The 72089-nt window shown below is 34.5% G+C and overlaps 1 protein-coding gene and 1 long non-coding RNA gene across 7 annotated transcripts; one reads left to right on the plus strand and one right to left on the minus strand.

Moving 5' to 3' along the window:
• Window positions 1-23120: 23120 nt before the first annotated feature.
• Window positions 23121-55630, minus strand: LOC128234756 (TRAF3-interacting protein 1-like). 6 transcript variants are annotated; one of them, XM_052949243.1, is made up of 16 exons: window positions 55338-55630; window positions 53112-53180; window positions 52168-52216; window positions 51652-51764; window positions 51102-51221; window positions 49518-49603; window positions 48111-48228; window positions 41990-42058; window positions 41250-41313; window positions 38779-38799; window positions 35218-35238; window positions 30845-30914; window positions 30454-30646; window positions 29885-29992; window positions 28175-28398; window positions 23121-26989 (listed from the first exon to the last, which is right to left on the minus strand). In XM_052949243.1, exons 1-16 carry the CDS (start codon window positions 55458-55460, stop codon window positions 26833-26835), a joined length of 1605 nt encoding a protein of 534 aa, XP_052805203.1. In that variant the 5' UTR covers window positions 55461-55630; the 3' UTR covers window positions 23121-26832. The 6 variants fall into 6 exon arrangements, with proteins under 6 accessions (XP_052805203.1, XP_052805202.1, XP_052805205.1 ...); XM_052949242.1 differs by lacking the exon at window positions 35218-35238 and adding an exon at window positions 35330-35353; XM_052949245.1 differs by lacking the exon at window positions 38779-38799.
• Window positions 55631-59573: 3943 nt separating this feature from the next.
• LOC128234713 (uncharacterized) lies at window positions 59574-69442 on the plus strand. Its single transcript, XR_008261010.1, has 3 exons — window positions 59574-60030; window positions 61814-61882; window positions 69400-69442. It is a non-coding gene; the product is annotated as an uncharacterized LOC128234713 (long non-coding RNA).
• The last annotated feature ends 2647 nt before the right edge of the window (window positions 69443-72089 follow it).

Genomic DNA, 72089 nt, shown 5'->3' on the forward strand with positions numbered 1-72089 from the left:
CAAGCTGTGTTTTCCCTCATTTTTCGTCGTCTTCGGGTGCCTTCGTCTTCCCTTTAAGCTGTGTTTTTCGCTCATTCTTCGTCGTCTTCTTGTGCCTTCGTCTTCCCTTTAAGCTGTGTTTTTCGCTCATTCTTGGTCGTCTTCTTGTGCCCTCGTCTTCCATTCAAGCTGTGTTTTCCCTCATTTTTCGTCGTCTTCGGGTGCCTTCGTCTCTCCTTTAAGCTGTGTTTTTCGCTCATTCTTCGTCGTCTTCTTGTGCCTTCGTCTTCGCTATAAGCTGTGCTTCCCCTCGTTATTCGTCCTCTTGGTGTTCCTTCGTCTTCCCTTTTATCTGTGTTTTTCGCTCATTTTTCGTCGTCTTCTTGTGCCCTCGTCTTCCTTTTAAGCTTAGCTGTTCCCTCATTCTTGGTCGTCTTCTCGTGCACTGTCTTCCTTTTAAGCTGTGCTTCCCCCCATTCTTCTTCGTCGTCTTGTGCCCTCGTCTTCCTTTTAAGCTTAGCTGTTCCCTCATTCTTGGTCGTCTTCTCGTTCACTGTATTCCCTATAAGCTGTGTTGTTCCCTCAATCCTCGTTGTCGTCTTGTGCCCTCGTCTTCCCTTTGAGCTAAGCTGTTCCCTCATTCTTGGTCGTCTTCTCGTTCACTGTATTCCCTTTTAGCTGTGCTGTTCCCTCAATCCTCGTCATCGTCTTGTGCCTTCGCCTTCCCATATAGCTGTACTGTCTCTTCATTCTTCGTCGTCTTCATGTGCTCTCGTTTTCCTTAGATAACTGTGTATTACATTGAAACGAACATATATGTTTAAATGAGAAATTCATGTTATTAGAAGCACAGAATTAAACCAAAGGTTTTCCTGTTCAGTTTTCATGCTCGCGCCGCCGTACATTATAAGGAACAATCATGAAGTATATCAAATTTTTAATTTACTATATACAGTCGAACCCCCTTGGCTCGAACTCGCTTGGCTCGTATTTTTGTTGGCTCGAACTGGATATAAAGGACCGATTATTTTTACTGAATGTAAGCATTAACCTTTGGCTTGAATCTCCCGAGGCTCGAAGTTTGTTGGCCGGTCCCCAAGATTTCGAGTCAGCAGCGTTCGACTGTAGTTGATAAGTAAAACCCTAAATCCCAAGAACCTGATAATTGCTTTCAATGACTATTTCCATACAAATACGGAAAATGCCGAAAAGCGTCGATTGCTCAGTGCACTAATTATAAACGAAGATTCGACAGCATATCGTAAGATAAAAAATTTCAATAACAGTCGAACCTCGTTGGCTCGAACTCGCTTGGCTCGTCGGTCCCTGGGAGTTCGAGCCAACGAGGTTCGACTGTCAATATTATGTCCGTGTCATCAAATTTATTAGACTTCTGAATGGCAAAATCAAATAAATTGTCCAATATCTTTATGAAAAAGTACATGAACAAGTCAAGTAGTCGAAAGCTTAAACATAAACCCCGTCCAATGGCTCATGGCCCAAGCCAGAAACATAGAACAACAACACAAACGTCCACAAACCAGTAACAAGGAATATCAACACCAAACACCACACAGTATATATCATTGAAAAAATGGGTGTTTTCCAAAACCGATCAAATTAAGCTCCAAGTTTCGAAAAATATGGTATACAGTTGAGCACCGTTAATCCGAAATCGTAGGGACCAAAAACTGTATATCTACTCAGAAATATGAATTCGAAAAAGGGATCGTATGTTGCGTGCATTGATAGCATGCCCCTATAATGTATTATTGCATCAGGTTTTCGCAAACGAGTCAAATTGTAATAGTCAAGTAGCATTAAAATGTTATAATTGCGATTATAATGTAAACCTATATCACTTATATATTAAAAGCATCTCGATATTATCTTTCAATAAATGCTATCAGATCAGTTTGCAGCGAAAGTGGAGAAAAAATGAATTTGTACAGCATTAAGTTCGAGTATTAGCGTAAATGGCTCGATAAACGTGATAATATAGTGTTAACTGTACTAAAATTGCACGATAATTGGTGAAATTATAACAATTTTATTGAAAATTACGATAAACACGCGAATCAAGTATAGCACGCGGGCGTTACTAAGCCGAAGGGGGAGAACTCTTGTATTGATCTTAATATTCCCACAACAAATATAAAAAGTTGTGTAATCAAAGTCTGTTGAATTTGATATGAAATGCTTGTATGTTACTTTACAGTCGTTTGTTCCCTGAGAAAAAAAAACAAATACAAATTAACATCAACAGTTAAATCTCTTTAGAGATGTTTCTTCATGTATTTTTATTGAATGCATAAGAACTTTGAGTCGATTTTGCTTCAAGTTTAACACGTGGCATGTCTTGGAACGTAACTCAACTAGGATTGCTAAATCTAACAGTTTTATAGGACAGCAATCCGGGCACATGTTTACGCCTTCGCTGGAACCCACTCTATATTAAACCGAACACTCAACATCATATTCAATACGTTCATTAATGCACCAGTCAATTGTAACCACCCCCCTTACCCCCCCCCCCCAGGTCCAGGGAATAGCGGGGACTTTGACTTACGGTCCAGCCAAGCCCGGAAAAAAATCCCCCTCCTGCGGGGACGAACTGCTGGTAAACCCACCACCAAATGCCCCCGCACCCTAAGTAAGGCCCATTCTCTGCTATATTTGGTGCAAAGACAAAACCACCGCATTCACCCGGCACTGCGGGGCCACCTGGAAGGTAAAAACAAGGCCTTTTTCCCCGGCTATCCCCGGTATAACCCCGGACCGGAGGTGGCGTGGGGGGGGGGGGCCTGGTTACAATTGACTGTTGCATAAGTAGCTTGAGCCCATATTCACTGATGGTTTGAGTCTGAGTTTGAGACTTAAGAGACTCAGACTAGTCTTAGACAGTCAATTATGGAAAAAAATGCAAATTTTAATTTTATTGTACATTTTTATTAGAACAATGATAATGGTCAAACTGGCCATACATGTTGCAAATACAAGGCTTAATTATTTACTTTTTATTTTGAAAAAATAACTACAGTAAAAATAATTTATGACATTTTTAGAATTGTTTTTCTGAGTCTCAAACCTCAAGACTCAAGATGTTAGTGTTTATGGACCCTGGTTGCCGATGGTGCATTCACGCTTAGGGTTTGAACAGCGATATCATAACCATATTTGTTTGCTTTTTCAAACATTTATTATTAAAAGCGAATTGCGATTTGGTAACATGACAGATAGCCAAAACCTACTGGTAAGGTGGTGCCCAGGTAATGGTTTGATATCCAAGTGATAACGATTGATCCCTGATTGTTTTCCCATACCTTTAGCAGTCCTTTTAAAAGATTACAGTCGTTTGTAGATATAAAGCGGGTTTAACATAATTTAGAATACAACCTACATGTACATTTACAGTCAGTCAAAACGCAGATAGGCAATCATTTAGTACTAGGCTTAGTAATTAATATTTTCAACTTTCGCGGGTGTTTAAAGATCCGCCCACTGCCACTCATCCGATACAGACTCCCTAAAATTGCGTTCGCAATGTGTCAGCCAATGAGGCTGTTTTCTAAGTAAGTAAGATTACCTGAATTGAAATCTTAATGACTAAAAAAGTCTCGTTCGCTACGTACACAACGCCTATTCTTAATCATTAAGATTTTAATTCATGTCATCTAACTATTACGTATACATGCACTTTGAAGAAAACCATGTGCACAGGCCTCTTTACATTGTATAATAACGTTTAACGAATGTCTATTGTTAGCTGATTATAGATCACAGTCCAAACTAAGAGCAGTATGTGTATTTTGCACACTCACATAGTGTATTCATGTATATTGTGAATACTATTTCCCTCGGAAATGCTTAACAACTTGTGACTACTGGGGTCTTGGAAATAGTGGCTTGGCACAAGTGGGTCTGACTGCCAGACTGTAGGGATTAACCCAACTACTGGAACAGCCGCATTTATTTACGTTACTGTCTCAATAACCTCAGCTACACTACAAGTCATACTTTTTTGTTTACGTCTGTATTAATTACAACTGTACCTAATCAACTGTTTGATATAATATGCATCATTATAATACCTTCTATATTGCGATTTACCCTTTGTGATAAATTGCGTCAAGTAATCAAACTTGTATTTGACGGTGCACGATTTGAAATCAACCGCATCATAAAGTTGTGTGTGTGCGTTTTCTTGTGTTTTTCTTTTCTCATTTTCCCCCTTTTTTCTAATAGATACGGCAATAAAGAATCAAATTCAACTGAATTGAATTGAATTATGTAAACCTGAATGGACTTAATTTTATTTGTTCTACACAAGTACTCTTGGTAACAATCTAATTAGTACATTGACTCATAATATATTAATATTATTATATGCTGCCTTGAAGGAAACTCGCTCTAAAAATGAATGAACTCGTGAATAGGCAATACTTTGTGATTTTAAGCACACTCATCTGTCTAACAAAATTAACAAAAGGCAAACAAAACGCCCGGAAAACGTCGCACCCAGCGTCGCTGTTCGCTTTTGACACGACAATAGCCCGGAAAATGTCGTTTGGTTTATGCCAAGTTGTCTGCGGAAGCGAGGATATTTATTTGAGACGGTTGAGACAGTCTTACTATTTATTAGGGGTCTAACTCACGACTTACTTCCGAAATGCTCTTCATTTTCTTGTCTGGGACAGAACCAAGACTAATGAATCACTCGTTTCTAATTAAAATCCTTTATCTTTATCTGAAGTTTTTTGTTCTCTGAGTAACTTTGTAGCTTAAACTTTGTTTGTCAATAGTTAAATGTCTGATATATTGTGCTGATAGGGTGATTTTCAATGCGACACCGGGATAATTAAGAACCCAACGAAAAATAACGCCAAAGTAGAAAGGGAAAGTTGTGGTGTCTTATTACAACACTTTGTAAACATGACCGTCAACTAACGCCGTTATGCCGATGTATTGTCACATGATATATGTGAAAGGAAGGCAATTGTAACAGGTGTAATTATTTTCATCGTTTATAAACCTCGCGTCAAGCTTCTTGTCTATATTTTGCTATTTTTACGTGTTTGTAATATTTCGCCGTGTGACCACTAATTAGTCTGTACCCGTAAGAACACTTCGTTGATTTATGAGAATATTTTGGAAACTTAACATTTTTCTACTTTGATGTTCTTACTTTAACATATAAATTTGGCGGAGAGTTGAAACCGAGACATCGTTCAAAAATGCATCACTTGAAATGACATTGTACATTGTATAAAGTAGAAATAATTCATTATCATAATGAAATAGACCATGCGTACACTCGACCTGTATGTATCACGTTTGAAAGTTGTGCAATAAAGGATTTATCAGCAAGCCTATACATGGACACACTCTGAAAAGATTACGTCGTTTGAATTCGATCATTTCATTCGATCATTATCGATGTATTAATATCCTCAGACGGAAAGACAGCACACTTTATTAAAAAAATATATACAAATTGCCACTCATATTGAATGATTCGTTATGTTCCAGAATTATTTTGACATTACTGCAGCCCGTTACCCATTTTGAACGAATCAGAACATCTCGGTAATATCCGGAGATGTCCGTAAGTTTTCGTAAACTGGACGAGCTGCGCGATTGGTTACGTTTGTTGTTTACTGTAGGATTTGGGATCCCCCGCACTTTTGTAAAACTTTTTTTAACAAACTACTTATTTTTGCTCAGTCCAGTAAAAAACACTTATGGTGAGCTTTTGTGGTCGTACATCGTGCGCAGTCTGTCGTCAACCAATGCACTAAACAACTTCCAATAAACTCTTTCATATTCTTTCAATCAAAGTGGTTCCATGCAGAACTCTACTTCGGAAATCTTCTCCCCAGAGCTCGCTGAAAAACTGGGTATCTTTCTATCAAATTCCTACAAGTCATGTTCGCAAAGGGTGTGGCATTCTTTCATACCTCCTTAATTGAAGTGGTTCCATGCAGAACTGTGGTTGCCTTAGCATCATTGTGAAGACCATATCACCACAACAGTTCCTATCTTTAATTTAACAAAATATTGAAGCAGAAAATGGAAATTTATTAAATCCTTACTTAGGTGAGTGATCAAGGATATTCTCGACTCTCTTATTAAATGTTGAAGTTGATTTCAAGCCCGGTATTGAATCTACCTGTCACTGTTTAAGCCGATATGCCAAGTTGAAGGGATGGGGGTTCTTCCACGAGTACGCCCCTTAGAACAACACAGTGTGGAACGGCTGCTGATATAAGTTGGGCTCATCTTCAAAGCAGTTACTTAAATGGTTCGTTCATTAAACCTAAATTGACAAAAACATACTATTTTTAAATTTCACAGTTTAATTAATGGGAACATCACATACAAGCCTCAGTATAACAATATGCTATTCTTTCAAAAAACATCACAAAATACAAATCATACAACCACATTGCACAAATAGAACATACGGGGTGGTAGAGCGTTAATAATTTTGTGTTTTTTTTTAAATAACCCGACCGAACTTTGTTTTCTCCCGACCCTACTCTTTTTGTCAAAGTGTTGATTTATTGTCGTTATTTCCTTAAATTATGTGCATTTGTAGTTCAAAATCTGAAAGTTTATATTGATTTTTTTTAATTTGCTAAAATTAACAATCAATGTTCTGTTCTGTTGTGTTCAATTCTGTTCTGAAGTTAATACAAGCATTGCGATCATATTTCACACTTTCGTTTCGATGTCTGGCCCTATAAACATCGGACTTGTCCCTTTAAACATACTTTTTAGAAAAAAATTATATACTAATAATACTACTCTAACATTGGTTTTATGAATAATAATGCAGATCGCGAAACTTACACTTTTGAAATAGATCTCAATAAAATATATGGTGTAACATATAATATCAAGACAATTAATTGAAAACATCACATAGAAAAACGGTTTCTGTTTCAAAATTAACTTTATCATATAATGTATAGAACAGAACATAATTTTATTTGGCGTAAACCCTAAAGGTACATAGCCATACAATACAAATGCATTTATATAACATGAATTCAACAGAACAGCATATAAAGCAGTGCTAACAAATAAATAATAAAACACAGCGAAAACAACCTTCAATGGAAACATTCGTGAAAACTAGCCATAATTCAAACCCAAGCCTTCACAGAAAAAAAATCTCCATACGCACGCACTCTCAGCCAACAGCGCCACGTGCAATTAAAATAATAGCATTCGGAAGGACCTCATTTTTTGCTTCAAAAAGCCTTAACCTCAACTGCGAAATTCCATTACAGTTTTGAAGCCATGTGCGATTTTCTGCAATTATAGAATCGAGTATCTAAGAATTCACTTTGCTTTTATGGTTTAAGAGGTATGAGCATTTTTTCCCGTGTGTTTCAAATTCTTGCTGACGGCCCGAGGCACTTTGTCAAAGACATTTAATGGTTCAGATCTTTTGGACAGTCCTTGTTTAATATAACGGTGATTTATAAGTGGGCATGTAGTTATATAAATAATTAAAGTCCATTACATGGAATAAGGAATGGCAAATACTTAAAAAATAAATAGTAATATATGAATAAAAGCGATGTGTAAATGTTCAATTTTATCTATTGTCTTTTTGCTTGCTATGTGTCCCATGAATGCTTCTGAGATGAATCATTTATAAACTGCGTAGAAAATTTGAAATTGCTTGAAAAAATATTAAAATTGATTTTTTGAAGTTTGGTTTAGGTATTGCCATACAGTCGAACCCCATTGGCTCGAAGTCCAAGAAATCGACCCTTTATATCATAGTTCGAGCCAACGAGGAATTCGAGCCAAGCGAGTTCGAGCCAACGGGGTTGAACTGTATTTGTAAACATATACGGAATTAGTTGTGTAAAGTGAGCAAAACATACGACAGTCGACATTCGAAAGACATGTTTTGAATGTCGATTATGAAATGTCCAACGCAGTGCCGTTCATCTATTGAATGCCTAATGTCGAATATCGTATGTTTAGCTAACTAAAGAAATTCATTGTTCATATAAACGATAATAAAAATAAAGAGAAAGCGTTGTTAATGAAAATGATGTCAACTTATTGGGGTTACCAGACGCAGTGCCGATTGTTCAGAACTTTGTTTAAGTTAACAACGTTGTTAACGTCATCGTTGTTAACTTTCATATTGTTACTGCTCTGGTTCTTAAATGGAAACACGTGTGATCGGCTGCATTTCTTACACGATTTGAGACAACTGTTTAAGCTTAACTGGTTTATATCTAAATATATGACCACATGACCAATGATTCATGTATAAGAGTTAACAACGACTTCGTTAATTACGTTGTTAACTTTATCAAGGTTCTAAACAATCCGCTCCTGTAAACTGACTGAAGTGCAATGATGATATGATTTAATTATATGCTTTTCGCTGAATTAAAAGCATTATCAGTGAAATATAATCGATATTTCAGTCTTTCAAACAGTGACATAACATTTGGTATTTTTCACTATTTTGAATTGTGTCCCCCACCCCTCATTTCCATAGTAAACTTCAGCGACACAGTTTCCATGACGTTTTTACCTAAATGACTTTTCTGTTTACGTTCGCATATTTTTTGCGCGTTTTCCTGAGAAAAAAGGACAATCAAATGTCGTTTTATATGCTTTCTACGCAACTCGTGTAAAATAGCTTCGGGTGTTCACTCAGTGGAGTACATTACGGTCTTGCACTTAGACAAACAGAATCCTCTGTCTAGATTAGACGGTGACAGACTTAGAGATTAAATACAATACCAACAAAATAACAAAAAATCTTTGTATCAAAATATATTTCCAATTGAAAAATACAAGTTATAATGTGTTTTTGAATATATTACATTACGAGATATTGTGCCGATTGAAGAATAGCTTACATCTTATACAGTGAAACCCCGTTGGCTCGAAATCTCAGGGACCGGCCAAAAAACTCTGATTCCCGGGAAATTCAAGCCAAGCGGGAAAGCTTACATTCATTTAAAAACAGTCCTTGAAATCCAGTTCGAGCCAACGAGGAAATCGAGCCAAACGAGTTCGAGTCAACGGGGCTCGACTGTTACTGATAGCAGAGTAACGCTCTTCACACAAATATTTAAAAAAGAAAATATTGTGAAAAAACTCATCATTTGTGAACAAGTGTAATTTGTTTATTTCCAGATTAAACAGCGCATATATAGAGATCTAATTCACAAGTGAGAATTTCTTGATTACATAAATCATCATAAATTGGCCGTAAAATCCTCGTCAAATATGGAGCCTCCCCCCAAAAAAAAACAAAAATAAAATCTAGAAAAAGATACAATTAGCCCGGTGAAGGTCGGGATATTTTTAGATTAAGGTGAGCCTGAATATTCGATGCTATTCCATACAAACGCTTCATTTACGTCTTCCCGATGCGATAGATTACCAAAATGGTATACCACAGAAATGATCAGAACAAATATGTAAAGTCGGGTGCACAATGTTACGGTCGGTCAAAAAAAAAGTAAACAAACAATTTTGTGTTACGTCTTAGGATATAATTTCATCATTATGCGCGTTATATTTATTATTTTTATTTTCCACTTCCTTATATCATTTATCACGTTTAATCAGCTTCAATTCTTTTTAATCCTTCTTGTTGGCGTATTTTTTTATTTTAGCAAGCTCCGAAACGGCGTTTATAATTGTTTCTGTTAAATCCACTTTTCCATACTTCTGCCAAAGAATAAAAAAATGATTACAAAGACGCGATTTTCCGAGAAAACACCGACAAAGGGACACTCGAAATCATATCCTGTTTAAACTAGGTCACTGTAAAAAATGATGAAAAGCTATCCATTTTTTTCATATGTTTTTCCAACAAAAATCACCAAAACTCTAAAACCGATCCTTCCACAACTTCTCTTTTATACCTTAGACTTTTAAATTACAGAAAATTGCAGAATTATCCCTGTTCGTAATTAGATTAATTTACGTCAATATAAGAGCAATAAAAATGACAATTGTTTCCAATTGAAAAAACAATTATGATTTTTCAGTTCTTGGAATAATTGTATACAAAAATAACGAAATTGGACGTTTTCCATGATTTACAGCCGAAGTACATCTTGATTATTTTCTGCAATGAGGGAAATGGCGAAGAATTCTACACAGTTTCGAGAGGCTCCAGACGGTACTCGCTCTATCAATATAAGCACCCTTTTAATTTCTACCTATGCAATTTTGTTTTCTTTTATATCTTTATTGTTTTCTTTTTAAGTGAATTACATGGACGAGAAAAAGGACCGTACAAATTATTATGATATCATATAATGATGATGATGATGATGATGATGATGATGATGATGATGATGATGATGATAAAAATAATAAAAATAATGATAAAAATAATAATAATAATAATAATAATAATAATAATAATAATAATAATAATAATAATAAGACTAATACAAATAATATTAATACTGAATACTAATTCTACTACTACTACTACTACTACAACTTTTACTACTAATACTACTACTACTACTACTACTACTACTACTACTACTACTACTACTACTACTACTACTACTACTACTACTACTACTACTACTACAACTACTACGACTACCACTACCACTACCACCACCACCACCACCACCACTACTACTACTACTAATAATAATAATAATAATTGGTGGTGGTTGTGGTGGTGGTGGTCATGATGATGATGATGATTGATGATGATAATAAAAATAATGATAATAATACTAATACTAATACTAACAATAATAATAATAATAATAATAATAATAATAATAATAATAATAATAATTGGTGGTGGGGTGGTGGTGGTCATGATGATGATGATGGTGATGATGATGATGATGATGATGATGATAGTAAAAATAATGATAATAATAATAATACTAATACTAACAATAATAATAATAATAATAATAATAATAATAATAATAATAATAATAATAATAATAATTGGTGGTGGGGTGGTGGTGGTCATGATGATGATGATGGTGATGATGATGATGATGATGATGATGATGATGATGATGATGATAATAAAAATAATGATAATAATAATAATACTAATACTAACAATAATAATAATAATAATAATAATAATAATAATAATAATAATAATAATAATAATAATAATAATAATAATAAAAATCATAATAATAATAAAAATCATAATTGGTGGTGGTGTTGGTGGTGGTGGTCATGATGATGATATGACTAAAATCACTGTTTTATTTATGCGTATATTTATAAAAAAATAACATTGCAAATATATGGCTAATTTGAAAAAAAAAACTTTGAGACACACATTTCCGCCTGAAAATTCTTCTTTTGAATGAGTGATGACAACTTAATTTTTGCGTTCTTCAGATTGGGCAATCTTTTAGATAATAACTTAACCGCCGTTTGTTTATTGCTATTTTCAAACTGAATATTTAAATACCTTTTCAACACATTAAGGAAACGTATTTTGTAATCAAAGGCTTGAATTTCATCTAAACCAATAACCAATATTCTCAATTTCATCGCACGAGCAAAGATAAAAAATCCTAATTGCTAGACCAAGGTCTTTTATTGAAATTTGCGACTTGTAAAAATCGCAAATCACCTACCCTACTGTACCCGCGATCATTACCCGGGTACAGCCCGCACCGATTCGTCGGCAATTATTGAAAAGAAATTATTTTGAATATGAAAATTACCCATAATCATTTTTCGTATGTTAAATCTACCAGACTGTTCGGGACATATTTTCAATAGCCCGATTTGCGTGGCATCGAAACTTAAGTTCCCAGAGATATATAGATAACGATTGGTAAAATGGTAGCCTATGAAATTACCCATTATGTATCATGACAAGTTGATAAACCCCTCAGCAATTATATTTTATGCGTTCCTATGCTTTGTTCAAGAAATTATCCTGTCAAAAATAAGCCTCAGCTTGTTTTCGTATGAATGTCAAATTTTGTGTTGTGGAATGTTTGTTTTTTTATTCTTTAATCCATTGAGTACAAACTTGTCAAAGTGGATTTTGGATTTCACAAACTTCAATTGACCAAGTAACCTCCATTACAGGCACAACAACCATCACCAATGTTATTATTATTACCGACATCATCATAACCATCATCATCATCATCATCATCATCATCATCATCATCATCATCATCATCATCATCATCATCATCATCATTATCAACACCACCACCACCACAACCACCTCATCATCATAATTATCACACTACCACCACCACCACCACCACCACCACACCGCCACCACCATCAATCCTCCTTCTCTTTATCATTATCACTATCTTATCACCACCACCACAACAACAACAATAACAACCACCACCACCACTAACAAAACCACCACCATCACCACCATCAATCCTCCTTCTCTTTATCATTATCATTATCTTTATTACCACCACCACCAACAACACTACTACCACAACCACCACCACCACTACTAGCACAACCACCATCACCCCCACCGCCACAACAATCAATCCTCATTTTCTTCATCATTATCATTATCTTCATCATTATTTTCCTAATTTAAATAACGACTCATTATATCTGAAAGGCTTTATTTTCACTGACTTTATTGTCGATACACACTTTTATATTAAAAAGGGTTTTACACTTCTTCTATTTTTAAAATATTTTTTTAAGAAATTGACTTAAGAAAGGACTTAAGATGTGTTATGTCTACCGGTCCTTTTTCTACCATTGGAAATATCCCCTAGGTTAGATCATTGATGAAAGGGCCCCCTGGTCCCGTTCAAAATTTGTTCCATTTGTATATACATCGAAAGTCAAGAGGCCCAACCCAGCGTTAAAACAGAAGCCGACCATTAGCTCAAAACACTGGTTCATTATTTAAAAAAAAAAAAATAAAAATGAATGGGCACATTTTGATTTTTAAAATAATGAATCCAAGCCAGGAGAATATGTCACATATTGTTCAATCCTCATTCCGCGTAAAAGTCCACCTGAATTATCTGAATTTTAAATCCACTAAAAATCCATTTCCACCATATTTGGTGACCTTTCCAAGAAATGTTTTGATATCTATAGTTGGTAAAAATAATATTCCTGGAAATTCCGAGAACAAACGTCAAGAAAATATATCTTATTAAAATGTTTCCCTTTTTCAAACATTCAACAGCATTTCCACATGAATCACAATCCCATATATGCACAGTTTTTAAGAATAACTAAAACAACAACGGATTTCATAAAAAACAACAAACTATGATGTTATTCCCGAGAAAGACTGTGTTCGACTGCAATGGCTGCACTAGTTAAGACATTTTATACAAAAAATAAATGGCTAAAAATCACTACACTTATGCAATTACATTCTTAACTTCAATGAATAACGATAATTAATTTCAATTTAGAACGTAGCCTTGTCATTAACACCGTATTACTACGTTGTTTATCGAATAATATCCATCAAGTCAGTAATATTGTCTCATTTAAACCAAATTATACATTTTGGCACTTGAATAGCTAATTCCCATAATTTGGACCCTATTTTTATTCCCTACATTTTTTTTGCTAAAAACGAAATTATATCGAGAGTACCAAAAGCCTTTACAAAATCCATTTAATACCGTTTACTGATAACAATATTTCAATTATACAGATTATATGTAAATCGATAGAAATTGTTGGTAGATTTTCATCTTGAAAATTGCATAATTCGCTAGAAGCATTATGATAAGCAATTCATACATTATTACAATAGATTATCACCAAAATTATGTCGTTATATTTACTTTGTGTTAATCAAACGTATTTATTTATAATTACAAGTAGAGTATTTACTGTGTATATGTGAACAATCATGATAAAATTGCTGCTTTACTGGAATATTAGAAATATAAACTTTTTCTACAGTGATTTTTGGTGCAATTTACTGCCTTCTAAAGGCTTTTTTCCCCCTTGCGAAAAAGTGTCAAATTTTCCCCAAAATTTATATTTGTTTTCCCAATTTGATATATGCAGATTATGTCAGTGAATAAAAAAGTAGTGCATTGCTTGAAAAAATAAATATTGACCAGACTAACACTTTCACAGCATAATGTATGCATAAGAAGGTGAAAACATATATATTTGCCATCATATTTGCTATTTTGATCTGATTTTGTTTTTTTCCCAATCTTGACTTTTTCCCCAATTTGCAGAGCACAGGTGGTTTATTTCCAAAAAAACCCTGCTCTATGAGAAAAATCGCACAAACATTAGGCAACCAAAGGGATTTCACTACATTCATTAGAACTGCCTAGTCGATGAAACATTGTTCTGAAGTTGTGTGACTTGTTATTCTAAGTTACCTCTTGTTATGATTGTTCTACGTAATTTATAGCCAAATATTTTGATACGATCACGAATTTTCTATGAAGCAGAACCTTAATTCTATTCCTTAACAGTTTTTATTTTCTCCACAACAAGAGTCAATTAGTCCATTGCTCAGTTGTTCTCCAAAACTCATTAAGCATTATTACAATATCTTTCAATCATGTATGTTCTTTTGTTTGTACTTTCCAAATTATTAATGTTTCCAGGAAGACGAATTTAACCACTAGCGGTTTCAGAGAGGGTGGGGGCGCTATATTGTTATTATTTGATTCTAGGGGGAATGCCCCAAACCCTCCTGCTAGCATTTCGAACCATTAAAATTCGATTCGGAGGAAGGGAGGAAGTCGAAAGGTTGTGCCCCTAAAAAAGGTTGTGCCCCTAAGTTACACCCCCTTTACAGTCATTTCCTGTATCCGCCCCTGGGTTGCTTAATTTTATCATAACATACAACGCATTTGTGTATCAAATATATAGTGCCCCTTTCTACAACTGCTTTGGCCTGGTGCTGCTACTTATAATTCTACTACTGTTATCTTTACTGTGTCTGGGAGCCGTTTCACCAATAACCCTAGTAACTGTTTGAGGGATTATCAATATATATTAGTATGTATACTTGGAGGGAAACTGCTCCATTGTGTATTAGATCTTAACAATGTTATTGGTGTTTCTGCTTCTGCCTAGATTTTGCATTTGCAGCTGAAACTACTTTTTTTCACTTGTCCAATGATATTTAATAAACTGCTTCATTTTTTGTTTATTTTGAATTTTGTTTGAAGTGTCTTCATTTACATTGGCAACATTTGCATCTTTGCATGTTCGTACTCAGAACACCTTACGGCTATAATTTAAGCGACTTCTTTTACTGTATTTTACGTATATCAAAGCGTGTATCTTCTTCAAAGGGGAATTTCTCATACCCTAAATATCTCGCAGTCTAGCGGTTGTCATTTTATGATGTAGATAAAACAATAAGCGATAATGCAAAAAAGAAAGGGCATTCCATTTATGACAGAAATAACGGAGAAAATTGCCTTAATTATATTCTCCATTCTGTATGACATTTGCCGGTTAGCATAGATCATTATAAAGTTTAGGACAAGTAAATTACATGGTTGGCTCTACTGGCGAAGCATTCTTTGGAGGTCAATGATAAAACGAATAAATTCCTAACATGTCATGAAACGATGTACTTTTGTACATTTTTTTGTAAGAAATTGGATTTTCATGGGCCTATTTTGCTATGAATCTGGTGTGACCATGAGAATTTTCTGCCTTCAAACGTAAATGTAATTATTCTACAGGGGTCACTTTTTTCGTTCACTGTTTTGGATTTCTAGGAATCATTTATTGATTTTGGAAAGTATTCGATAGAAAAAAACACAACATATTCTAGTAGGAAACGTGCTAATACTTGATAAAAATTGTCACATTTCCAAAACTGCCATTTATTTATATTTATAAATGACAACAAAATATTCCGAATTCCGTTTCTGTTTAAACACCTTCGCCGTTAGTGCTGTTGGATTCCGTCAAGGTTATCCAGCAACCCTACTGTTATATGCATTTTACAAGTAATATTCTTTCAGTTAGTAAACCAATCTTTCCATCCGCTTGATTTTTAAACACGTGAAAGTATAATTGATATCCAGAATTTGTGTGTGTGTTTTTCGAAAAAATCTGAATCCAGTAATGCAAATTTCACCACAGTAAATATGGAAGTAAAGTAGCTAAAAGGGTGTCCAATAACATAGACATTTAATAGTTTGCAACAGTGTTGTCAAAAAGTATAATACTAGAAAATACATAGAACATATGAATTTGATTGTATTGCTTGCTCATGCATAGTACAATTCTTTGGTTACTGCTGTATGAGGCAATGAAATTGTATGGGTTTTTTGCGTTTTTGCACTGGCATTGTGGAACTGACATTTAATTTCACAGCTGTGATATGTGACAAGATAGAAGAATATGCTGAATAACGGGTTGAATTTCTGTGAAATTCTGTTTAGCTAGCTAATCAATCGTGGGAAAAAGCGGAATGCGAAATTGAACCAATTTTCTTTTTAAAATGTTATAAAATCATTCAAGTGGACATCTTTGTTTTGAGTGTAATTTTGTCGTTTGGAAATACGGATTGAAAACAAAACACTCCTATGGTGAAGACATTAAACTTTGAAAAGGAAGATTCATCCTTGATATGAAATTGGCATAATTTTCTTAAATTCTATAATCATTTCATAATTTTAGTATTGGATTCCATTCGTATAGTTATAAAAGAAATGTAGGAAGTCTTTTCAGCTTTGTCAAAAGCATATAAATAGAATAGAGTTTAGTAACGTTACAATTATTATTTAATAACAATAATACTATTAATTTTCTAATAAGAACAAAAATAAATAAATAAATAAATAAATAAATAGTAGTTGTAGTATGATTAATTATGTAGTAGTAGAAGTAATATGATTAATAATGCGGCATATGCTTGTGAACATTTAATCAAAAGACAGACTATCGAGAAGGTGATTAGCAGTAGCAGTAGCAGTAGCAGTAGTAGTTGTAGTATGATTAATAATGTAGTAGTAATATGATTAATAATGCGGCATATGCTTGCGAACATTTAATCAAAAGACAGAATATCGAGAAGGTGATTCGTGATTTTTTTGTACGCTACCAAATGTCGATGGAATTTGAATAAACACAACATTATATTAGTTCTTGGGAAAATCAGTCGACCTTCAAGAGATGCCCTTGAATATATAATGAACGTTTCGTGCAGAGTCATCAATGTTGGAATATCCTGGTGTTTTATTTTCAAATTTTAATTCCAAGGCTTTTTTTGGCAAATATAAAATAAATAAAATAAAAAAAACAAAGACCTACCTAGGACGCTTGAGGTAATAATATTTTGACTGTGACAAACGTAACATTACATGTATCATACACTTGCATTCATTAAATATATGCATGGTCCAACACAAAAGTTTAAATAGCAAGAAACATGCAAACCCCAGAGAGAAAGAATTAAACCCGGAATCTTAACGATATTGGAACATGCGAATTGCAAACAAAACATGCGAATGGAATATAATGTAATATAAACTTTGGTTTTAGACTTTTAATTTAGAAAGCTGATATTTGCAATTATTTCTTGTCCCTTATTAAATTTGTCTTTAAATACAACTGTTGAAATTGTAACTATAGCTGCAGTTGCAGAATACTGCCAATTTAGAATAGAGGCCATTATTTACTCCGACCTCACATGTTGAGAAAATTGCTTCAGAACTGAAATAACAGACATTGTTGTAATCAACACCATTCCGACTTGAGAAGCACATTTTTCGCCATGTTCTGTCTGTCTTCAAGAACTTTGTCTTGGTCCGCTCACCAATTGCCTTCGGATCTCCTCGGCCATTTTTATCGAAAACAACCTCGGATGTATGCCGGTACATCAGTAAAAGTAGTTCGTAAAAAAATGAATTATATCATTGAATTATTGTTCTGTTTTAGCTTGTATTTGTTGATCTAAGTTGAAATTGATTGCCTGTGTAGTGTATTATCGCAAATATAATTAAGATTCCAAAGAGTAAAGTCATTAAGTTTAACTGCTAAATTAAATTACTACGCGATCTACTTGCAGCGGAATTAAAAAGACCCGATTTCTTACATTGTAAACCGTCTGTATGCATCCGATGTTGTTTTCGATAAAAATGGCCGAGGAGCTCCGAATGCACCAAGAGAATGCTACTCCCCACTGATATTTTGTCTGTGTAATGCATATAATTTATAGTTTGTTGTTATATTGTTATATTCAGTCCAATACCTGACATCGAGAGAAAAAAATCATGAATACCTCAGAAACTAAATATTTTCTACTGGACTAGAACTTGGCTTACTTCCGGCACGATGCAAAATGGATTCCTTCGAAAATTAACGGTGCCTGACTTCAAAGGGGGTCTTTGGAAAATGTGACCAACCTTTTTATTGGGAAATTTTAAGGTAATTTAATGTATTGTTAACAAAATGCTATTTCAGAGAAAATCACTTTGATTTTTCACTCATGGTGCCGATATTTAAGCCCGCACTCACTTTCCAAATCGAACATATGCGCAGACAGGACTGGGACACATTTTCAACGACGTCATTTCCGAAAATGACGTCATGTTCGACTGAAATAAAGGCTTTGGTGCCAAAATCAATTGATTCTGAGACCAAAAAAACAGAAACGTAAAAACTGTCAATCTGTGAGAGTGCAGCTTTACGGCGAACAGGCCTAAATTCTTACACTAGTACTTGGCATCCAAACCTCATCCTGCTTTATAAGATTCAGACTTTGAAAAGTAAAAACATATATAGGTTATATACTACTAATTTTACTTTACATTTAATGCACACAGGCAACTCTTCAGATTGGAAAACAAATGGTGCCATTTCTAGTGTATTTGACAAAGCATACTTTTCCTTAAAATCAGTTCAAACATAATTGATTCAACAATAAAAAAGGTATGTCACGTTCCTCCAAAGTTAAAAGTTGTCTGACCAATTGGTACCAATTATTTGTTCTGGACAGAAAAATGTGCCTCTTGATTGTTTTTCTAAGATTTGACCAAGTGACCAAGATGTTGACTCCAAGTGACCCACATTAAATAAATATATTCCTTCTGACACCTTAAGTCGGAAAGGGGATAACATGATGGCTAAGATGTGTCCATAAATATAACCCTTGAATGGTTCTTTCTTTCTGAGATTTGACATAGTGACCTAATATTTGACACCACATGACCTAACTTCATAGTTATCCCACAGTTGATGAAGGAAAACATTCTGATAATTTCATGAAAATTTGACCAAATATAATGTCTCTTGTGTGTTTTAAAGAATTTCCTAAGATTTGACATATTGACTTAGTTTTTTTACCCCATGTGACCCTCAATAACAAGCGGTCGAGATCTTAAGAAGGTGACATTATGACCAAGTTCAAACATAATCTGACAAATCCGTAGCACGATATGGTTTCAGATAAACAAAAATATGTGACGGAAGGACAAACGGACAGCAGTAATGACAGATTCTATGACAACACCAATGCCACATACTATGACAACACCAATGCCACCTTATATGACAATACCAATGCCACATTCTATGACAACACCAATGCCACATTCTATGACAACACCAATGCCACATTCTATGACAACACCAATGCCACATTGTATGACAACACCAATGCCACATTGTATGACAACACCAATGCCACATTATATGACAACACCAATGCCACATTCTATGACAACACCAATGCCACATTCTATGACAACACCAATGCCACATTATATGACAACACCAATGCCACATTCTATGACAACACCAATGCCACATTATATGACAACACCAATGCCACATTCTATGACAACACCAATGCCACATTCTATGACAACACCAATGCCACATTCTATGACAACACCAATGCCACATTGTATGACAACACCAATGCCACATTATATGACAACACCAATGCCACATTATATGACAACACCAATGCCACATTCTATGACAACACCAATGCCACATTCTTTCATAACACCAATGCCACATTCTATGACAACACCAATGCCACATTCTATGACAACACCAATGCCACATTCTATGACAACACCCAATGACACATTCCATAACCACATCAATGCCCCATTGTATGACACACCAATGCCAAATTCTATGACAACACCAATGCCACATTCTATGACAACACCAATGCCACATTCTATGACAACACCAATGCCACATTCTATGACAACACCAATGCCACATTGTATGACAACACCCAATGACACATTCCATAACCACATCAATGCCCCATTGTATGACACACCAATGCCAAATTCTATGACAACATCAATGCCACATTCCATAACCACACCAATGCCACATTATATGACAACACCAATGCCACATTCTATGACAACACCAATGCCACATTGTATGACAACACCCAATGACACACTCCATAACAACATCAATGCCCCATTGTATGACACACCAATGCCAAATTCTATGACAACATCAATGCCACATTCCATAACCACATCAATGCCACATTATATGACAACACCAATGCCACATTCCATAACCACATCAATGCCACATTCTATGACAACACCAATGCCACATTCTATGACAACACCAATGCCACATTCCATAACAACATCAAAGCCACATTCCATAACCACATCAATGCCACATTCCATAACCACATCAATGCCACATTCTATGACAACACCAATGCCACATTCTATGACAACACCAATGCCACATTCAATAACCACATCAATGCCCCATTGTATGACAACTCCAATGCCACATTCTATGACAACATCAATGCCACATTCCATTCTATGATATCAATGCCAAATTCTATGACAACACCAATGTCACATGATATGACAACACCAATGCCACATTCTATGACAACACCAATGCCACATTCTATGACAACACCAATGCCACATTCTTTGACAACACCATTGTCACCTTATATGACAACACCAATGCCACATTCTATGACAACACCAATGCCACATTCTTTCATAACACCAATGCCACATTCTATGACAACACCAATGCCACATTCTATGACAACACCCAATGACACATTCCATAACCACATCAATGCCCCATTGTATGACACACCAATGCCAAATTCTATGACAACACCAATGCCACATTCTATGACAACACCAATGCCACATTATATGACAACACCAATGCCACATTCTATGACAACACCAATGCCACATTCTATGACAACACCCAATGACACATTCCATAACCACATCAATGCCCCATTGTATGACACACCAATGCCAAATTCTATGACAACACCAATGCCACATTCTATGTCAACACCAATGCCACATTATATGACAACACCAATGCCACATTGTATGACAACACCAATGCCACATTCTATGACAACACCAATGCCACATTGTATGACAACACCAATGCCACATTGTATGACAACACCAATGCCACATTGTATGACAACACCAATGCCACATTATATGACAACACCAATGCCACATTGTATGACAACACCAATGCCACATTGTATGACAACACCAATGCCACATTGTATGACAACACCCAATGACACACTCCATAACCACATCAATGCCCCATTGTATGACACACCAATGCCAAATTCTATGACAACATCAATGCCACATTCCATAACCACATCAATGCCACATTATATGACAACACCAATGCCACATTCCATAACCACATCAATGCCACATTCTATGACAACACCAATGCCACATTCTATGACAACACCAATGCCACATTCCATAACAACATCAAAGCCACATTCCATAACCACATCAATGCCACATTCCATAACCACATCAATGCCACATTCTATGACAACACCAATGCCACATTCTATGACAACACCAATGCCACATTCCATAACCACATCAATGCCCCATTGTATGACACACCAATGCCAAATTCTATGACAACATCAATGCCACATTCCATAACCACATCAATGCCACATTATATGACAACACCAATGCCACATTCTATGACAACACCAATGCCACATTGTATGACAACACCCAATGACACATTCCATAACCACATCAATGCCCCATTGTATGACACACCAATGCCAAATTCTATGACAACATCAATGCCACATTCCATAACCACATCAATGCCACATTATATGACAACACCAATGCCACATTCCATAACCACATCAATGCCACATTCTATGACAACACCAATGCCACATTCTATGACACCACCAATGCCACATTCTAAGACAACACCAATGCCACATTCCATAACAACATCAAAGCCACATTCCATAACCACATCAATGCCACATTCCATAACCACATCAATGCCACATTATATGACAACACCAATGCCACATTCCATAACCACATCAATGCCACATTCTATGACAACACCAATGCCACATTCTATGACAACACCAATGCCACATTCTATGACAACACCAATGCCACATTCCATAACAACATCAAAGCCACATTCCATAACCACATCAATGCCACATTCCATAACCACATCAATGCCACATTCTATGACAACACCAATGCCACATTCTATGACAACACCAATGCCACATTCTATGACAACACCAATGCCACTTTCCATAACAACATCAAAGCCACATTCCATAACCACATCAATGCCACATTCCATAACCACATCAATGCCCCATTGTATGACAACACCAATGCCACATTGTATGACAACATCAATGCCACATTCCATTCTATGATATCAATGCCACATACTATGACAACACCAATGCCACATTCTATGACAACACCAATGCCACATTCTATGACAACACCAATGCCACATTCTATGACAACACCAATGCCACATTCTATGACCACACCAATGCCACATTCTATGACAACACCAATGCCACATTCTATGACAACACCAATGCCACATTATATGACAACGCCAGTGTCACATTGTATGACAACACCAATGCCACATTCTATGACAACGCCAGTGTCACATTCTATGACAACACCAATGACACATAGTATGACATCACCAATGCCACATTCTATGACAACACCAATGATATATTCTACGCAAATACCAATGCCACATTTAATTGCAACAACAATGCCACATTTCATGGCAATACCTTGACCTTTTCCTAGTAAGATAAAAACACCAGATAATTGAGAATCACTCTATTCAGCTGAATTCAAAAGTAATGACAAAATAAATACATAAATAACATCAATACTATTTACATAAACATATTCATTAACATTCAAGATCATTACAAGGCATTTAATGAACAATGAACAAATCTGAAACATCAAAAGGACTAACTCTTTAAGATCTCAATAGGAATACTTCTCCTATAAAATGCAAGTATTCTTTCAACATATTACAATTAAGCATTTTCGCATGGATTATAGACATGTTAATGTTGCTTTGCCTGAACTATAAGGTATTTTCTATAAAAAAAGTACTAATAATTGTATTATTCTTTATCTAAACTAAAAAGCCACAAAAACATAATCATATATATTATAACTTCCATAATTTTATGTAACTTGACTTTTTTAAACAACATTTTTCTCAGAAGGAGGTAAAAATTAATTCAATTTTCATTTCATTGGATAAATAAAGTGATCATTTTGGTAAGTTAAAATCATGAGGAAACAATCATCATTCTGTAATTTGATTTTGCTAAATAAATGTTCAATGAATGTTTAAATGCTATTGAAAAGATACCAAAAAGTGCCACGCCAATAAGAAATCAATAGAAATATACAAAAGAATGACTGATGATTTTATACCAAAAAAATATATTCAAAATTGTAAGAAATGAGGTTGCCAGGTCTGAGTAAGAAAAACATAAAATAAATTGGAATAACTACATTAAATTCTTTATCTCCTTAGACTAACTGTTTTTATCATACCAAACTAAAGTACATGTAATGAAAAATAAAAGTAAACAATAAATGAAAGTAAAGCTACAATGTTTTTTACTTTATACTGTCAATATCAACAGTTTTGGACGGAGGTGTATGATATGTATATAATAATAACGCAATAACTACTAGCACAATTTAATGTAAATGGGTCGGGTTTTATTATAATCACATGATGAGCCATGTATGAGAGTCAAACATAATGATTTTAGGTATTAGCAATAGAGGACATATAGACAGTGGTCGATTCCCAACAGGGCGAAATTTGGACAGGCCCAGTTAGACTGCAAACCACAAAAATAGACTTGGCCGGTTATTTTTAAGTATTTTTTTTATCCCTGGAGCTACTCTGACCAAAGGGATTTAGACAAATTTCTCAAATTTGCAGTTTGTCTTAATCCCCTGGGCGGTGCTCTCTTGTACCCTTGTGAGAAAAAAAACATTGATAGAAGCAAAACTGCCAGATGGTAAACTTTGTTTATTTTAACTTTTTATATTTGTCCCAGTAAACTTTGTTTATTTTAACTTTTTATATTTGTCCCAATCAAATAAATATATAGTGGAATTCTTTGATTTTAATTTTTTAAGCTTAAAAAAACACATTACAGAATAATTCTGTTAGCAGTATTTTGAGATTCCATAAATGTATTACAAACAAACAGTGTATTTCATGACATGCAATTACATGGTCCAACAAAATGCATTTTGGACTTGAGAAACATAGAATAGATTTCCCAACTTTTTCACAGTGTAAGGGAGGCAATTACATTTAGGTGTAGCAACATTTAGTACAAGTTATCAAGAGTTGCTGCTCTTGACATAAGAGTGATTTTGAACACACCATAACATTTACAATTACTGGAGACTCTACATTGTGTATTACAGTGATTTAAATAATAATGAACAAACAATAAACAAATTTATTAATTTATGTCATACATGTATCATATAATATGGATTTCTTGTGAAAATAACATGAAACTATAGACTGGTATAATTATGCGAGGTTATTAATTTCATTTTTATTTTGACAAATTTTGGGAGGTTTAAAATTCAACATGTTGTTATCTTATCATTAGAAAAAAATATATTGTAATGGAAAAATTGTCTAGGTTTTTTTTTAATTTTGGGTCTGATCAATTTGCCGAAAATCGCCTATATTGAAAGTATTGTGAAAATATAACAGCTTACAGTAATATCATTACTAATGATTAGTTCAAAATAACACATCTCGTAATGTATAGTTAAAGCTGTCTAGCCACACAATTCATAATTCTTCACAATTTTTCTACTTATCCTTTAAATATTACAAAAATATATCATGAAATCACTTAATAGAAAAAATACCATCTATACATCTTATTCTACATATATAACAAGCATTTATCTGAATTTGAATTCACTAATTTAAAATCATCAAATCTACTGTTTGCGAATAAACTTAGTAATGCATACTCGTCAATTAGCTAATAAAAGCAAAATCACAATGCTATTTTGCAACCAATAGACGTCCTTGTTGTACTGTCCCAAAAGCGAATGCAAACAGTAAGGTTTCGGCACTTCAAACAGCATTATTTCAGGGCTTCAAAGATTGTATTTCAGGCTACAATTTAATTGGTTGATGTACAACCATTTGAAACTGGACATTCTCTGCAGATGTACGAGCCAGCCCTTGGTATTTGTTTCCACATTAATATGTAAAACTAAAAAAATATTACACCCATTCGCTGATAGTCGCAGTCGGCCTTCTTTGATTTGTGAAGATTTTGCACTTTATTTGGAATTCACTTGGTGTATTTAGGCAGAGCAAAAGCCACGATCATTCAATGCTCGGAAATGCTTCAAAGCTTTGTTCATCTGCTACCAGTAGAATTAGGGAGTTCAAATTATAGCGCAAATGTGTTTGTATCTGCTTGTATTAAAACACTTCAATTCAATAACGTCAATTACATCAGATATGTTTTTTTCTCAAATTTGTAAGTTTCAGACACTAATACTTCATCACTGTTGAAACACTCTAGAGCTTGCGAAACATGACTCAGCTCTAACAGGCTTAAGTAGCTTATTTCAATAAGCCAAAATACATACTTAAATTTCATTCTATTAAAAGAAAAATGGTTTAATGTGATGATCATAAAGGTCATTTCTATTTTAAGTCCAAAAACTCTTTAAAGAAGTAAATTATATGCAAATTTAATATAGAAAAACAAAAAAGTGAGCTTAGCTAAAGCCTGCTATTGGGAACTAAAAGGTTTCGAAAAATTGTGGCTTGTACTTAAACCTACATGTAAATGTTGAGTTTAAAGCTGCACTCTCACAGACTGGCAGTTTTGACTTTTCTTTCAATTTTTGTCTCAGAATCAGTTAATTTTTGGCATCAATGCCTTTCAGTCATACAAGATATCTTGCAATAGAACAGATCTCAAGTATTTGGAAAACTGCCAAAGAACTCATTTAGTCTTAAAGCCAAGTAATGCTTTTAGACATAAAACATAAATTTTCGAACTTATATATGAACATATATGATCTTTTGTCAGCAGTCTAACAGCACTGGTTTCTCGATATTTACACAAACATTGGCTTATTTCAAGACGAAAATTAAGAAAAGTTATCAAAAAGGTCAACCTGTGAAAGTTCAGCTTTAAAAGTCGCTGAAAATATTTCTCTTTAAATGTGTTCTTGAGGGCTCAGTGATAGTCACATAATCCATTTTCCTTGTGCGATTGTACATGTCATTCTAAACTTGTACAATGAACACATTTCAGGATAACTAAGTACACAAAAAGAAGTTAACATGTACTCAATCGAGTAGTGTTTCGCAGCCTCTCTCAATCTAAATTTAAATCATTTTGAATTTAACATAATTTTATCCACTTTTTTTTTAAATGTCAATTTTCAAATATTAAACAGTCTAACATACATGTCAAAAACCTATTTCGCACGCTCATGATTTGGCTATTGTCCGTAACATTTTCTCAGTTTTCTGGTCGTTTCGTATAATATTAGACTTGACTGCACCAATCAGGTCTAGCTGGTCTTTAATGGCCTGGTCAACCTCCCCAAGCTGGACCTTTAATGGTTCCACAGCCCTCTCTGTGATACTGAAATGACAAAGATATTTTGGTATAAGTTATCAAGTCTAACTAGTCCTTGATGGCCTGGTCACCATTGTGATATACGGAAACAGCATGTTTTGATATCATTTTGCGATATACGGAAACAGCATGTTTTGATATCATTTTGCGATGTATGGAAACAGCAAGTTTTGGTATCATTTTGTGATATACGGAATTGGCAAGTTTTTATATCATTTTGTGATATACGGAATTGGCAAGTTTTGATATCATTTTGTGATGTACGGAAACAGCAAGGTTTGGTATCATTTTGTGATATACGGAATTGGCAAGTTTTTATATCATTTTGTGATATACGGAATTGGCAAGTTTTGATATCATTTTGCGATATACAGAATTGCCAAGTTTGTATAGCATTATGTGATTAACTGAAATGGTAAGATTTGATATCTTTCTACGAAATACTTAATATTAAGCAAGTTTTGACATAATTCTGTATTTAGTGGTTAACTGAAGTATCATGTGTAATAAACTGAATCAGACAGCCTAAATATCATTCTGTGTCATGAACCGATTGGGCAAGTTTTGACATTAACATATGAGACATAACAAGCAGGTAATTATGACGTAACAAGAAATATGATGTCATAGTTTGGTGTAGCTTGAAATGATTAGCAGCACCAATCAATGGCTTGACATGTGAAGATGGTACTTTCAAGGTAATTTAAATAAATAAATAAGTTTCTTATACTGTATAATATATTTCACAGATGTAAAAAATCACCCTGTTCCTTAATGAACAATAAGTGATACATTTTTTACCCGTCACTCCTCATATAGGCTTATAACTATCTATCATGTGTTTCCGGTACGGATAGAAAAATCCGACCCGAGGGCACGTGCGCTCTATGATGTTGGTAAACAATGTCGCACACGCTTTTTGGTGTAATTGTACAAAAAATGGTTTTCTTCGTCATTCTTTCCACAAATTGATAAATTTAGATATGCAAGAAAAAATATCCATCATGTTTTTTCCGGTCCAGATATAAAAATCCGACCCTCAGGCACGCTGCGTGACCGGTAACTCGGCAAGCTTCTTTACCGGCTTACACTCGTGCCCTTGGATCATTTTTTATCCGTACCGAAAACACATGATAGATACTTATAGTCCTACCTTAAAACAATTATAAACCAAATATCCTGTAAACTTACGCCTTTTCTCTCTTCAAAGCTAGCCCATGTTCCTTGTTTTCCTGTTTCCATTTCTCCAGTTCTTTCTGCATAGAATCCAAGTCTTCCTGTACATAGTCCATAATTTTTCCCAGAGGGTTTGCACTTCGTGTGAGGGTTTGAATGCTGCCTCGCAACTTGTCGACTTCCTTCTGCACAGCTTCACGTTGTTTGCGTCTTTGAGCGTCTGATATTGTTGGTCGTTCCTGTAAAAGCATTTACATATTTCAAATATCTATCTATCTATCTAATGTCAATCTATTACGGAAAGGTCTTTCATTGTTGACCCTCTTCCAGCCCAATCCTATATTTCGATATAGCATATAAACATACTGGGGCCGGAGTATCAACAATTGTACAAACAATCGTATCTTAAGTGATAACGCCAGGTTTTCGATTTTAGCTACGTGGATCTTGTCAAAAGTGTCGCAAGTCTATCAGTTTATCGTAACCTCACAATAATTGTAATCATGCACAGTAAAAGAGAGCTCTTCAAAAGGAGGTATATAATGTGACCTGAGATTGTTTGCTTGTGACCTGAGATGGTATGTTTTTTCAAATAATAAAATATGTTTAAACCAATTTAAATATATCTTTGTCACTCGCAAAAGGATTTCCGAAAGATTTTGTCACAATATTATTGTGCTCAAGTGTTAATTTTACAGGCTTATAACCTGTGCAAAACAGGTGACAAATTATCCTTGTTAAAAACAAGAGAGCCACTGAACAAAAGCCAATGCTGGTCTGGTTTGTGTTCTTTTTTCCAACCATCATTCAACAATTATTATAGCAAATAAAAAATATAATGCATTTACTGTCTATGGCAACATGTACACAAAATTCCATTTGAATATCTTGAAAGTCTTTTTAGCCATGACCAAGGTTCAAGTATTTGCACGGCAACACCATCACTGACAAAAATGCCAATGCTAACACAATAAACTGTCATTTTCAATGAAAACTCAGACCAGATAACTCTTGTAGCTATTCATAACTTGGTGTAAATAGGAAATACAGTCAAAACTCGTTGGCTCCCAGGAGCCGATATGGAGATAGCCATATGAGAGTCCGTTATTTTTACTCCCGATTACTATTGTATATGCTGGGTGCCTGGAAGGAAGGCAATTGGCATTAACTAGCTGCATGGTCAACAACTGGGCATATCAGAGCAAGCCCTGTGTTAGGCACAATACATTTGACCTCCCCTCTGTAAGTGGAGACTTCCTGATTTTGCTTTTACTCCCAACTCCTATCTTTTATGCTGGGTGCCTGCCAGGAAGGCATTTGGTACCCAGTTATTTAATAAGCTGCTGGGTCAGCAACTGCGCATATCAGAGCAGGCCCTATGTTAGGCACAAAACATTTGACCTCTCCTCTGTAAGTGGAGACTTCCTGATTTATATGTTTACTCCCTATTCATATCCTATATGCTAGGTGCCTTGCAGTAAAGCAATAGGTACCCATTAATCAACTAGGTCAGCTGGCAGTTGTCTCAACTATCGTTAAAAATACTGCAGATCACAAGTGTATCCATTAAAATTCCAGAGTAGTTATGATTTGAAAGTTTACAATGATGATGTTAACCATGTCTTTAACTTTAATAAAGATGAAAGTTCTGAACAATTGGCTCAATATGTACCATATTTTAATCTAACCTCTACTAATGTGACAAGCCTTAGGTTAAAGCCTTACGATTTTGTTTTCCCTGGGTTGTTCATATTCTTTCTTCGTCTCCATTATTTTCTTGACGAGCCCTCCATGATCTTCGTCATCGTCTTCATCGCCAGCCATTGGTGGGGGCTAGGAAAGAAAAAAAATAAATATTTAAATTGTTATAACGAAGATAAAATATTGATGCACTTCAACTATAAATGTAACTTGAAGTATGGTGAATGAAAAGGGGACGTTGCACCTGAAGGGCTGAAACCATTTCAGCGATGGGTTCTGGAGGTGCTTTAGTCCCCCAATGGGAGTAAAAGGTAGTGAAACCCCCTGCCACAGAGGCAAATCTTGCATTTTAAAATCCCTGTTCAAGGCTTTCCTGACTTTTTGAAAGCAAACTGGAGTGTCAATAACAAGAAAACAAATAACAACCAAAAGGAACCATTTTACTTCTTATAATTAGTTAAAAAATATCATTATTAATTTTATTTCTTCTGGTTTCTTTCGCCATTAGATCCATGGAAATATGCGGACACACGGACAAATCACAGCCCTGATGATAATATCTAGCTTTTTCGTGGCCACTTATTTACGCCAACCTGCTCAGGCTCCATGGGCGGGGGAGCCGCCTCCTCCACAACAAATGTCTCGTCCTCGTCCGAATCCTTCCCGTCATCAAGAATGAGATTCTGAGGTTTCCCACTGCCCAATCGCATGGCCGGCTCCTGTTGTACTATGTCGTCTTTTCGTTTGGGTGGGGCTGGTCGCGCGCTGCTGGGTCGTGCCAATCGCCTGTAAGAAAGAGATGAGATTAAGCATCTATGTGAGATGGAAAAACTTATGGTAAGGAAAAGTACTTTTCATAAATGTTTGTTTTTTTCCTTTTCATTACGATTTTTTAAAGATAAGGATTTTAATTAATTCTTCTAAAAATGTATAATATCGTAAACAAGAGCTGTACAAAAGTCACACTACTGTTATACTACATACCCAACAGGCTGTGATGGAACGGTATCGTCTTCTCCCCCGAACCCTGCATCTTGTTTCTGAGCCGGCACATCTGGAAACACAGGAGATATATGACCATCTAATAGACTATAACTGTTAAATGTAAGTTATGTAGTGAATAAATTGTTTACATTTCTACTAGAAAATGAATGATAGAATACTATGTCTTAGAGTTGTAGGTAAAATAAAGACTGAACATGCTATATGGTTTAATACCTAAGCATAATAAACAGTATGTTTCCTTAAAAATGCTACTAAGCCATTAATTATCTTCAAATTAAGATTAATATTTTTAGTAAAATATTTGCTGGAAATGTTACATAAGTCGTGTTATAGTTTCAAGTCAAAATATGACTTTGACATCAAACTTAATTGGTATACAACTCAATATGAAAAAGTCATGAACCTTTTATACACGAATCGACTGAACGTTTTTAGAAACTATGAAAACTGCTAAAAATACCATCTAGGACTCAGTAATTTTATATATATATATATATATATATATATATATATATATATATATATATATATATATATATATATATATATATATATATATGAATTAATCATAGTAACATAGGAATAAACAATTGCTAAAAAGCTAGATAACAGGATATTATTGAACCGTATGGAATGACGTGCATGCTTTCCGATTGTTTGTTGTCTTCCATTTTTTTTCAGTACTTAACATTTTCTTATTTCAAGCTAGAGACTTCACAGCAAAAAAGTGTTTTAAACGTATACATAAAGATGTCTTGAAGTCTGAGTATTGTAAAATAGGGAAAACTAGTGTCACATGCAGAAGTCAAACTTGTGAATTTCATTGACATTTTCTTAATGTAAGGCATTAATTAATATATTTTTTGTATGGCGTTTCTCGATCCACGTTTTTTGGGTGTAAGTAATGTCAGAAGCTTTTGCTATTTTTTTCCTACTTTCTTTTGAAGTTAATTACGTAATGATTAAACAAAAGAGTATGATCACCAGATAGGCTTCTAAAAATCGGGTCATTTTTTTGCGAGTCAGTCAGGAATCACTAAACACTCTTTTGATTGATTGCTAACCAGAAATATTTCTTTTGATTTAACTTGCATCTAAGTTCCAATTTCCCTTGTTTTACTGACATTATAATAAACAATCAAAATTACAATTTTAAAACTCTCTTTAAGAACAATTTTCTGCAAAACGTATCATATAAATCATAGAAATATTGATATTAAACATCGCTAGATTAATAAAAAGATCACTGACTAAAAAAGAAATTTGAAAGCATTTTGATCTGATTGATAAAATGTTGACAAAGAAGATTATACAAAGACAGAGAAAACTAGAATAGTAAACATGAAAGTACAAAAAGGCCGGGGAAAAAATATTTTCAGATTATTATCCAGATTTAAAATCAGATTACGGTGGGTGGGTTTATTTCATTATTTACTTATTAGATGAAAATCATGATTGTGGTGTGTTTTGGCTCCATTTTTTTTTTTACTTTTTGTAGACGCAGATTTTTATTTGTCAAACAAGATTGCAGTACCGTATTTTCTCGACTATAAGACGGGGAAATTGGGTCCCGATTTTTACCCCCAAAGTAGGGGACCCGTCTTATAAGCGGGTCGATAAAATATTAAAAAAAAGATTCATGTCAAAATCAGTAAAATTTTACATAGGATATTCGTCTATCCAGTATATCGTCTGCTGATACAAGTATGGGGCAATTAAGTAAACAACAACACGAAATCTCTTCACCGCGCGTGCTCTGACGTCACACAGTGTACCGTTATATCTGCATTTTTTCTTATGGCGCGTGTCAGTATAATTAGTTTGACAGATATATCAAATCAATAATTGGAATCTTAATATGATGTAGGTACCTAACTGTCAATTTGATTAAGCAAACAAATGACAATGGGAATATGAATCCTTTATGTTATGTTATGTTATTGAAGCCGAAGAACTTCATTAGTGTCTTCAATAAAAAAAACTAAAACATACATATGTAATTGATGAATTATTACAATTCCGATAAGTAACGACCTGTCCTGCAAACTTATGTACTCATTTTTAACCTACCTCCAAATAGAGAGCTCACAGTTAACCGCCATTTTCTTTGAGTAAAACAAAAACAGTTACCGCGAAAGTTGATAATTGTCCGTTGAGCTTGAACATTTTTACACATTAGGAAGAATTTTAGCATTTTAGATTTGCTTCAAAATTGACCCCGTCTTATAAGCGAGTCGAAACAAAAAGCACCAGATTTCATGGGCAAAGTTAGGGGGCCGTCTTATAAGCGAATCGCCTTATAGTCGAGAAAATACGGTAAATTGAATGACAAACGCTCGTTTGATCTTTTTTAGCTGAAAAAGGGGCTTAACTCAACAATCAATAAAACCAGAGTTATGGGCCTTTCTGTTTACATGTGTGTATTGCCTCTTGCAACATGTGTACCAAGTTTAATTTTACCATCTTGAACATTTTGCAAGTTATGACCAGGGTTCATTTATGAACACCGACCCTGCTGCCAACGAAACTAACAACGACGCCAAGGCGATGACAATACCTCCAATTAATTTCTTCGAAAAACATATATATGTTGTTTTGTGGGTTACAGACAGGAGAACGCTGGGATGAAAACCTGAAAATATTTTTTCTTTGGCCTAACGAATATAAATTAGCATATAATACAAGCTACAGTATTATCTACAAGTTCTATAGGTTATATACATACATACACTGGTTAGTTAAACATGCATATATATCTATAGCAGTATCTCAAGAGTGGCATACAGACAAAACAATGCTTCTAATAAGCCAACTGGCATTTATATCCAATCAAATACAAAATTATTTCTTCATATAGTTTTCTACTGTTTTTAATGAATGAAACAGAAATCGAAAAGATAAGCTGATTACATGTTCTTAAATCTACTAAACTGCTGATGCTAAACTAAATTAAATGTGAAATGAAATGCCTTGCAATTAAGCATGCTATATGTATTTGACCTTACTTTTCAGTCATAAATAATGCATTTTATGTCATTGAAAACTTGGTCATCATCTCCCTTTTATTTGTTTTGTTTCCATTTAAATGTTTGTCAATTTTGACATGGAAAGTCAATAATGTTAAATGAGTACTGAGACGTCTACTTTATATACGTCTACATAAAAGATGTCATGTGCCTGGAAATTCAACATATCTTTTTCATCTGCCCCAAACCTGCCTTCATAAATGTTATGTTGTCCGCCCCAACACAGCCTTGATACATATTATGTTGACTGCCCCAAACCTATCATCATACTTGCAATGTTGTCTGCGCCAAACCTGTCTTCATACTTGGCATGTTGTCTGTCCCAACCCCGTCTTCATATTTGCCATGTTGTCTGCGCCAAACCTGTCTTTATACATATTATGTTGACTGCCCCAAACCTATCTTCATAGTTGCCATGTTGTCTGTGCCAAACCTGTCTTCATACTTGCCATGTTTTCTGCCCCAACCATGTCTTTAGACATGTAATGTTGTCTGCCCCAAACCTGTCTTCATACTTGGCATGCACTGTGCCCCAAACCTGTCTACATACTTCCCATGCCGTTTGCCCCAAACCTGTCTTCATACATGTTATGTTGTCTGCCCCAAACCTGTCTTCATACTTGGCATGCACTCTGCCCAAAACCTGTCTTCATTCATGTCATGTTGTCTGCCAAAAATCTGTCTTCATACTTCCCATGCAGTCTGCCCCAAACCTGTCTTCATACATGTCATGTTGTCTGCCCAAAATCTGTCTTCATACTTCCCATGCAGTCTGCCTCAAACCTGTCTTCATACTTGGCATGCAGTCTGCCCCAAACCTTTCTTCATACTTCCCATGCAGTCTGCCCCAAACCTGTCTTCATACATGTCATGTTGTCTGCCCAAAATCTGTCTTCATACATGTCATGTTGTCTGCCCAAAATCTGTCTTCATACTTGGCATGCAGTCTGCCCCAAACCTGTCTTCATATATGTCATGTTGTCTGCCTAAAATCTGTCTTCATACTTCCCATGCAGTCTGCCCCAAACCTGTCTTCATACATGTCATGTTGTCTGCCCCAAACCTGTCTTCATACTTGGCATGCAGTCTGCCCCAAACATTGCTTTATATGTGGCACATGTTTTGGCATCAACACTATTATGTAAGTAATGTAATAAATCATCTAATAAATCACGTCAAAATGTTTGCAATATCTTTTCACCGAGAACAAGTTTTTTTTCCCAAGTTTACTTAACTTAACCAGAAAATTTAATTTTCATATAATTTTCACAATGACAGACAAGGACCAATTGTTTCAATGACACTTTTTTGATAAGTATTGCTCACTTGAGATATTGCCTCTCTTGTCTACAAAGAAAATATACATATATAAAATAAATAAGAAAACCACATATAGAATTATTGATTATTTGTCTTCTATGATGTGAGACATTTTTACCTTCATCACTACTCAGGCCCCCATCTGTAAGAGAGATTCAAGATTGGATATCATATGGTTTTTTTCTTGAAAGCGAGCTAGCAGAAGTCCTTGCACTGTCAAGGGATACTAAAAATATTAACACTTCATATAAAGAAACCCTTCGTTTAGCAAATATCAAGTCTTGTGTCTTTTTTGTATTTCAAAAGGAGGTAGCTTTATAATAATTGATGCTAGAGTTATGGGCCTTGGTATACATGTGCATAATATCTTTTGCAACATATGTACCAAATTCCATTGGAATATCTTTAGCATTTTTTTTATCTATGGCCAATGTAAAATGTCAAGTTATATATTCCCAGGTTAAAAGCGTGTGCCAGCATTTTCTCATTTTTCATTCGAGGCATAAAACAACAATTATTATTGCAAAAGTTTAGGGCCTCTCTAAACGTATGAATTTTTGTCTAACTACATGTGCACTTAGTATCCTTTGAATATCTTGAAATGGTTATGGCAATGATTAAAAATCTTTCACTCACTGAAGATGACTCAAAATCTCAGGATGTTTTCTTTCCCCCCCCCTTCCCCCACCAACCAACCAGACAAGCTTTATATCCTTGATAATTCAATACCATGTGAGCTTGCTACATATCTTAAAGAAATATATATATGGTACTTCAAATTGGTGATAAAAGAAAGGTGCATTCCTTCTATACAAAATGAGCTCGCTACATATCTTCCAGAAATAAACAGCACTTCAATTTGGTAATAAAAGAAACAAGCATCCCTTTAACAGTGCAATTTTTCGAAAATATTTCTAAAACACAATTTGAAAAGCTGCTTGGATGAAATATAACTACCAAATCTACAAGAAAACCATCTACTTGAAAACAAAAATACACAGCATTAGTTAAAGCATTTAACAGCAAAAACGAGCTAATTCTGCACAAATAAAAGCTGCAAAAAATGATTAGTAAAAATGGAGTCAAGCTAAATGTCTAAACAATCTTAAAGCTGCACTCTCACAGATACACCATTTTTAAAACTTTTTTTTTTTATCTTGGAAAGAGCAAATTTTTGCGTAACTATCTGCAAAGCAATGATATAAGATTGCTGACAAAAAATCTGATCGTAGATTTTCATTTTTTCGTTCGAAAATTAATGTTTCATTTTTTCGTTCGAAAATTAATGTTTTATGGCTTAAACTAACGGTTTAAGAAAAATGCATAAAACATCAATAATTGTACTTAAACATAAAAACCTGCGATCTATTTTTTAGCATCAGTCTTATATAACTGGTTTCCATGGATTTTCGCAAAAATTGGCTCGTTCCAAGACAAAAAATAAAAAAAAGTTGTCAAAACATTCAATCTGTGAGAGTGCAGCTTTAATACAAATAATCCATTTTTCAAAAACTGATCACTTATCCCAATGATATTAGTAAAAGTCACAAAGAAAAAAATAAGTTTATTGTATTGAGTTCGCTATGACGTTAGTAGCAATTAAAAATAGAATAAATTCATGTAGCTAGTTTTTTTTTTATATAAAAACCAATTGGATGCACATGGCAAGTATGAATAGGGATTGAGGGGAAAAAAATCCTTAAAGGGGCCCAATACAGCGAGGTTACACTCAATAGATGCAAAAAGAAATAAATCAATTTTAATGCATTTTTATGTTTAACTTATACGTCAAACATGTTCAACAAGGTAATGCATTTATATAAAAAAAAATATTTTTTTTGTGTGCATCTACTAAGTGTAACTTACATAACTACAAATATGTAGTGTAAGAAATATTGCATTACCCAACAGTGTTTTTTTTAGTTAATATATATTCGCACTTGGGCAAGGCCTATTCGGCAAGTGCTCCGATAAGATTGTTATTAAGATGTTAGTCATATTAGGTTTTTGGAACATAGTGTACAGACAGAATGTAACCATAGTTAGAGCTACCCTGTGGCAGTGTATTGCACTGTCAGAAGGGACCCGAATTTAACGTCCCTCCCGGAAGACGAACCCCGCAGTACCTTCAACCTACAGGTTTTGAATGGACCAGAGACAAAAATTGGTGCTTGCGATTTGTGTGGGCCAATGAAAATCGAGGATTTTTCAATTACTTGTTCATTATTCTATGTAGATTGTTCTGACGATTCTGATTATATTTCAGTCGGACTATTTCCCACCAAGGTTTATTGTTAAACTAGTGTCAGTAGTAAAATGTAGCATATACTTGGTGTATGCATTTTTGTGTGGGCCATTGATAATCAAGGATTTTCAAATTTTATGTAGATCACTTCTGATGAATGCACCAACAAACACCAAATTAGTTTAAAGTCCAATTTTGACGATCTACAGAAAGAAGAGAGGGCTTCCTTGGCCTTGTAGCCTGTGGCAGAGGAAGCCTGCTTTATTTCCTGTAGATCGCCAAAAATTGAACTTTAACATACATGTATACAAGGGGTTAAAAGTAGGAGCATTTTTTTAATAGCAGGGAAAAGTGGGGATTTAAGGGCAACTAGAGCCATCACAGGGTTTTATATTGACTTAGGGCCCGTAATATATATTTGATTTTCTACACATAGGGCCGATTGTTCAGAATTTTGTTAAAGTTAACAACATGGTGAACCTCATCGTTGTTAACTTTCAAATTGTAACTGCTCTGGAAGTTTAATGGGTACAATTATAATCTGCTGTATATTTAACAAGATCTTTACCATATTGACCATGTTTCTAAGTTATGAGAGGCGGATACCTAAACCACTCTCACTATAATGTTTCTGAGTTATGGCCCACATTTAACTTTTTATATGAGGTCACTGCTGCTCTTACAATACCTAGTCTTTTATTCTTCAAAAAACACAAAATCATTCAAAATCTGAAAAAAAGAGAGTTCAAAGAAAGAAAGGACATTAAACAATAGAACTGCATTCGGAAGAGTCACAATGTATGAAGCCAAAGGCTTATAAGTAAAAATGTTAGTTTGGGTAATGTGTGTATTAGAAAGAGTTTGGGAGAATATACGGTGTAAAAATGGATTCTATACTGATGGTATTGGTGTTGGCATATTGATTGTGTCGAGGCAGTAAGAAAACATTAGGCAGCACACAACTGTCAATCACACTAGAAAGTTGAGCACTTCATTTTCAAGGCCCTTTTTTTTGTAAAAAAAAGGCATTTTTTTCAGACACCCAATAGTTTTTAGTTTCTTTAGTCTTGGTAATTAAAAAAAAAATAAAAAATTCCGCCCTATTTTCAAAACATGTAAATTTTTTGTTTAAGTTATGCATAATGTTTCGCTCTTTCTTGATTATTTTTTTTAACATTTTAATAAAATTAAATGTAAACTGTCATTTAATCAAGCATATATCCCCATAAAAAATATATCGGAAAGGACCTTTCGTTTCCTAGTGCTCAATAATACCAGTCACTTCAGATTTGTGGAATGTTACTTTAGAGTCAAAATGTTACCTCCGGTAAAAGTCACTGGGGCTGAAAAGAAGTTCTATTTACTACTCAGGTCTTATTTGCATTTATACTTTTCTTCAATACTGTAGATGCCTTTAATTCAGTGAGGGTTTTATTTCCACCTATACTCCTAACTATAATAGGCCATACAAAAATGAGTCAATTTATATGAGGTTTATTTTCCCCAATATACAATTGTCAGCAACCACTCTACATTCTTCCATTACACTTCATTCATACCATGGGAAATTGACTGAACAAATCTCGTTTATATGAATATGCATGAGGCAGGGAAGACAATTCTTCTTCAAATGAAATCGAATGTTAAAATACTCTTCAATACCCTGTATTGTCAGTTGTCTCCGCAGGCAAGTGGTCTTAGTTGTTTGAAATTTGTAGTAATAGGTGGGCAGACTTCAATTCAAGCTTTTGTCAGAACACTTTTACTACGTGAAAACATTAGTACAAGTGTCATTGCATACGTTAAAAGTCATATTTTGGAATTGATACTACCTCATTGATTATTCATAATTACAAGATTTTCCGAGCCAAATTGCCCAAGATGCACAATGAAGCATAGCACAGTAGTGTATCATGGGTATACGACTATGCCAATAGTCACATCTTCTATTTAGCCATACAAAATTGCTTCTTTGGTTAGTGTGCGAGTTGATCTCAAAAACATATATACAGTATACATGGCAGGAAAAACAAAGATACTTAGAAGAAGTATACTTTTTGCAACAAATGTCCTTACTATTATATTTCAACAACAGAAACCCTACATAAAGCATATTATATATATTTGCAGGTCCATACATCCTGAAAATTAACATCTTAGTATATTGACACAAATCTTCATTATTTTTTTAAATATTTAATCACAGAAAAGTTTTTGCTCAACATCCTGGTAAATATTCGTTTTCCATTCTGATGACTGAAGCCCTTCCCATCCAATCGCACTTAACATTGATTCAATTTGGCATGAACTTAAGCTGGAAATTCTAAACTCTTCTGAATCGATTGTGAAAATAGACCCTCACAAAATTAACACAATCTACAGTATTAATGCCACATATTTGAACAACTGTGTTTTCAAAATAACACTCCAAAATTATTAAGAATTGATTATCAGGGCAGCATTCATAAAACATCTTAAGTCTTTTCTTAACTTAAGTCGATTTCGTAAAAATAATCATAGTCAAATTAAAACAAAAGTTTAAGGGTTTATAAAATAAAAAGTATGTATGTTCAAAAAAATAAATGGTGATCAAGAATTTCATATATTATTTAGATATTCTATCATATCAGTGCGATACTCAACTTAGGAATATGACTTAAGGTACAAAATGACTTAAGATGATTTATACATATCAAGCCTGCACCACACGTAGTAACAAAAATCAAACCTTGACCTAAGATTATGCGTCCAAAATAAACTAATTTTTAAGAAAACTTCAAGTTTTCAAAACAATGTTTCTGATGTTGCAAATATATGATATTTCAAAAAGTTATTATTTAGATGTAGCATAAAGGCTTGATTTTTGATAAAAAATTCTAAATAAAATCATAACATCTAAGGAATACAATGAAAAAAAACCCTTCTCATTTCAAAAAACTACCAGCACAATCAAACCGCCTATTGATTGATTGCCGATATTTCAGTATTTAACTGCAACAAACCAGCTATTGATTGCTGATATTCCAGTGCTTAGCCTGAACAAACTGACAATTGATTGCCTATATTTGAGTGATAAGCCTGAATAAAAAAACAGCAATTGATTGCCGATATTTCAGTGATAAGCCTGAATTAAAAAAAAACAGCAATTGATAGCCGATATTTCAGTTCCAAGCCTGAACAAACCACCTATTTATTGCTGATATTTCAGTGATAAGCCTGAATAAAAAACCAGCAACTGATTGCAGATATTTCGGTGATAAGCCTGAATAAAAAACAGCATTTGATTGCCAATATTTCGGTGATAAGCCTGAATAAAAAACAGCAATTGTTTGCCGATATTTCAGTGATAAGCCTGAATAAAACAAACAGATATTTATTGCTGATATTTCAGTGATAAGCCTGAATAAAAAAACAGCAATTGATTGTCGATATTTCAGTGATAAGCCTGAATAAAAAAAAAAACAGCAATTGATTGCCGATATTTCAGTGATAAGCCTGAATAAAAAAAAACAGCAACTGATTGCCGATATTTCAGTGATAAGCCGTAATAAAAAAAACATCAATTGTTTGCCGATATTTCAGTGATAAGCCTGAATAAAAAAAACATCAACTGATTGCCGATATTTCAGTGATGAGTCTGAATAAAAAAAAACTCAATTGATTGCTGATATTTCGGTGTTTAGCCTCAACCAACCACCAATTGTTTGCCAATATTTTAGTTGTTAACTGCAACAAACCAACACTTGATTGCAGAGATTTCAGTTCTTAAAGCACTTAAACCTTCTAACCTTACCTTCCATTCTCCTGCGGGACCCTTTAGCTGAAGTAGGTCGCTGCATTTTTGTTGGAGCATCGCTCTGAAAAGTTTTGTTATTCCAAATAATCCTTCTTAAAACAAACCTTGGTGATTGTTTTTTTATCAATTTTAGTTAACAAGTTCTTAAAAAAAATCATATTAAATTACTACAAATGGGATATTCTATTTTTAAAAATCATAAATACTAATGTAACGAGTTATAGAACTAAATACTAAATACTAAAAGATCCCTATATTACACACACAGGGCTAATTGTTCAGAACTTTGTTAAAGTTAACAACATGATCTTAACAACATCATTATTGAACTTTTTAAAAGTCAAATACTTGATGTTTTGCTCATATATTTAAATAGAACAAATACAGCTGAAACAGCCATCCATTTACAAATACTGCAGACCACAATGGAGTCCATGAACATTTCAGACCAGTAAAGATTTGAAAATAACTTTACAATGGGATCAATTGTTCAGAAATTTGTTAAAGTTACCAATGTGATTAACGACATCGTTGTTACATTTGTATCTTTTAAACCTAAAATATTTGATAATGTGCTCACAAATTTAATTATAAACAAAATTTGAAATTCAACTGAAACAGTTGTCTTAAATCTTGTTAGAAATACAGCAGATCATAAGTGTATCCATTAAACTTTCATAGCAGTAACAAGTCATTGATGCTTATTGAATACGGCCCCTGATCAACGACGAAAATACCTGCTTATGATCGCCATTGACCATGGTCTCTTTGGGAGCATCATTTTCCTTCCCCTCTTCTTCCCTTTTCTGAAAAACAGACAATCGCCATAATCAGATTGATCATTAAATTTTACTACATCTTTCATTCATACAGGTCTGGAATCTTTGGTAAGTCCATGTTAAGTAAAACAATCACATAATGACAATTGCTACAACTCAAAATCAACGAAGATATTTAAATATTACTATTACTGGAACAAATCATTTGTTTATTATATTATTTAAAAAAAATCAACTTGTTATGTTTATAATTAAAAAAAAAAATACTGGTAAAAAGCATCAGGTTAAAATCATTTTTTTTTATTTAGTTAAACAGCTACAAACAGAACAGTGAGCAACACTCATTTTTCAAGAAACTAAAACTAAAATTAAAAATTATCAGTAAGTATTTTATAGCCCAAATGATTACTATAATTTGTAGGAATAATTTCTGTCAAATTATTACTGTGAACTTTTATATATGGCCTAAACAATTTTAAACACATGCCAAGAGGAAAGAGCAACTTAGGCCAAGAAAAAATGGTTTGGTTAGGGTTACATCCTTTTCAAAAAGTGGTAGGGTAGGAAGATAGGCTTTTTTTTAAAGCTTTATATAAGAACGTAATTGTCATCATTGGAAAATGGCGTTAACGTTATTTTCTGTTTGAAGCTTAACAGGTTTAGACTACATATTAAAACATATACTTAAAAAAAACAAAAAACTTTTGTTTCACCAACTGACTAAAGTAGGGTCTGGTAACCCGAACCAAATGTATTTTGTTAGGCTTTAAAAGAAAAACACAAACAGTCATACAAGCAAACAATATCTTAACAGGTAAACCTTAGTTTATACCAATTTCTTTAAGCTCGATTATGACGAGAGCTGATAGCTTATAGAATCACGCTCGAGTCCACTCCCTGGGCAGAAACCAGTAGTGGTGTTCATTTTGGGAGGCCATGAGATGTTACCCAGGGTGGGGGTCAAACCCACAAGCTCTTTGATAAGAGGCGAGCATATCATATATCACTCAGTGTTTGTTTTGTTTTTTAAAGGAATGATGGCTGTGCCCTTTGATAAGGGACAAATAGCGTTGTTTTGGGGAAAAGGGGGAAACTACTAACATGATCCATACAATGTTCAAATTGTTTTCAAACCTATTGACATTTACATGAATGGTACTATATTGCTACTTTTTTTAAATGTTTATAGATCAATAGTCCAACTTCATAAAAAAGGGGGGGGGGGCAGGGATTTTCCAACTGGTTAGGGAAAAAATATAGACTATTTCAGGAGTGGAATGGAGCAGAATTTCCGCTCCCGAAAAGAACCAAAAAAAAAACCCTGTCACTTGAACAATCTCACTCTAAGGTAAACCTTGAAAGACCATGATCTTCAAAATCCAACAAACCATGAACATTGAAACCCAAGTAGCATGCAAAGTATGGAATACAACTCAGCACAGTCTTAACTCTGAATGACTTAAATCAGCAACTGTACAAAGAACAGCTAAAACCTGTTGTTCGTAGATTGTCTCAAAACTGCTTCTTCTTCTTTTATCCCCTATTCCATAAGCCATTTTCTTCTCATAGTACTGATCTTTACCTTCTTTCTTATCCATTCCATCTACCTCTTCAACCTCCAGCTCCTGCTGTTTCTCTTTATTATCAAGCTCGACATCTTTAGTTTTCTTAATTTTATCATGTTCATAATCATCATTTCTGTATTTTGTCTTTTCCATGTGTTTCTTTATCATCCTTTCCTGATCAGAGGCTGACTCATCATCTACATTCATTTCAACATTATTTCGAGACCTCAGCTTCTTCTTATGTCTTTCTCTCTCCTTTGCAACGACAACACTATTATCACCATCTGGAGAACAAACCCCGGAGGAATCATCATTCTTCTGAACCTGTTCTCTTAATCTATTTTTACTCTCCTTATGCTTGTTGTGTGTGGCATCAGTCATCTTTTTCCTGCTCTGATCAAGAGCCTTCCCATGTCTTCCACTAAGTTTTGGTCTCATGTCTTTCTCTGCTCTCCTTTTTAACATTTTGCCTTTCGGTGTTACATCTGTTTCTCTTTCGACTTTGTCCACTGACCTTTTTGCTCCATCTACTGCTGTTTTAACCCCAGCTCTTCTCGGAGAAACTGGGGAACCCTTTGGAGTACTTGTTAATGGACCTTTGCCAGTTTTTGTTTTTTGTTTTTGTTTACTTCCAGAATCCTTACCCATTAGATTACCTGACTTTTCTTTCTTAAGTTTTCTATCTTCATGAAAGACTTTAGCGTCACTCTTATTCAAACCTGGTTCATTTTTTTTCTTACTATCATGATCTGTAGGTCTTTTAACAACATTTTTAGCTTCAGGTGAACTGCCCTCGGACACAAAGGGAGTTTTAGGTTCATCACTAAGTTGAGATTCTAACTGAGCAATTGAAGGAACAATTCTTTTCTTACTTCTCTTTCTTGCCCCTAATGGTCTGCCTGACTGTGTCATTTTTTGACTGTTCTTTGCACTCTGTTCATCATCAAAGAAATTATCAAATTCATCATCTTGATCATCAAAGTCACCATCGATTTCACCCTCAAGATCTTTGTCAATATCATCTTCATCATATTTGGTATTCCGAATTTCTTTATAAGTGGAATACTTTCTAGCAATGGGTCTCATTGGTCTGTCATCTGGACTAAACACTTGTTTGGGATTTTCAACAGCGAAAGTGGCATTTATAGCATCTTCAATACCTTTATCCAATTCAGAGCGAGCTACTGTCTTTTGTTTGGTTGCAATGACAGCCGGTTCATCAAGCATTTCATCATCAGAAGGCTGTTCAGAATTTGTACAAAAAGATTTGGTCAAGGTAATAAATATAACTCGACTACAAAACACATTTAAGCAACCTCACTCAATAATAATCCATACCACAATGGCACTTGGAAGATCAAAGTTTTATGCAAGAACTATTTAAATGATAATATTAAGGCCACACAAGGTTGATTTTAGTTTAAACAGTATATATTTTACAACGATTGTTAAGAAAGTTATGTTAACTTATACTAAGTCACTCTCGTTGGCACGTTGTTGCGCGAGAATGTGGTCTTGTGTAGTGGGGGAAACCGGAGTGCCCGGAGAAAACCCACTTGTCCGGCTTGGTGACCACAAATTAAACTCAAATGCACCCAGGCCGGGAATCGAACCCGGGTCGCCTTGGTGAAAAGCGAGTGCACTAACCACTGCGCTAACCGGACAAGATTGATTTTGATCGTCAGATTTTGTCGCAACCATTTTTCTAAAAATGCGTAAGGATGATGCTTTTTATAGAAAACAATGTTGCTTCAAGCAATGCAATAAATGTCATTATATGTCTCTGACAATTTTAGGAACACTGAACAAATTTTATAAAATGATTTCTTCATGGTTAGTTTCCTTCCAATTACACTAAAAGTATATATAGAAGGCAGGGATAATTCTAGAAAGCGATTTCCGCGATTTCTCACATAAAAATAGCTCAAATCGCATCCAAATTACATAAATGCGAAATAATCAGTTTGTGTATTTTGTGCCTTTTCCCTTTTGTTGTTTTACAAAATAAAGCATCGTAATCGCCGATGGCTTCTTGTTTATATTAATTGAATTACTGACAAATTGCCTCCCTTACATTGAATGCATTTGTCTTATTGAATGTTTTGATCGATATCGTCCACGCACTTGTTTTCAAGCATTTGTGCGAACCGGAATTATTTTGTTTACGCTGGTTACCACTGCATTTTAAAAACGTACACAATTTCGGAAGTGGCAAAATATCAAATCAGAAAACGTTGTTTGCATTCCTTAAAAAAAGTCTTTGGACCAAAATGAAAACACCATTGGAAAGCCTACATCTCCCAAAAAAAGTCAATGCACCTTTTCAGCAAAAATGGCTAAATCCTAATTTTTTGCTCAAGTATGAGGAGTATGAATGTTTATGACGTCTGAACTGTTAACAAGTGTTTCTTTCCAGTCAAACAAGTGTATATATTATATCTATATTTCTATATATTGTAAATTTGTAAATATATTGATATTCATGAATGAACAATGTTATGAACAATGTTATGCATTGTTTTATAACTGCGTTATCCATGTATTATAAAAATCTCACTGAAATTAAAATTCTCTCACCAATTTTGGACAAATGGGAGCAATTCTCTCATTGAAAATCTGACATAGAATTATCCCTGAGAAGGGAGAATTAACTTTCATTATTCTAGATTTTCATTCTGTATATTATTAAGTAACAGCAGGGAAAAAATGGTTTCAGTTACAGCCAACTCCTGTTTTTAAACTCATGAATGTACTTTTATTTTCCGGCCAAAACCTGTCAAACAAAAAAAGTTAATTGGTGTGGCCGTAGTAAGACAGCCATGAATATTAGTACAGTCTCTGAAAACATACATGTAGTTGGATAAAATGTTGAAAGGTGTATTAAGTTTTCTTATTATAAACCAAGACAAATGTGACTTCTTATGTCACAGTGATACCAGGTTTTGATATTTTAAACATACAATGTACAACCTTTTGCCTATGGTTTTATATAAAAAAAAAGGTCCATATATCTAAGATGTTTGATTTTTGAAGACTTTTACCCATTTATAGAAAACAATATACTTCCAAACTTCCCTGAAGGGAGCCCTAATAATGTAAAACATTTATTTCCTTTGAGGTCAACGGGCCCAATTTCAAAAAAGACATCTTAGTTATAAACCTAAAGCTGCTGAAGACTCCTCAGGTACCCCTGTAAAGTTACTCACAGAATCTGTGATAAATGTTCTTACGATTTTTTATTAAAATGCTGTTTATGCCAAAAACAAGGTTATGCCTGGAAATTTATAATCTTCATCTTAGTTCTTAAACCTTGCCATCTTTACTGAAACAGGGCCCTGGTCCAATAAAAATACACATCATATACTAGTACAATAATCTAAACATATAAGTCTTATTTTTATATTGAAAAAAACAACCAGAATCAAGTAAAAGTGATATCGATTTTTGGAAGTTCCAAATGCAATAATTAACTTGATGAGACCTGAGCCTCTCTTCACATGGTCACTTGTTTGATGTTTGAGAGATGTGGTCATAATAAACCATGGAATTATACGTTACAACCATGTGCTATAATTTATATTCCATTTATTGGTACATGGAATGGTTAAATGGCGACTGTATATGTTGTGTGTTTCAAACCATCAAAGGACATATTCAATGTTTTAGGGTGGAGAAGTAGTGAAATTATACCACTCCTGAAAGTTCATTTTCAAGTTTCTCTAAAGTCTAATAAAGACACAAACCAAATTCATTCATTTAAGTACATTGCTTACATTATCAAATGGGTCTACATAGCATTGTAATTACCGAGTTAATCTCCGGTGGTTTCATGATTTTTTCATATATCTCCAAGCCTATTTACAACGTCTATCCTGAAGCTTGCCTGAGATGACTGTGTTGGTATGTTTGGTTACTGAACCTCTTTACCAAGTTTGTTAAAGTAAAATGACCACGCATGTACATATATGAAATGCAATTCTCTCGATTTCTATTACATAGATTGTTCAAGGCAAATATAAAACAGTTGCTTCCTTCATCTGGCAAATGTTCTGTTAAGATTAAGAATGTGTTCCAAACTAGATACATATATTTTGATATAAATCAAATCAAATCTGACAACTACTCTTTCTCCTTTAGAAGCCAAACAAATAAAAGGCAGAATAAAATTGTGAAACAGACGTTCTTTATGAATGTACTACTCAACGAGAGTGCCACGAACCAAACGCCAATGTCTGTCTGCTTTTTTAGTCAAAAGGGGCTTAACTTGACTATTATTTAAGCCATGTTATGAGCTATGGGTCTTGCTAAACATTGCCCAATGTTTTTGGCAACTATGTACCAAATTTCATTCGAATATCCTTTACAGTTTTTGAGTAATTTCCATGGTGAAAGAATTTTCACCCTGACAACGCCAATGACATCAAGGCGTTGACAATCACTTGTTTAAAAAAAAAAGAACAGCTAAAATTATTCTTTAAAAATATTTGCATTTTCTCCCGATTTATTTAACTTACCCGACTGCCCCTCCCTGATTTGTGCCTGCTCTCCCGCTCACGATCTCTTTCCCGAGGTTTTTCATCTCTGTCTTTATGCTTGTCCTCCCGATCTTTATGAGGTCTCTCTTCTTTTTCCCTGTAAAGAATGAGCATATTTAAGGTATATGACCCATAAAAAGTTATTTTTATGCCTGTCCTATTCATCCAGCTGTGGAATGTCTTGTTCTATTTCCCTGAGAAGAATGACCGTATTTAAGGTATTCAACCCACAAAAAATCTCTTTACCTGTTCCTGTTCATTGCACCTGTGTGGTCTTTTCTATAAACAAAGGCATTGTATGGTGGCGAGGACAACAACTATTTATACAGAAACATACACAGGGTCAAACTACTACAATGGATCACTGGTAATACAGTAGCTTATGTGATATAAACATAGCTGTCGAGAACATTATCAGGATGCTGAGGTATAGCCTCTCACAAAACATAGTAATAGGCTAACAGTTATTTCAGTGAATTGGTACATAGTTATTTCAGTTATTTCAGTACATTTGTACAGTGCACCATACTTCCAATTATTAAAGGGACTATACACCAGACTGGCACCAAAAAAAGTTTTTTTTCTGTAACGAATCTCAGGACAATTCTTTAATAAAATGTTTTACTCTTTGCAAAAAAAACACACCAAAATGTAAAAAAAATGGAGTCAGACTGGGTTTGAACCAGTGTCGCCAAATTTGCAGCACAGTGTTGTATCCACTGTGCTACGAACGCTATATACATAACTTGGTAATATCACATGATAACATTGATTAGCCAATCATGCATAAGAATGAATTCTACTAGGTATACATACCTAGTAATCTTTTTTATTGGAAAAATGTGAAAAATAAACTAATTGTAAACTATGTGGTACTTCAGTTTCAATGCATTGTACACATCGATACCAAGTTTATAAAAATGTCAGTTTTCGACAATTTTCTTTCTTTTTTTTTGCTATTTCATCATACGGTGTACAACCCCTTTAATCTCTTAATAGAAACATTGTAATAGGCAAACATAGTAGCATTATAGGAAAACTTCAATAAATTTCAGTAATTTAAAATTGTACAGTGCACCACGCTGCCAGTTTTGAAACACCTAATACAAACATACTAAAAGGCAAAAATAGTTATAGTAAAATTATACAATGCACTGCGCCCCCATTTATTAACCGCGTAATACAAATGTTGTAATAGGAAAATATAGTTATTTCAGTAAAGTTGTACAGTGCACCATGCCACCATTTAATAACCACCTAATAAAAACATAGTAAAAGGCAAATATAATTACAGTAAATTTGTACAATGCACCTTGCTGGCATTTTTGAACCTCCTCATACAAACATAGTAACAGCCAACTATAGTTACAGTACATTTGTACATACTTATGATGTTTGTCTTCTTTTTCTTTGTGTCGATCTTCCTTCTCCCTGTCACGACTTTTCTCCTCGCGGTCTCGACTTTTCTTGTCCTGATTATGTAAATAATATTTTATCATTACATTGATACCAAGAAAAATTCTGCTAAACAAGTTGTTCCTTCAAACTGGTCTCTGTCCGAAATTCCCAACCTCCAAATATTTGTTTTTACTGAACACAAAACCCAGTCACAATAGTTGCTGAAATATTGGAATTCAAACTGATATATATATTATATTCATCCATTAAAAATCTTAAAATAATCATTTCCTGGCCTAAAATATTAATTTGGTGAGTAAAAGCTTTTAACTGAAGTGCGTTTTAACAAGACTTAGTGTACTTTGTACACAAGCCCCTTTAAAATATTGAAATACGAGTATGAACACCAAGAGGTGTCAGAAAAAAACAGAGGTGTCAGAAAAAACACAAATGCTGTTGATTGGACTTAGTGGAGTGGTAACCAGGGCTTCCATTAAAGGAAGTTTGGAGGTATATTATTCCCAAGAAACAGGCTAAAACTTCCAAAATTGATTCCTTGGAAGTACAAAAACTTCCTTGATTTTGAAGAAAACTTCCAAAGTTGAAAGTTTGAAAGTTTAAAATATTAAAATCTGGTGTCAATATTACTTTTATGGTCACAATTTGTATGTGTCTTGAAGCAAAGTGAATTATTTCAATATAAATCTGTTAAATCTGTGAATTTGGCAAATTAAAGATTCATTTTTTTTTTTAACTAACTAGAAAAAGTAATTCCAAATGGGACACTAAACTTCCAAATTTCAGTGAAAAACTCCCAATATTGATGGACAACATCTTGATGGTTCATACTTCCAGTTCCAAAGCCTTAATGGAAGCCCTGGGTAACCATTTACCTCTAAGTGTGACCTTCAAATCTGATGCAAGATCATCAATGCTATATGAGACACATGCACAATGGAATGTTTCTGCACATTCCCATGAAGTTACAACTGAGACATGATAGTAACCGATGGACACATGGACAGACAGACAGTGCGACAACTTCCATTCACGGGAATAAATTTTTTCTTCTACAACAGAACTGATAACTACAAAAGCTCCATTGGCAGATAAATGACAACATGTCCTTTTTTTCTTGGATGATCAAGATTATGGGACTACACATACCGTATGCACTTTTATCAGTGAACATGCACACCAAGTTTCATTTGAATACATGAACACTTAAAGATTATTTGGTCAACATAAAGTGTCACAGAGCAAACATCAAAGCTCATCTGGGTTTTTTCAGTCTGATAGAGAGGCATTAAATCCACAATTATAAAAGCCAGAGTAATAAGCCAAGCTTTCTCTGGAAACATGTGTACCAAGTTTCATTCGAATATCATGAATATTGTTTGAGGTATGGCCAAGGATTTTTTCAGTATACCGATGACACAAACGGCAACAAGCTTATGACAACACATCAACCTTTTTTCTTCGAAAAAACAGACAAACTTTACATATAACATTATGTGGTGAACAAACAAGCTTATAAAGTTTGAGACATCAACACAACGTTTATTTTCAGACCTCGTCTCGTCTTCGCCGATCACTGCTCTTTTCACGTTGAGGTTTTTCTTCCTTTTCCTCTTTTTTAGACGATGGTTTACCTCCCTTTTTTACTGCATCTACAATGCTGTCATTGTCAACCTGAAAGCACAGTTAGTGAAAATTATTTATTTTACAGGGATAGTGAAAATGTTATTATAGCATTATATTAATGAAACCTGTTGGTACAACGTTATGTGAGAGAATGGTCTTGTGTTATCCTCAGGATACCCACTTGTCTGGGAATCTGACACACTTATGCGCACACTTTACTGTGTTATGGCTGGTCTTGTAAGATTGATTTTCAAGAAATATATTGCTTTTTTATTAAATCATGGAAACTGGGAACCTTTTGTTCTATAAGCTTGACCATGAGACAATTTCATTCACCATATACTTTGAGGTTTGAACTCCTATAGAAATTTAGTGGGATTTTTTGTCAGTTCAAACCAGTTACTTATTCAAAGATTAATCAGGCTGCCCAACATGAAAATAACCATTGGCAACATCTTAACTACCACAACTACGGTACCTTATTTGAAATAGCTGCTGCCAGGGCTTGCAGAAACTCGTTCGTTCTTTCTGGTTCATGACCGGCCACAACCTTTGCTGGTTTCACCGGTAAGCTTTTCCCTGACGCATGGGCTAAACATAAACACAGAATTTACCAAAGGAAATTTATGAATTCTTATAACAAAATCTGATTTACTGACATACACAGACTTGATATTTGTATCCCCAGGGTAACTTTATCAAAAACTTAGTACATACAGTTTTATTTCGAAATTCATTTTAATGATTTTTAACAACTCGTTATCAATTATAAAATTTCTGCAGAGTGCCAACACCCCCATCACCTCTATTAGGAATTCCAAGCGGCAACACTCTTTATGTTACAAATATTAATTCTGTGATAAGTGGCTCAGAATTGAAGAAATGGCACTAAATATTTAAATGTTATATATATTTAATTTGGCCGCCCCAATTTTTTTTTTAACCAGAAAGAGAATCTTAAGAATAATTTTCCATGGCCTTAAATTGTACTTACAGACAAAGTCTATTGCTTTCTGGAGAAATGCTATTTTACTGTCCTTATCCTGAAATAAAGCAAAATGTCATTTGATATTGTTGACTATTCAATTTGTTAGAGGCACAAAAAAATAGTCTTGTAAATGTTATATGGGGTCAGAAATCGCAAAACAATTATTGTGTGAAACATGAAGAGGATGCTTGTTTCAACGATAATCATCATCAAATTTCAAATTAGAGCGGCTGCTCTATTCTTAATGGCTACCTAAAATACGCCAGAAAATAATATATTTGGCTGAAACTTAAGCAAAGTTATATTGAAATTTAAATGATTTATGATTGGATTTACAAAGTTCTATTTAAAATGAGTACCTGCCAGTTGCTGTTTCGTGTTTTGGGTTAAGTCAAAGTTATTCAAATGTTTTTTTGATTGGTCAATACTTATCCAATAATAACTAATAACGAATCAAATCATTTAATGTTGCAACTAGCCAAAACAAAAAACTGTGTGATAAATTGTGTCATAAATGCTACGTTGGAAGGCAATATTTTGCTATGAATGAAGACTTTAAACAAAGATAACTTTCCTATTTCTTCACCATTTTAAATGAAACATGGCGCAGCCTACACCGCTTACGGAGCCCCACTTTAGGTCTTTCACAAGAGTTTGGTTTCTAAAACGCTTGACAAAACTTTTCACAATACAGCTGTCTGACAGAGCACTGTCAAACCATTATTTTGTCGAAATGTTTGATAAAACTAATCACATTATCAAACTCTGGTAATAAAACGAAGGCGAAGTTCTGAACAATCGGCCCAATAATTGATAATTACATGTGTCTTGTTTTACAGTAGAGAATGTTATTGAATATACAGGAACCAGAAAGAGGACTAGTTGTATCCTCACTGAGGCATACAGGAACCAGAATAACCCTAAAAAGATTCATGTGAACAAAGTGTTACCTTCACATTCTCAGAGTTTAATTCGCTGTCGGAAAACAGACCCTTCATGACACCAGTTGTTTTTATGACCTGAAAAATAATTATAACAATGTCAGATACATGTAATGGCTGATTGAAGTACTTACTTAAATATTAAAATGTAGTTGTTTTATTTTAAAATTGAACATTGAAGGCCTTCAAAAGTCTATAATAGTTTTAAACTTGTCAGCAGATGCAGCATCCTTGGTGATAGTTGGTAGTGCGTTCTTTTGTCTAATGCCATTTGAGCCATGTTATCTTTTTATGAAAATTTCTTTTTAAAGGTGTCTGTCTGATAATAGACAATTGTTAAATCATTCTTTCAACTTTAAATCAATGACGTTTGGTCTGGGAACATTTACATTTATTGTGTTAAAAAAATCTTAAATGTGTCAGAGCTAAGAATTATACTTAAGCATATTGAGGATTTGCAAGAACAAATGAAAAATATGTTCAATGCTGGCGGGCATAGACTCCAAGCCCTCGGAAGTGTTTCATTTGCGATGAGGCAACGCACATGGCTGCTAAATGTCCTCATAAAGCAGAGGTACAGCAAGTTTTAAAAGATAAAGGGCCCAGTCTAGTAGCAAACACTCAGTTCAAGAGACAAGCAGCTCAACAGTTGTCTTCGAAACACATACCCGGTTTTCATAGTTTAGGTCGTGGATGTGAGACTGTAGACAATGTTAAGGTATGTTTACTGAAATCATTGCCCACTTTCAGCATACCTGTACAGGTAGGTGATGTATCAGTTAGGGCAGTGGTAGATTCTGCGGCGGAAGTGACGATCATTTCAGATAAGGTGTATGAGAAATTGAAAAAACCTGCAAAATTGCATGACGTAAGACTGGACACTGCTGGTATGCAGATGTCAATAAATGGGTTTGTAGCAAAAAGCATAAAATTGAAAATAGGAGAAACATGTTATGTAGGCCCTATTTATGTGGCCCCCATTGATCAAGACATGCTTTTTGGTGCAGATCTATTACAACAGGGTAACGCTATCCTGAACATGGGGAAGGGTACGTTGATATACGACGGCCATCAGATCACTATGGTGAGTACAAATCGGACTGGACAGCCAATTATTGCATGTGTGACAGTAGCACAGAGGAGAGTGGTGCTGCCAAACGCAATAGTAAAGTTAATTGTTCTATGGATGCAAAAATGCCTGATTACTTTATCGAACCATGTGAAAATTCAAAAGTGTTTGGACCAAGAGTGGTTTGTAGTGAAGGTCAGCAACCTTTTATGTGTGTAGTGAACACCTCTGATATATTTCAGCTTTTCAAAAAGGGTAAAGAAATAGGAAGAGTATATCCAGTTGAGTCATTTGTAAATATAGATAGTGATAAGGAAGCTCAGCAGGCATGTACAATGAATGTCGTGGAAGAGCAGTTGGCTGACACTGACCAATGTCAGGATCAGAACAATCAGGGAGGCAAACAACCTAAGGTGAGTCATGTACCTTTGTTGAAAATCTTGAGCCTGAGCAAGTAGTGCATCTGCTAATTTCATATGAAGATGTTTTTGCTAAAAAATAATTAAATTTGGGCACATTTTCTTCTATTGAACATTCTATGGATACAGGGGATGTAAGACCAGTTAAACATCATGTGCGAACGTTTTGCAGGGGAGGAAGAAGTACATTTACAGAAGATGCTGCAGACAGAGGTCATCCAGAAATCTACATCAGATTGGGCATCTTCACCAGTCTCTTCAGCGGTGTTGGTTCGGAACCCATCGCTGCCATCAGTAAAGTAAACCTTGCAGGAAAGTGCACCCGGTGTGGGTCTAGAACCCACAACCGCCTGAACACTACTACGGTGCTCTTCCCAACTGAGCGGCTGGTTCTAACCCAGATACACTACACAGTATGTCTGTATATCTGTCTTGCCGACTTTAAATAAATCTTATCTTACACAGCCGCCTGAATACATCCTAAGTCTTGGTTGCAGCTAAATAACCTTCTGGGGAAGCCACTGAAAGTGTATGGATCGTCCTTCTACGTAAATAGAAGTAGTATATATCGGCATAATTTAGAATTACCATGTTTCTAATATCAAGATACTAAATGTAGTTTGAGTTCCCTGCATGTGTTCCTGTTGTATTGCCAATTCTAATGGCTTTGACTATAAATTTGCATTCTTTGCCTCCCATTCAACTTTGAAAGGCATTAACGACAGCTTTAATGTTTCCAATACTTACCGATGTCATTACATCGTGCAGAAATCTGAATGGCGGTTTTGAAAGTAGCTTTTCTGTCAAAGGAGGTTTTTTAATAACTTTTCCAAGAGAATCTTGGGTTTTCTTCGCTATTTTGGGGTCCATCTTTTACCTTTAGCTCTAAGTTAATAATAAATGTTTAACATCAATCAATCTAAATTATCTCACAGTAATTAAATACTTGAATCAAAATAAAAACATTCAACTGTCAAAAGGCTAAATTTCATGTGTACGGAATTCTATCCCACAATCCACCTGGATTGAGCAGGTGCACATTCAACTTCCGCTTGATAATGTACATAGTTACTATGGAGATGAACGACACAGTCAACATTTATTCACTTACTATATACTGCGGTTACTTCCCTTAAGCTAGAAATCGCATTGTTGCCTCATTTCTGTAAGTTATTGGATGGACCATTAACAGCATACAGTGTGCATATATTTTTTATCCATTTATCAGTATATATTGTGTTTCATCTTACCACGGATGGTTTATAGGTCCGTGATCTTACATACAAAATCATTTCAATCATATCGTGTCGTTCATTTCACTACAAGAAACAAGAATCTTTTTTAAGTCGGGTATATGATAACAAAACAACTTATCTCAATGAGCTTTTTTCCGACAATAATAACAAACATACATTGGTACATAACAATACATAACAACGAATTTGTGACCTGGAAATATAAGTTTAAAAAAGGTTACACATGGGGAAAAGTATTTACAAAAATCATGTATATTTGCAGACAATTACAGGAAATAAGATGGATTAGATCACTGTATACAATGATAACATCAACAAGTTTTCCCGGCTGTACGGAATATAAATTAATAATTATAATAATATTATACACTTTCAACAGCAAAATTGCAAGTAGCATTATATATATACATGTAAATTTACAGAATTGCTCGAGTTATTTGTGAAAAACCGCCGAGGCCCCATTTTCGGACAAAACAGAGTCCATAGCCTTCGTAGTGTGGTTCGATTTTCTAAATTTGTATATATATACAAAAAATTGCAATGACAAAAAAGTGCAGGAAAGATATTTTCCATGTTTGTTTAAATGCATGTATGTCTTTTTTGGGTGTTTGGTACATTTTATTAGGAAAAAATAACTGATTAAAAATCCGAATATTTACAGGCTCCCTGCTGCGTCAAAATAGCTGCTGTTGCTTAGCAACTTTAGTGGCTACGTGTAGTATGAATTCACCTTTCTTATTTGTTTTTACTGTATACAGTTATAATTCAAGAACAACAACTTATTTGGTGAATGATTAATGCTTGTAAATTATCAACTTAATTGTTCAGTAATTTTAAAAGAAACATTTAAAAGAGTTTTTTTCGGAATTAGGCAACTGCCTGGTAGTAGACTTTGCTGACATTTTTAGAAAAAGTAATGTTCAAAGACATGGTTGCTTCTTGAATTGGGTCAATCCCTACCTACAGGCAACCATCCATAGCTCTGACAGGCCACCTGCCTGACAATATCACCACCTAACGCTAACACTGTGTAATAATCGCGGTGTTAATTGAATATACCAAATCTTTACACCTTATCAAAAACCTGCCGAAAAAATACACAAGTAGATGTTTGTGTTCGATAAATATTTATAAAATAGAAATTTGAAACACACAGAAGGCGACATGCTCTTGAAGTTAGTAAACTTTGGATTGAACCTAGCATATACGAAAATAAGTCAGTTATGTTATGTCACGCGTGTGGCGTTATTATAAATAATGCCGTAAAGCATGTTCTATTTTCATGCAATTTATCGTCTGATATTAGAAATAATTTTAAAAATACGCTTCCAGAAAACTTTCCTCACGACATATGTTCGTTGATTTCGTTTGGTAATGAGGAGGCAAAGTTGCAATATTTGATTGGAAAAAAAAAACATTTAGCTTTCATAGATAAGAAGGTACACAAACATTTCTTGAGAATAGCAATTCACTTTGTCTAGAAATGCTTAACTGTCTTAAAAATACATTTCAATTTCAATTAGCATGTAAACATAAGTTAGCAAGATTTCGATGATGAATCTTATGATTCTTTTTATCGTAAGTGATATTTTATTGATTGCATATTTATGTAAGAATTTGTTTGCTGTATGCTAATACCAACACAAATGTTACAATAAGTAGATATCGTAAATGTTCCTTTTTAACCTCATTTCATTGTAATAATGTCTGTAAACCTGTTTCGAGTCCCTGCTTGCACAACAGTTTATCGTGATAATGTAACATTTATGCTTGTTCGCATATGCATTTTTCTCTCTTTTTTGATATAAACATATTCTTTACAAATGCACATTTTGTCATATTGTGTTGTCTTTCTGCTTGCAAACGTATATCTGATCGTATCATTAGTATATCTTCACATGTACTTATCATGACATATTTCTTTTCGTTTATTTTGTTAACACATGCATTTATATATTTATATATCTCGATCAGAGGAAATAAAGAGCATATATATAAACCTTAGCCATTGTGTTGTAACGTCGTGAAGCAACTTATTTGGGGTCTGCTTTTAATGAGATTGTATTGCATATGAATCGCAGCAGAACGAAAAAAATATATAAAGTATTGGTGCTCATACTAGAGGCAGTTGACATCCGCAGCACTTTATTTTTATTTTGGCCACAAATTAGAAACTTGTTGATATGTTGACTTGTTAACGGTACATTGATAACATCCCGTGATAATCACGCAACAACACAGTAGTAATAAATTTTCAAAAGACGATCTTTGAGCAAATATCAACATTTGTTGAAGTGTTCGAGCTCTTGGTATTTTTGTTTTAACACTCCTTATGATTTGGCACACTTTATTTCGTAATTAAAAAAGTGCATTTTACAAACCATGAACGAATCACTTTAAATGCTTAGTTTAAGGAATGTTTGGCATTACAATCCCCTAATAGCTAATGGCACAGTAGGGGCCAATTTCCTGTGTATTTGTTTATTGGCTCAGGGCCATTTAGGATCCATTTCAATAATAAAACCTCCAAAACTACACAGCAGGATACTCAGGCAATAATTAGGCAATTGTAACCACGGCCCTCCAGATTCGGAGGTATACCGGGGATAGCCGAGGAAATGGGCCGTGTTTTTACCTTTCAGGTGGCCCTGCAGTGCCGGGTGAATGCAGTGGTTGTCTTCGCACCAATATAGCGGGGAATAGGCCTTACCTAGGGTCCCTGGGGTGCGGGGGCATTTGGCGGGGATTTTACCCGGGCTTGGGTTGGCCGAATGTCAAAGTCCCTGCTTCTCCCCGGACCTGTGGGGGGCGTGGTTACAATTGACTGGTGCATTAGATTAAGATCAATACACAGAGGTTGTATACTATACACGTTTTGTTTTTCGTTTTTTTGTTGTTGTTTTTTTTTTTTGGGGGGGGGGGGGCACTTATACAAGGATTAAACTAGGCCTTTAAGCCGAAGTGAGAACAGTGTTGTTGACTGTGTTTTGTTGAGCATTCTGTGCGTAATCATGGTTACGGAATCATGTGACAACGATGCTTGGTGAATGGATTGAGCGTACGGACACAAGATGTGGCCACCATAACCATAACCGTCGAATCGTATTCCGGTTGGCGAAGCGAGATAACTCTTACTGGCTAAATTAGCGGTTTTCTTCTGTCAATAATTCATCATTTCTTGCGTCTTTCGGTAATTGTTTACGTAATTCGGTAATTAATCGAATTTCGATAAGTCCAGTCCTGTTGTTACCATAAAACGACAAAAATGAAACGACCGTTTTGATTGGTTAACGAAGTTGTGGCCAAGATTTGACAAGTTGCGGCCACAACTTTGTAACTTGTGGCCACTACTTTTTATCGTGTGGCAATTTCAACTAAGTATCTTGTGGCCACAACTTAGTAATATATGGCAAAACTTAGTTACTTGTGGCCATAACTTTGTATGTCGTGGCCACGATTTAGTAAGTTTTGGCCACAACTTAGTATCTTGTGGCCACAACTTAGTACTATGTGGCAACACTAAGTAAGTTGTGGCCACAATGTATGCGGATGTCACCTCTGTGCCACCGTAGGTTACTGAGCGCAGTGAACTCTAAAGTGTGCTGGTTACCACCCTGGCCTGCAAGATATCATTCAAAACCACATTTATGTCTTCAAATATGATATAAATCATGTGTAAACTTCAAAATACATACACTAATGCAATGTACACATCATTAACTGCTACCTAAATGGGGAGAAACATTGTTTTTAAGAACGTTTTGAAGGGATCACAACGACCCGGAAGCAGTTCATTGTGTGTCGACTCTTTAAGTTTAATTTACAGTTCTCCCATGTGGAACGTTATTGTCTTTTTGGAATTGATACTAGGGGCTCTTTAGGGGTGTGGCATAACCATGCACCCTGTTCCTGTGCATATAGCATTCACATCATGAATAAATACGAGTCCAGTCCTATCATATGGAACATATGGAATTTGTTAGGGAAATATACATTATTTATAGAACTTAAAAGTAAATCATATTTGCGAACTATATTTATCCAGTGTATAGTTAAAAGCGGTTATTAGGCTCCATAGTATAAAAAGCAGGATATCTAATGTCACATCAGTCAACATATGAAAAAAGTTGTAAGAAATTATAAGAATGATAGACAGTTAACACATTCCGAAGGAGCATCGACAGGTTAGGATTTTTATTTGTATTTTATTCATAAAAAACTTTTGGATTTATCTTGTGTATATTGCCGAAACATTGTATAAAATCATATAACTTTTACCCAGCTGGTACAATGATAATTATTGATATCTTAACATCGAATGTTTCTCTATGAACGCTGATTGTAGCTTAAAACTTAGAGAAGAAATATATACATATACCGGTTGTGTCTTCATTTTTTCCACATTCAGGTATCCTACTATTATAAGGATACTGGTTTGACTCATTCGTGGACATGTGCATGTAATTCAAAATGCCTACGTTCAATTTAAACATGCATATAGGCTGTTTAACCAGCACATAAATACTGCATAAAACAGTTTAATGAATAAATGCAGTTGCCTTCACAATTATTGCACAATGTCCATGTTAAATACGAGTCCAGTCCTATCGTGAATTATTTTACCAAATTGCGCACTTTGGGTTAAAATTATGAAACTTTGCCTGATGACACATATGCATGTTAATGTTCAATAAAATCTCAGGACTCACCTGAATTTCGTCCAAGATGGCCGCCACAATAAAAAATGGCCGTCATCACCCTTAATATTTAAAAGAGGAACTTTCATTAATAAATATATTATATAACTTCAATAAATACATAGTTTATGTTGATTACTTTTCCGTTAAAATCTTACAAAGAAACTTTATACAATTCAAATATTTATTTGTATGGAATAAGCTTTTTGTTGCCATGGCAGTCATTTCCAACCTAAAAAGGTTTGTTTGCTTAAGTACCCATAACCTGTTTCCTGCTTCAAGTTCATTATTTTTTTGTAAACATGTATAACATACATGTTGTCAATATTATTTTAAGACTCTGTTGAAGAAAATAATTATGAAACGATTCCAATAGCAACAATTTTTTTTTCATCTCATGCTTATACTCATTACTTGAATTGAGTACACATAATGGAGTGACAATCAGGTCAAAAGTGGCTGATTTTAGGAGTATGTTACAAGCAATGATATATATCAACTTGTTTGGCAAAGAATGGCGCCATTTGGTTTTTACTTTATCAGAAGCCTTGAGCGTGAATGAACTCGGAAACCCAGTGGCTTAGCCGGCTTTGACCATTGTTCAAACATGGTTACGATGAATATCTCTTTCACGGTATTCCGCGTCGCGTTATGTCGCAGTTGTTTCCCTTATACAACAAAGAGTAACATAGTTATACAACAAAGTTTCTTTATTATTTATGTTTTACTTATATCTCGCCAAGACCCAAAACATCATACACTATTTTCCTTATATCTCGCAAAGGGCAAAAAGCATCATTCAAAATGAGTCCTGCCCCGCCAGGGCAAACTCTCGCAAAATGAGCAAATTTTCGCAAAATGAGTAAATCATCCTTATAGTCATGATTACTCAATCCCTTTTTCTACTGCTAATATAGCCTATAAGCAATATAAATATTAATTCATATATGTATCCATTACAAAAAATAGCGTTATTTTACGCAAACGAGGCCATTTGGTTAACTTGGGGGCCAGGGACTATATTCATTAATTTAGTGAAGATTAGAATCCGTATGTTTTAATTATACTGCAACATAGTGCCCAACCGACTGAATGGAATCAGCTCGGTCGCAATTCTTAAAGCAACTGTTTCATTGGCTTAAATTATAGGTTGTATTCTTAAGGCTATTTTTTGCCAAATACTGCAGCGGTCCGAAACTTGTATGCCTTAAATTGTAAACACCTATATAGTGTGTACGCATAATAATCTGGATCGAATAATACCTTACAGTTGAAGAAACTGGACGTGCTCCGGAACTCGATGTTAGGGGAGATCATCTTGTAGTAAACGGTGATGAACGTGAGTATAATGTAATGGTTAAAGGTTGTTAGTATGTACTTACAAAAATAAATTCTTTGATGTGACGCAGTCTCATTACAATTAACAATCTTTAACTGTTTTAGTGGTCTGCTGTTGAATGTGTACACTTCACAATGTACCCACTAAATGGACCAGCAACTCTTTATATAACGGCTGACTTCTGATTTGTTGAAATGAATGTATTTGAACACTTGAGAAATTATGCCTTCTCTTTGGAATGCTGACAACTTACATCCTATAACAGAACGCTAAGGAAACACTTAATGAAATGTAATTTGCACATTTGTATTCTTACGGAAGTAGATCTAGAACTTGTTGTCTTTATATAAACATATACCATACATGCTACTTTTTTAACGCTTCGCCGCCATCTTGCAGCTCATATTGAATATCCTCACTTCAACTGCTGTACATTCGGAATACGTGTACTCCCCTGTCATAGGCGTCATGAATACGTAAACATGCAACATATAATTAGATATTGAATTTGATACACATTTTATTCTTACAGTGTTTCAATAATTTTTATTTGCTTTCTTCTACAAAATTCATGATCATTATATGTGTATGCGGACATTGTGTAATTTATATATATTTGAAATAGCAGTTTGCATTTCACAATACGAGTTTCGAAGTATAATTCAGAATTCATTACTTTTGTGCGCTAAAATTGGCCCTTTTAGTCAACGGGAGATACGTAGTGAAACTTGTACAAATAATAACTCGGCTCCCTGAGATAACAACCAATAAGAAACATCCAATTTCATATTCATTCGGAACTCCTCGGCCATTTTTATCGAAAACAACCCCGGGTGTATATGGACGGTTTACATACTCAGAAATCGGTATGTTTAAGTCCGCTGCAAGTAGATCGCGTAGTAATTTAATTTAGCAGTTAACTTAATGAGACCTAGCTATTGGGAATCTCAATTATGTTTGCAATAATACACCTCACTAGCAATCAATTTAAGCTTTGATCAATAAATACAAGCTAAAACACTACATTTAATTAATGATATTATTAAAAAAATACAAACTACTTTTACTGATGAATCTGCATACATCCGAGGTTGTTTTCGATAAAATGGCCGACTGAGCTCCGAATGAAGCAAATTATTAGATACGCCGAAATACAAAATATAACAAAATTAATTAGTCTTGTTAATTGATTAACGAAACAGATGCATGTCATCTATCATATGATATTGTAAGAGAGCAATTATATAGAGAATTGTACCCACAACGGAGAGGTGCACCTCTATAGGTGCCGGTCCTAATATCCATGTGCATCTCTTTATTTTAATCAAAAACATGTTCAATTTATACCTAAATGATATAGACGCACCACTAAATATAGAGGTACGCCTTTCATACATGCCATATTCTCTGGAGACCATTCAGGTGGATTAGTTTAGAATGACTGAAAATTCAGGGGGTTTTGTGTAGTATTCATGGGGATTTTTTAGCAGGTTTAAGTTGGCAAAATTTCAAAGTATTTCTAGACGCAAGTACGAAAAAATGTATTCACATATATTTTGCTATGAAAACCTCTAACCTTTTCATTATACGGAATTATTTTATGTCATGATTTATCATATTCTTATGATACACTGTCATGTCATACTGTAATACTGTAAATTAAATTTAACTTCCTCCAAAGTCTTTTAAAAAATCTACTTAATACTATCAGCTATGATGACGTTCAGACACTAAGAGAATGGAATAAAACTATTAATTTCTTCCGTTTCGAAAATACAAAAGTAGTAGTATTTCTTTGCCTTTGATCATTTCTTCAAATTAATTGAATTGTTGTTAAGGTTTCCTTTTGGCATTTATCAAACTTTTTTAACAGACATTTCACCCTTGCGGAGTTGTTTCTTTACTTTCAGTTTCACTCACATACTGTGGTTTCACTTTGTCATTATTGCCTGATGTAAAATATCTAAAAAAATATACATATTTTTCTAATTTCAGGGGGATTTGCCCCCCCCCCCGCCGGGGGATATGGCCCTTTTTCTTTAGATTAAAAATGAGGTGCACCTCTGTTTTCAGAACTGCACTTCTAAATATAGAGGTCCACGTGAGACATATTCGTATTTGTGAAAATTACAGTGCAAAACAGTGCGCTGTTTAAAAGCAATTGCGATAAATATTGTTATACGGTACCATCAACGATTATAGGGTATGACGTCACCATTACGTCTTTGCGATGTTTGGGAACTTTTTAATGAAAAGAACAGTTTTTATGAGTGATAGACATGTTTAACATGCTCAATACACTGTAAATAAAAAAGTCATAAACTTTTATACTTCTAATAATATCTACTCTTGCAATTATTTATCATTTAAAGTAGAGATTTAAGCATTTACTGCTGACCGAAAGTTGAAAGGTCATTTTGGAAGAGCTGTTATGGCAGACTGTGCAATTAATAGAGCTTGTTTTTCAATTGGAGATATTTTTTAATGATTCTACAGTACTGCTTAAATACACCCATGGACATGATTCGACAGTACTGCTTAAACACACCCATGGCCATGATTCTACATTACTGCTTAAATACATCATGACAATGATTCAACTTCCTGCATAAATAAACCGATGTTCATGGATCTATTAAGAACTACTTACATACACCTTGGGTCATGATTTTACATTTCTCCTTGAATACATCAATGTATGGTCATGATTCTATATTACTGCTTAAATTCACATGGAAATGATTCTATATCACTGCTTAAATACATTCACGAACATGATTCTACATTACTGCTTAGATAAACCCATGTTTATGTTTCTATATAACTGCTTAAATACACCAAGTGTCTTGATCCTATATGCATAGTTTCATGCACCCCCGTACATGGTTCTACCTTTCTGCTTAAACACATCCATGTTCATGGATCTACAGACCTGCTTACATAAACCTTAGGTCATGATTCTACATTTCTGCCTGAATACATCAATCATCACAATGTATGGTCATGATGCTAAATTATTTCTTAAATACATCCATGACCATGATTGTACATTACTGCCTTAATACACCATTGGACAAGATTGTACATTACTGCCTAAATATACCATTGGACATGATTCTATTTACCGCCTAAATAAACAAATGGACAAGATTGTACATTACTGCTTAAATATACAAATGGACATGATTGTACATTACTGCCTAAATATACCATTGGACATGATTCTACTTACCGCCTAAATACACAAATTGACAAGATTGTACATTACTACCTAAATATACCATTGGGCATGATTTTACATTACCGCCTAAATACACAAATGGACAAGATTGTACATTACTGCTTAAATATACAAATGGACATGATTGTACATTACTGCCTAAATATACAAATGGACAAAATTGTACATAACTGGCTAAATATACCCATGGAAATGATTCTACATTACTGCATAAATACACAAATGGACAGGATTGTACATTACTGCCTAAATATACCATTGGACATGATTCTACATTACTGCATAAATACACAAATGGACAGGATTGTACATTACTGCCTAAATATACCAATTGGACATGATTCTACATTACTGCCTAAATACATAAATGGACATGATTGTACATTACTGCCTAAATACACAAATGGACAGGATTGTACATTAATGCTTAAATATACAAATGGACATGATTATACATTACTGCCTAAATATACAAATGGACAAAATTGTACATAACTGGCTAAATATACCCATGGAAATGATTCTACATTACTGCATAAATACACAAATGGACAGGATTGTACATTACTGCCTAAATATACCCATTGGACATGATTCTACATTACTGCCTGAATACACAAATGGACAAAATTGTACATAACTGGCTAAATATACCCATGGAAATGATTCTACATTACCGCCTAAATACACAAATGGACAAGATTGTACATTACCGCCTAAATACACAAATGGACAAGAATGTACATTACTGGCTAAATATACCCATGGAAATGATTCTACATTACTGCCTAAATACACAAATGGACAGGATTGTACATTGCTGGCTAAATATACCTATGGACATGATTATACCTAACTGCCTAAATACACAAATGGATAAGATTGTACATAGCTGGCTAAATATACTCATGGACATGATTATACATTACTGCATAAATACACAAATGGACAAGATTGTACATAACTGCCTAAATATACCCATGAATATGATTGTACATTACAGCCTAAATATACCCATGAATATGATTATACATTACTGCCTAAATATACCCATGGACATGATTGTACATTACTGCCTAAATATACCCATGAACATGATTGTACATTACTGCCTAAATATACCCATGGACATGATTGTACATTACTGCCTAAATATACCCATGGACATGATTGTACATTACTGCATAAATATACCCATGGACATGATTGTACATTACTGCCTAAATACACCCATGGACATAATTGTACATTACTGCCTAAATACACCCATGGACATGATTTTACATTACTGCCTAAATACACAAATGGACAGGATTGCACATTACTGTCTTCATACACCCATGGGCATGATTGTACATTACCGCCTAAATATACCCATTGACATGATTGTACATCAATGCTTAATACACCCATGGACATGATTGTATATTACTGCCTAAATACACCCATGGACATGATTGTATATTACTGCCTAAATATACCATTGGACATGATTGTACATTACTGCCTAAATATACCATTGGACATGATTGTACATTACTGCCTAAATATACCCATGGACATGATTGTACATTACTGCCTAAATATACCCATGAACATGATTGTACATTACTGCCTAAATATACCCATGGACATGATTGTACATTACTGCCTAAATATACCCATGAACATGATTGTACTGTCTAAATATACCCATGAATATGATTGTACATTACTGCCTAAATATAACCATGGACATGATTGTACATTACTGCCTTCATACACCCATGGACATGATTGTACATTACTGCCTAAATATACCCATGGACATGATTGTACATTACTGGCTAAATATACCCATGGACATGATTGTACATTACTGCCTAAATATACCCATGGACATGATTGTACATTACTGCCTTAATATACCCATGGACATGATTGTACATTACTGCCTAAATATACCCATGGACATGATTGTACATTACTGCCTAAATATACCCATGGACATGATTGTACATTACTGCCTAAATATACCCATGGACATGATTGTACATTACTGCCTAAATATACCCATGGACATGATTGTACATTACTGGCTAAATATACCCATGGACATGATTGTACATTACTGCATAAATATACCCATGGACATGATTGTACATTACCGCCTAAATATACCCATGGACATGATTGTACATTACTGGCTAAATATACCCATGGACATGATTGTACATTACTGGCTAAATGTACCCATGGACATGATTGTACATTACTGGCTAAATATACCCATGGACATGATTGTACATTACTGCATAAATATACCCATGGACATGATTGTACATTTCTGCATAAAAATACCCATGGACATGATTGTACATTACTGGCTAAATATACCCATGGACATGATTGTACATTACTGGCTAAATATACCCATGGACATGATTGTACATTACTGGCTAAATATACCCATTGACATGATTGTACATTACTGCCGAAATACACAAATGGACAGGATTGTACATAACTGCCTAAATACACACGTGGACATGATTGTCCATTACTGGCTAAATATACCCATTGGCATGATTGTACATTGCTGCCTATATATACCCATTGACATGATTGCACATAACTGGCTTAATATACCCATGGACATGATTGTACATTACTGCCTATATAACCCATGGACATGATTGTACATTACAGCCTAAATATACCATTGGACATGATTGTACATTACTGGCTAAACAGTCCCATGGACATGATTGTACATTACTGGCTAAATATACCCATTGGCATGATTGTTCATTACTGCCTATATGTACCCATTGGCATGATTGTACATTACAGGCTCAATATACCCATGGACATGATTGTTCATTACTGGCTAAATATACTCATTGGCATGATTGTACATTACTGGCTAAATATAACCATGAGTATGATTGTACATTACTGGCTCAATATACCCATGGACATGATTGTACATTACTGGCTTAATGTATCCATGGACATGATTGTACATTACTGCCAATATATACCCATGTACATGATTGTACATTACTGGCCCAATATACCCATGGACATGATTGTACATTACTGGCCCAATATACCCATGGACATGATTGTACATTACTGGCCCAATATACCCATGGACATGATTGTACATTACTGCCAATATATACCCATGTACATGATTGTACATTACTAGCCCAATATACCCATGGACATGATTGTACATTACTGGCCCAATATACCCATGGACATGATTGTACATTACTGGCTTAATATACCCATTGATATGATTGTACATTACTGCTTACTTACATCGGCCAATATTCATGTTGTTTCATGAATTAACTAACATCTTTTAATTGTAGAAAATGTATTAAGCTTATAATGTAAACGATATAAATAAGCATGCATATTGAAACAAAAATGACGTCTTATGAATGTCTCTAAACATTAGACTAGACGAATGTAAATATTTCTTAAGTGTCACATTACAAGACATATAAATTAAACCCGTCTGTTAATATAGTTAATCATAAAACGTAGTTTTCTCCGCATTCAAAATAATCCAGTTTGCATTCGTGTCGTTATCAGTTAGAGTTTAGGGCATCTTCATTCTGCATTTAACATCCTCGACCCCATGGATTTGGACTTCTATGCGCTAGGTCTGGGATTTATTGTGAGCACCCCCCCCCCCTCCACACACAAAAGCTAGGTGTGTTAGGTGGACTATTATTGACTTACCTTTTTGTTTCATGCATATTTGAATGTTCCACGAGTTAAAATAACTGTGGACTGAGCAAATGTATAAGCATATGCAGGTTATGTTATACAGTATGTTATACAGTATGTATCTATGCATATACATACTCCTAAACAACTTTGCCTTCTTGAGTGGAGCGAAACCATGTCATTTGTGTCTATAAATATCCAAATATCAAGATACAGTATTTCAGCAGTTTTTTTGCAGTGTTAAGAATTTTACATAGTTTACGTAAACATATGGGTTTATGATTGATGTAGACTAAAAGACTGTAGTTTTTATGAAGCAAATTTCTCCATAGGGCTTCTTTTGACATCAATTTATGGTGAAGGATAAACAAATAATAAGTTGTCATAGAGTTTGTAAAAAGTTTATAAAGACTTAATCATGACATATCTATGCAGCAATTCATGATAACGATATAAAGTTACCGCTTGTTTTGTTATTTCCAGATTATTTAAACATTGAATTAAATGCACATGCACATACATGTATATTTAAATGTTGTTTACATTTTAGCTCTGACATGGTAATTCATAGATGATGGACTTTCCAGGTAGGTGTGTATTGGAGGTGAACTAGATCACACTAGATCTCGCACTTGCCAACATATGCCAACATATTAATCAAAATTTGTTCCCATTGTTGCTATTTGCAAATTTATGAATGAATTCTTAGAGTTTGAGGCTTGTGACAGTCGAGAGGTTTCAGGCTGAATTTTATAGCGGTCATCCATAAACCTATCCAAGCAAATAAGAATTTTATAGCAGAAGTGTTGACTAATCAATTTAATTATCTTTATTAATGGCGGAAAGGTAAGCAGAAGAAAAATAAAAAAAACAGACACCAAGCAAAATCCCTTATCATTCACCCTTTGTCGATAATACCTTGTGCGTTGTAATGCATAGCGTGTAATTGAGAAATAGATATCGTTATAAACTTTGGTAAAGGTAGGATCATGGGCGAACAGGAACATGCAACATAATCTCTGTATAACTTTTAAGAGATTAACTGTTTTTAAATTAATCATAATTTTCATTTCTTTACCATGCCTTACTTTTAAACCAACGTCTCTGTATATTGCAGGAAAGATATATTGTTGGTTAAAAAATATTTCACACATAAAACCAAAGAGTTGCAACATCAGTGTTTCTATCTATCAAGCGTGTCACGCGAGACAGCAAACCCTTTTGGTAGGGTGACTTTCAGCACTTTTGAAAACAGGGACCCGGACCCCCCTTTGCTACATTTCATGTTATATACCGAAATAACCGGGAAGGTCTGAAGTTTATCAGACTGCCGGCATAAATTGCCATAAATGGCGGCGAGCCGAGAAAATCAAAGATGGCCGACAAAGATGGCCGCCAAAATCTGAAAATCAGCTACGCTCTTTTTTGCCTTGTTAATAGAACTTTTTATCTTATTTTTACATATTTTTCCATCTCATTTGCAAGAATATAGATGAATTATGTCTTTTCAGGATGTAACTGGGTAAAAATATAAACGATTTACAATTTTTTCATAATAAATACTTAAATAGTGAAAATTTTGCCAGAATTTTGCATATGAGGGTACTATTTTAATGTGTATCTTTTTATTTATTGCACCCATTACCTATTTCTTAGATTAAAAGACAACTATAAATATTTATACATAATTTACAAATTTGTTTCCATCTATCACCAAGTCATTAATTGTCAAAAGCTGTTTTTGGGTGGGTGGGTGGGGTAAATTGAAGTGGTTTAAAATTCGGACCAGGTCAGGATTTAAATCAGAATATACTAGAGAGAACAGACTGTTAAGTTGCAAAACTGCCATCTATAAATATGTTTGATCAAAGCATATTAATTTAAGGATTTTATAAATTAAAAGCCATTTATACAGGTAGGATCATTTCAAAGGATAAAATTTACATCAGCACCGTGGAAGTTTTTTCGGCGGGAAAATTTAAAAACATATAAACAAAGGCCTTTTTTCAACATTTGACGCTATAATTATAATGAATATTAAACATTTATTCCTTCTTAAACATAGTAAGTGTGTTTTGTCATGTATAAAACGTTAAAATATTTAAGAGATGGATGGATTGTTTATTTATGTAATCAGAAACTTGAAAAGTTGAATTGAGAGTGTCCTAGACTATTTGTTTTGATAATTTGCAATAATGTTATTAGTGAAAATGGTTCAAAAACATGTGTTTACATGTATGTTCACTATAAGACAGCTGAATAAGTATAAATATTACAATATATGCTTGAAATGCAAATAAATCTATTCTATATATGAAAAACGGTGCAACTGTAAATTATATCCCTTCAAATATAGTTGATGTAGCTGAATTAGGCCAACCAGAAAGCCAGTCTACAAAGATCATTCCCTTGCAGGAAATTATGTACCACATGAGCAGGAGCAACCTGGTCCACATGTGTGATGACCAAGCTTTCAAGCCACCACCATGGACTGTATTTCAGACAAATATCCAGGAGGACACATTAGTTCAAACATCAGACATTGTTTTTAACCCAATCATATTAGCCCCCCCTACTGATCTTAACACTGTGTATACCACATTAGTCCGTACGAAAGAACAGATGGTTGCTTTAGGACAACATATTTGTCCAATTGTGTTTGATATGGGCTTATTGACAAAGGCCCTTGAAATTGTCTTGGCCTACCCGAGTGAGTTTGAGGGCGTTATACCTATGGAAGGTGGCATGGTTCCCAAGTACTTTCTGTTAGGAGAACGTGTATACTCTGTAATGCATGCTCGTATAAGGAACCAGTGTAGTAATCTTAACTTTGACCTCTATAATAACCATTTGCTTAATAGCACTAGATGACAGTGTGGTTACCCAGTTGAAGATGCAGAGCATTATTTCTTTAGGTGTAATCTTTATACTCAGGAACGTATATCCATGTTTCGTGGAACACATGCGTTTCACCCACTTAGCATTACGTCGTTATTATTTGGAAAACCCTTACTCTCCGACGATGAAAATATTGTATTATTCCATTATGTACACTTATTTATAAAACACTCTATAAACGGTTTACGGATTAGCCCCTTCTTTAAATATAACTGAACCAGGTTGTTTAATTGAACAGTTTACCACATATCACCTGTAAAGCAGTGAGTCAGAATGCTTCTTCTTTTCTTTTTTCTTCCTGTCTTTTACTAACATTTCTTTCACTTATCCATTTCCTTACCT

The sequence above is a fragment of the Mya arenaria genome, chromosome 5 (genome assembly GCF_026914265.1).
Source record: "Mya arenaria isolate MELC-2E11 chromosome 5, ASM2691426v1".
NCBI lineage: Eukaryota > Metazoa > Mollusca > Bivalvia > Myida > Myidae > Mya > Mya arenaria.

Excerpts from the sequence above, each read along its gene's own strand:
- LOC128234756 (XM_052949242.1), bottom strand. The coding sequence starts at position 55,460 with ATGGACCCCAAAATAGCGAAGAAAACCCAAGATTCTCTTGGAAAAGTT. Across the intron at positions 52,217-53,111 it reads TAAACTCTGAGAATGTGAAG|GATAAGGACAGTAAAATAGC; the intron begins GTAACACTTTGT and ends GCTTTATTTCAG. Across the intron at positions 41,314-41,989 it reads TCAATGGCGATCATAAGCAG|AGCGATGCTCCAACAAAAAT; the intron begins GTATTTTCGTCG and ends AAAACTTTTCAG.